General features: G+C 43.1%; 2 protein-coding genes across 8 annotated transcripts; one reads left to right on the forward strand and one right to left on the reverse strand.

The window, feature by feature from the left end:
• Window positions 1–13,142: 13,142 nt before the first annotated feature.
• On the reverse strand, window positions 13,143–34,752 carry SUPT7L (SPT7 like, STAGA complex subunit gamma). 6 transcript variants are annotated; one of them, XM_074988569.1, is made up of 6 exons: window positions 34,312–34,692; window positions 33,490–33,600; window positions 32,973–33,409; window positions 25,489–25,813; window positions 22,254–22,491; window positions 13,143–14,343 (listed from the first exon to the last, which is right to left on the reverse strand). In XM_074988569.1, the coding sequence occupies exons 3-6, from the start codon at window positions 33,383–33,385 to the stop codon at window positions 14,081–14,083; spliced, it is 1,239 nt and encodes a 412-aa protein (XP_074844670.1). In that variant the 5' UTR covers window positions 33,386–33,409; window positions 33,490–33,600; window positions 34,312–34,692; the 3' UTR covers window positions 13,143–14,080. The 6 variants fall into 6 exon arrangements, with proteins under 6 accessions (XP_074844670.1, XP_074844667.1, XP_074844666.1 ...); XM_074988566.1 differs by lacking the exon at window positions 34,312–34,692 and adding an exon at window positions 34,734–34,752 and having other exon boundaries at window positions 32,973–33,600; XM_074988565.1 differs by lacking the exon at window positions 34,312–34,692 and adding an exon at window positions 34,703–34,733 and having other exon boundaries at window positions 32,973–33,600.
• Window positions 34,753–34,893: 141 nt separating this feature from the next.
• SLC4A1AP (solute carrier family 4 member 1 adaptor protein) lies at window positions 34,894–59,107 on the forward strand. Of its 2 annotated transcripts, none has more exons than XM_074989810.1 (14): window positions 34,894–35,498; window positions 37,836–38,028; window positions 38,165–38,287; window positions 39,627–39,687; window positions 40,830–40,969; window positions 41,227–41,387; window positions 42,589–42,652; window positions 48,926–49,115; window positions 49,583–49,694; window positions 50,096–50,318; window positions 51,198–51,287; window positions 52,500–52,564; window positions 55,325–55,397; window positions 56,739–59,107. In XM_074989810.1, exons 1-14 carry the CDS (start codon window positions 34,935–34,937, stop codon window positions 56,786–56,788), a joined length of 2,109 nt encoding a protein of 702 aa, XP_074845911.1. In that variant the 5' UTR covers window positions 34,894–34,934; the 3' UTR covers window positions 56,789–59,107. The 2 variants fall into 2 exon arrangements, with proteins under 2 accessions (XP_074845911.1, XP_074845910.1); XM_074989809.1 differs by having other exon boundaries at window positions 34,895–35,498; window positions 42,589–42,658.
• Window positions 59,108–67,771: the final 8,664 nt, after the last annotated feature.

The raw sequence follows: 67,771 nt of genomic DNA on the forward strand, positions 1-67,771 counted from the left end.
AATATATAGTAGATATACAATACACACATATAATTTAAAATATTAACAAGGAAGCTAACATAGTGGAATCTAATTTTGCTGGCTGAAAGATTATTGGTGAGAACTGTGCTGTCCTTTCACTCATCCCATTTCCCTCAAAAACTTAAATCACCAGTTAGCAAACAGAATAATTGTTACACCAGACAGAGGGTAATTCTTTCATTTAACTTCTGAAAGTAGCCTAGACATTCACTGAATTTGTGTTCAAAGATCACAGGTGAAATGCTAGAGAGGGAGCCTTCCTGTGGAAAATGACAATCAGCAGTTTTTCTCTAGGGACTTTGAAGTGAGTTTGAATAAAATAAAAACTCTTCTTAAAAATGAACTTTTTACTGTCGCAACAAGTTGATAGCGTTTTCCTTTCTCTACCCCCTAAAATCACATAAAAATCAGAGAACATCTTAAATGTGAAATGTTTATTTATAAAACACTATTCTATAAAGACAATCAAACAGGCTTCCACTCAGCTCTCATTCCAGCTTTGTCTTTCTTGTTTATCAGGGAGCATAGTTTCTCTGGTATGCTATACAGTGCACATAGACATGTATGGGTTGAATAATGTCACTGCAAGCAAATATCATTGCAAATGCTTTTCACTTCATCTTTCCATGTTTGTGTGTATGGACTCTGTGTGAGTGGAAACTAGCCAGACTGATAGCCCTAATTATTGAAACCGTCTCTGTTTGCAAAGAACAGCTACAGTACGACCCACATAAGCTGACCTACTCACAGTGACTGCCTCTATAGTGTGCCTCAGTGCTGTGCTGAGAGGAAAGGGCCATTCAGTCTCCATTTGCTCCTTGGCTACTCTTCTGAGGCTGCTGATAAGGGACCCAGTTAGTGTTAATGATGGCAGTGACGCCTTCGTGATGTGGATATTTGCGTATGAAAAAAATGATAGGTGCTGTCAAATCAGTGACAGATAAAATAATTCAAGGAGCAGTGACATCCTGCCAGCTGGGCAGAAACATTCTGGTGTTCAGAGACAAGCATTGAAATGCCTGCTATTTAATCAATTGCAATAAGTATTTTTAACATGCCTATCACTGGCTATATTGCCCTGATCCCACCATGCCCTTAAGCATATGCCTAACTCATGTGCATAATTTCATTGAAATAAAAAAGACTACTCTCCTGCTTCAAGTAAGGATGCACTTAATGACTCTCATGAATCAAACCTTCTGTGTGCTCAGCATTAGCATGGTGGTATCTTTAAGTGCAACTGATATCCCATTTCCTGACATCTCCTCTCCATGCAGCAGACATACTGTCAATCACCCGAAATGTAAGAATAGGCCTGAGATCCTCTGGCTGCTGTAAATGACATTGGCATCAATATTTGGCACTGGGATATTATGACGACAGACAGAGACATTGGATTCTAATTGTAGTGCCTTCCTCAGTCACATTGAATCCCTACAAAACCTTTTATTGATGCATCAGGCTCTAGAGGGGATGTAGAAAGCTGTATTTGGTTTTTAATATTTCCTAGGAGAAACTCTCCATTATTTTCCCTTCTCATAAGCTTTCTCTTCTTAGCCCCTTCTCCACCTGAGTAATTTTTAATAGCAGCTCAAGGTGCAAACACTTTCCAGTACACAGCAGGAATTCAAGTCTCCCTCGGGTATCACCAAAAGAGGGCGCAAAGCAGTGAGGGGAAAGCCAGGAAGTTGCAGAGCTCTTCATTTTACCTTGGCGCCACATAAAACACAGGAAGAAACAATCAGGTTCTTGGCCCGAAGAGTTACATGCTTAGCTCCTGGGGCATACACATGAATAAAAGGTTACAGACTAATTTGATTTTTCTTTTCCAAACAATAACAGTCTCCGGTAACAAGTGCAATGCAGTGGACATAGCAAAATGCACAGAGCATATGGCATGATTCCATGTGAGACCTAAATACAGGAAAGCACCAGAAATATAAAGCTATGCAAATGCAGCCTTCTCTTCCCACTGGCTTGAACAGTGTTACTTGGAGGTTTGGAGAAGGAGAGCAAGCCCCTCGTGTTGATATTCCTTGTGGCGATAGATAGGGTGTTTTGTCCTTTGGCAGGCCCTTTAGATCACTTTCGTTCACTTCATCTGCTGTGTTACTGAACACAGACCCAGAGGACAAGCCAATCAGGGTACATCTACACGACAAACAAAACTACAGCGGCAAGCCTGAGAGCCATGGAGTCATGGGATCAATGCTTCTCCCCCAGCTGTGGAACAATCTCCAAGGAGGAGTGTGCCAGACCTCCAAGCATCTACTCATCCTGAACAGGGTAGGCCAGGCCTCTTCACCACCTCCTTCAGCTGAATCTCTCCGGCTGCACCGCTCCTGGTTCAGGCCATGAGGTCTCTTCAAACAGAAGAGGCTTGTGCGTTCTTCATGGATTGATGCACTCACCAAGCATTTGCAGTGACACCTAAAGAGCACTATCAAACCAGGCATGTTTCAGTCAACTGGTGCACAGCACAGGAAGTCGTCAGATTAGCGTAGACAAAGGATGTTTAAAGCATAGGCCACTCTGGTTAGCCCAGCCAAGCTGTAGCAAACCCCATTGTTCAAATTCTGCCCCCCGCCCAGTCTGACCTCATCAGTCTGGTCCCACAGGAGACGCCTGAGTCCCTGACTCCTTCCGACAGGCAGCTCTTCTCTCCCCTTTCACCTCACACCTTCCCAGTCCTTTGTTCTCCAGTTTCTGTTTTTACTCGGGGTCTTCCCTGATGATTGGCGGGGAAATCCAAGCTAGGTCTCAATGTTCTGGTAATTAGACTCGCCGTTGTCTTCTTAGAGTCTCCAGTGATGAGAGAGAATAAACATGGGTCCACTTTTAATGACTCATGCAGGCTCAGATATCTAGCTGTCATTCACACCTATCTTTCTCAGCCAGCCTTCAGAATAGGCCTTTGCATTACCTCCACCTCACCTTAGATAACCATGTGAAATATAAGGGAAACTGAGGCCAGGTCTACCTTAGACCCGAAAGTCAATCCTAGATACTCGATTCCAGCTACAGCAATTGCACAGCTGGAATTGACATGTCTAAGATCCACTTATCAGGCCATCCTCACAGAGGGAGGTCAATGGGAGAAACTCTCCCATCGACTCTCTTACGCCTCACGATAATGAGGAGTACCAGGGTCAACTGTCAAGCCCTAACAGTTTGATTTCACACGCCCCCCTGAAATTGAACCCCAAATGATAGATGCTGACTAAATCAATCTTCCGGTAAGTATAGACATACCCTGAGGGGCACTCAGGGATTAGAAATACTTCAGAAAATTCCCACTTAATCCCACTTAGTCAGTTGTTTTGGGTTTGCGGGATGGAGCTAGAAGTAGCCGTGCAGATGCTCGCGCTTGGGCTGGAGTGCCTAACAGATTTCAGGGCCTGGATTCCAGAACAAGTGGGGAACATCTACTTTGGTATTTCCAGCCCCACAGCATGAGCCCAAGTCAGGTGACTGGATTCTGCGACGTGCTGCTGCCTCCCAGTAAATATGCATGCCGAGGCATAACAGACGCATGATACAACTTGGTGGCTTTGGAGGAATGCCAAGACTGTTACAACAGTCTAACCATGATGTGTACAACAGCATCTGAAGACACACGCGTAGGGCTTGTCTACACTTATAGTGCTGCACTGGTGCAGCTGCATCACCGTCACATGACACTGCCGCCATTAAAGGGAAAGCCCCTCCTATTAAGCTAGGCACTTCTCCCTACTTAGCTATGTTGTCAGAGAAGCTCACCCAGGGGTCAGCTCTGTCTAGCTACGTCATTCAGGGGTGTGTATTTTTTCCACCCTCGAGCGAAGTCCTTATACCAACCTAAGTTCCTGGTGTAGACTAAGCCCAAATTCTCCGTTAACATTTATGAGCCCCCCAAAACACCAGGATGGAATTAGAGACGCACTGTTGGCCTTACTGGAGCTGACTCAGTTACCCCTGCAGAGGGAGTGGCACTTAGGCACTTAGCCACTGCTCTTGATGCATCTCTTTTTCTGATGAGTGCCCTGGCAAAGGATATCTCATATGCTTTTAGGGTCTCAAACAGTCACTTCCGCAGCTGCCTGCTTCCATGTCTTATTTAATGAGAACCACCTGCAGAGCTGGCGGTACCTTTCTATTGGCAAAGCATGCCAGTCTGGAATGGAAAACCAAAACCATCACCTGGGCACCTGCTTTCCCTCAGCATTAGAGACCAGTAAATGGCTCGTTAAAAGCAACCTCTGCTGCCATTATTCTCCCTGCAGCTTGTGGCTGAAACGACTCTCAGTGACAGTGAAATGGGGTAAGATGTGGTACAGGTACGGTTCTGGCAGCTGCTATATACATTTCTCAACCATACACAACGTACCCCATTCCTGACCTGTGCCATCCTGTTATTCCAGCTTTGGCTACACTCATGTACCCTTCAATGCCAACCTGCAGCAGGCACCTTTCCTCTGTCATACTTGAGGTACCCCAATATCCCAGAGCCTCTCAATCCTGATACCCAGCACCCCCATGCTACAGCCATCCTCCTGCTCTGCCAATGTCCAGAGGTCTCAAATCATAAGCTTACTGGGAGGAAAGTTGGTAATAAAGGTTTGGTCACACTAGTATTCACAATTGGCTTTCTACTAGCTCTGACTCCATCTGCTACTGTCACCCACCTCTTCGATAGTGATCAACCTTAACCACTGAGCTATCCCCATTGCTTTGGATTGCTATTATCTACAATATTTCCTGATTTAATCAGAGTAGACAATAACTTGCTTTAAGGTAATTCTTAAGAGAGAGAGTTCCCACCCTACTGCAAACATTTTATAAAGTCCATATTTTCCCTCTTACTGGAGTTTGGCTGTATTGGTAACTAAAAATAAACATAACGCATAACCTAAACTTTCTCCTCAAGTGTTGCTGTTTTAGGCATTCCCTATAGGCCCTCACTGTCTTTGCCTTTCATGCTTTCTGCCTCTAAGAGAATTCAACCCTTCTAAACTCCTAGAGTTAATGAGACGTATCTCACCTAACCTCTGCATGATTCAGGAAAAATACTTTCACATCCAGGTGAGCGGCCCTAGAACTTACCACCCTGTTAGAGACATATGCACACTTTTGTATCAGCCTGCAAACTTGCCATGGAGCGTAGACAATACCAAGATAATGAAGGATTCATGAATCCAGACAGATGGCAAATCCAGGCCTATGGGCCAAATGCCAAGATACAAAACAAATATCCTTATGACCTGAATCTGAGCATCCTCTCCTCCCATATGTTTCAGGCATCCACAGCACCTGGCATGCTCAGGCAGTTGGCCAACATCTTTCACACCAGGAGCTCTGTCTGAGTGGAACCCTGATGAGGAATTTGTCTTAGAAACACATGTGGCATCCACTCAGGAGAAATGCAGCTTGCTGGTCCTGCAACATTAAAATGAATAGCAAGGTACTGAAGGGAAAGGAAAAGGAATTACACCGGAATGAGCTGTAGTTACAGCACTGGAGGTCCTAAAGAGGTCCTGTTAATCTGTTTCACAAAACCCATTTTTAAAAGACACTTGCAGCCAGTGCAGGAAACTCACTGAGTCTAGAGGAGCAATTTTGTTCTAACCATTTAAAGCAGAGGCTCTTTATTCAGAGTTTTAATGTCTTTTCTGGTTTCTTTGAGTCTCTTCCTTTTTTGGAGACAGGTTTGTTGAGTGCATGTGATTTTATCAAGCTCGTCCATCTGAAAAGTCAGTTAATAACTAGACAGTTGCAACTGTAATGTCTTGGGTGAGTGTGTTAAATGACACTATGAACCTGAATGATCAGAACTGGAGCCTGGAATCCAGGCTTTCTGGGTTCTACGCCAGACTGCTACTGATCTGCTGTGTGAGCTTGGACAAATCTCTCAGGCCAAAATGTTCAACCTTGGCTGCTCCTAATTCCATACAAGCCAATAGTCTGCATACCTACTGTTAGTGGGAGTTGTTGATTCTCAGCCCTCTGGAAATTGGGCCACTTAGTTTCAGATGCTTAAACAAAGATGGAGATGCCACACTTTCAAAGTAACTCTCAATGGGACCAAAAAGGAACGCAGGCCCTCGTCTGCTCTTAAAGATACATAAGGAAGTCCAGATTTTTTTTGCTTTGTTTTCAGTCACTAAACTTCCATTAAAGATTAACAAAATCACTATGTGTGAGATTTTTAGATAAAGTGGTCAAAGAAAGTACATCCATTTCACTTTCACTGCAGGATTTCAAGTGTTATGGGAAAATCCTTTAAGAGAATTAGTGAAATGTCATCAAGAGACTGAAAACTGACCACCAGAGGAGAAGTTGGACCATTTTAAATTCTGCCATCTGTTTTGTTAACAGCCACAGGACTCCACTCAGTAACGATTATTTAAGAGAAAGATGTTTCTGTTGAAGATCCAGCATCACTCTCACTTCGGTGGAGAAGCAAGAGTTTGCACTGCAGATACTCTGATCACAAGATTTCTTCTAGCAAAGCCTTGTTTCCAAAGCTAAAAAAAAGTAACGCAAAAGCAGGGTTTATTAATTGTTTAAAAAAACACAAATCCTTTTGTGGCCTGCCTTATCCACTATAAAACAGAGGCAGAAAAAGGACAAACCTGCCTGCCTTTGTAAGAAGTTCTTTCTTGGTCACCTCTAATATGCAGCCAGCTGTGCAAATTTCAGCTGATGAACACACACATTCACTCTCTGTCCACACAAAGCATGACACTGCTCCCTCTGAATGGTGAAATTTTCTTTGACAGCAACAAAAGCAGGACCAGGCCCAAGTCAAGGAACACTGCTAAGGCATTTGAGGGAATACTAATATAGTTGTTTGCAAATTAAGAAACATCCTTGAGCGACATTCGGAGAGAAAATAATGTAGAAGAGGACTCTTGGCCCTTGTCATCACTGCTAAAAGGGAAGGGTTTTTTCACCTAGGTAAAAATAAGGCAGTATTGTTTTATCGTGAGGCACACTAATGGAGGCAAGCCCTGTACCTCCATATGGAGTTGAGTTCACAGTAAAACTGAAGTGCCTGGACTTCATGGTGCTTTACCTCAGGAATAGTTTATGCACATTAATTTCCAGGAAGTAACATAAAACTTTACTAGATATGAAGACAAGTTCTCACTCATTCGGCCCAAGGTGACGCAGCCAAGTTGTCCAGCAAACTTTAACCCTTTCTTCCCATACTCTCAGGACCAGACACCAGAGGGAGGACCAAAGTGCTGTAAGAGCCTGAGTCCCTGCACTCCTTCTCTGTGAGAGAAATGTGAGTGCCAGTTCTGAAGGCTGCAGAGGGAAGAATTTTCCCACACCTAGCCCTGACGAAAACAACACTGGATAGAAGAGACCCAGAAGGATTTGTTTTGCTGCCTTTCCTCCACTATGGGATTTGCCTCACAGAGACTTTCAGGCAGAAACCAAAGTTGACTGTCCCCATATCTGGCTCCCTCGAGGATTCCAAATGTCCTCCAGTTTGAATGCATTGCATGGTACCCTGTGCACCCAACAGAGAATTATTTTCATTCGCTACAGCAAACCCAAAGTCCTTAGGCCCAGCCCAAGGGCTACAGGGGTGACCACCATCTGCCCTCACCAGTCTAGCACCCCCCAGGCTCTGTGTGCTGCTCACACAGAGGCACAGAATCCTGCCTGGCATTCAAGCTCTGATGAGCAAGATCTGCACCAGGCCCCTTTTCCATTCCGGCCTCCTCAGGGTATTGCATCACAGATGATCACCCTCATCTATGAGCTCGGTTTTCATTGTCTACCTCTCCTGGGGCATGAGCCTGCCCAGCTGTATGCCTGGTGGGATGTGATCTGCAGAGTAGAGCAGATTAAGAGGGAAGTCGGCAATTACACCAGTTGAATGACAGAAGTTCAAAACTCACCTGAGATGCAATTTCCAGGAGCCACTAGGCTGAACGTAAATCATCAACGTTTGAGCTATATAACCAATAAAGGAAAGAACAGCCAGATCATCCCCTGGGTGGAAGAAAAACCCAAATGGAAACTTCATGCATTCCCCAAAACCAGCCAGTGCTCCACCAGAAACCCTCTTATAAAAGGAGTCCCACATAAAAAGGCACATGCTGCCCCAATGACATTCATCCAATTCCCCCAAATAAAGTAGGGTAGCATCATGATCATCATAAACTTTAGCCCTCCATACAGCATCTTCCATTCAAGGATTTCAAAGCACCTCAAAATGTCAGGAGGTTCCTTTGGATTTGTTTTTTTTTTCTTACAGTAGTTAAGAAAGTTCTGAAAAAAAAAATTAAAAACTTAATTTTTCTTCCACTGGAAAAGAAAATGCTCCCCAGCCCAGTCTATCCTATTTTTCTGACAGAAAAGGGCATCAGGCTTTAAGCAAGAAGCTGGATGGGGGAGACACAGAAGAGTCAAATAGGGTCCCAGTGGTGAGGAGAATGAACTTATAAACATTGATGGAAACTAGAGGAAGCAGAGGACTAAATGAAAGGATGGCTAGTTCTGGGTTGGAGATGTTGAGCTGACAAGGGTCTCAGTCTATCATTCAGGAGAAGGAGAGCTGGGGCTATTACAGAGGTCAAAAGGTGGAAAGGTAGATTGGACAATCATTGGCATGGAGGCACAAATGAGGAAAAAGCTGAAAGCGAAATGGACAGGCTGGAGGCTGGAAACTAAAGGACATCACCAAAAGGGGAAGACCATTCAGGACATCAAAAATCACCCTTCCATGCAGCCAGCAGGTTCTAGCTCCAGCTAGCAGGCATCTTGCTTATTTCATCAACACTGCAGCACTGCAAAAACACTCAATCAACTGCTGTGGCATGGAAGTGACTCAAAGCCAGGCTGTTCCCTCAGACGATTTTGCGAGCAGAGGCTGGCTGTGCTCCGGTGAATCGGTGTCTCCTCCAAAAAGGAGAGGACTGAGACAAGAGAGAACAAAGCACTTGCACCAAGAGATCCTATCACACTTCATTTTGCGCACATATCTGGGCTCAGGGACCACTGACACTCAAAGGGGTGACATTCCACCAGAGAGTCATCCCTTCCACCCCAGCCCCACCCAGTAGCAAAGGGAACACAGCACTGAGCAGACCCCAGAGGAGATTTCATCAGTGTGAATAATAATAAAGTAGCTTGCTTTCTTTCGGGTGTTTCCATAGCAACAAACAGAGGTGATTCTAATCTTCAGTTTAACCCCCCCACACTGAAAATGACGGAGTTTTGTTTTTTCACACAAACTCCTGCACTGAGATGTGCCGCTTGTCTGTGGGCTTGCCCAATACACACGTGTGCAGCCAGCCCCACCATGTGGCCAAAGGGGAAAACTTCACACCAGCTCCAAAAATTTAAACCTCAAGTGCTTCTAGTAGGTAGCCCATCGTGTCCAACGATGACATCTTGAGCTTGCACAGGCTCATCAGTTGTTGCCTAGCATGTGACTGAGAAGTCCAAGCTTTGAACAGCATGGGCGTTCACAGTGAGCACAAGGGAATTGTCCTGGCTCTGTTGGTGCAGCTGCTGCTGTTGCTTTCTTCCTCTCACGAGCATCAATGAGGCGTATGCGTCATACACATGTCATAGGAGGGCACGCCGCAGTGCCCAAGTACTTCTAACGTCAGGTTTTAGGATTCCAGTAAAAATCTGAAGAAGGCTGAGGGGAGCGTTGAATTCACAGTCCTGCATGGCAGAGCAGAGTCCCACCACAGGGTTCTCCTTAGATATTAAACGTGCTAATCTCTAGTGGGCTGAACAGTTTAGGCCACCACATATTCTAAAAGGCCACAGACTCTCACATTGCAAGGATCCTAGCTGCAAATCTGATGCCAGTGTTAAGACTGAAGTACTTGCCTCCAACATGCTGACCTAGCTTGTGGGTCAAGATCCTTATCCTCTCGCTAGTCTTTGGCTGCCTACTACTTTTTTGGCGGAATTGTCTGGCCCCAATTTTTCCTCATTAAAAGAGAAGGTAGTAAATTTAATATGAGGCTAAATTGTCATAAAAGCCCAGCATTCGCGGCTGAGTTACGGGCAGGGTCCTTACCAGAGTGGAAGAGTTACATCAGGATGAGTATTAGCTCTGGCTTTGGTGCCCCTGCCCAAACGAGGGCCTTGATCTGGTCTGGTGATTAGTTACTTCTTCCCAGGGCAGGGAGAAGAGACCATAGGCTGGCCCATGGGCTGCTGAGACAATACAGTGTAACAGTCCCAAGATTAGGCTTGCACTAAATGCAGGTTTAGCATGACTTGCTTTGTGTCTGAGCAACATTGCCCTCTTTTAGTTGGTCCACAGAGCAGCTACAGGACCTATTACTACTATTAGCTCAGGAGATCTTATTTCCAACAGGTGACTGAGCCCTGCTCTTTTATAATCTCTCTGCTTTGCTCCACGATCTATTTTTAACCGTCTGGTGAGGTCACCAAGCCTGAGCACGTGCTCTTCCATTCCTCCAAGCTCCCACCTCTCTTCTAATTCCTACTCCTGCAATGCAAGCACTCCCCAGTGGAAAAGGAACATGCTCCCTTCTCTCCCCCATCCAGCAGCACTCGCCGGCTAGCATGTGAGACAGGTGGCAGTCATGCCTGACTAATGCTCTTGGGTGCTAATATAGTAACAAATAATAATGCTTCTGCAGCTTTGAATTGCTGACGCTGCATAAGCAACAGAGCTCCAGTAGAACATCTTCGTTGCCTAGGGGTTATTTCTTCTGGCACTGATGTAAATTGGGTGGTACTCCATGGATACACAATGGCGTAACATTCCCACCCCTCACTCCCTTTTTCTGCAGTGTTTCCAATGCCCACATCCCCAGGGTAATCTATTGGGCTCTCAAACAGTCAAGCTCTACAAACCACAGGGGCTCTCGCGGAGCTGCAGTACTTTCCCCAGTTCAGAAGCTGGAGATGGTTACAGGGGAGCTTTCATTTTAACTCAACCCCCCCATTCATCTCCCTTTCCCCACACCTGATTTTGAAAATTTCCCCTTTGGGACTGGTGTTTCCAGAGCTGGAATTTTTATTCTTGGGCCACTTCCTCCCCCAGAGGGAAAGGAAAAGGATTTGCAATATTCAAAGTACCTTTGGCTTCCCTGTAAAGCAAACTGAGTTGCTCATTTCGCTATTATTCTTATTTTTTTTTAAATTAACATTTTAGCTAAAACACCCTTTGTCGTCACAGGATGCATGACATCCTTTGTCACCCCAGCCGGGCACCTCCAATCAGGCTGGCCCCCCGTACACCTCCCAGTCTTGTCACCCATTCTCTTGGCAACTTTTGAGTTCGCACGGGTGGTTAAAGCTCCGTCTCTCTCTAACGCATCTGGCACATCTAAGGCAGCAAAGCTGATATGGAAGTTAAGGTTCAAACTCCACAGGGATCCTGAGCTGCATGCAAAGGCTCCAGCGAACCTTCTTTTGCCTCAGACAAACCCCCGCTGATATTGGAATCAAGACAGGTGGACGGCAAAGAGGGGAGAGCCCGCCATATACCTGAAAGGACCTGATCTGAAATGGCCTTCCTTCACTTCTAATCATAATCTCTACAAACATAATACAGAGTCAGCTCCCCAAGTCAACAGCAAAATACGCTATTGACTTAGACAGCAGGGCAGATCCCTGCAGAGACTGGTGCTTTGTCAATATTCTGCACTTTGACTGGTCCTCCACACTCTCTCTCACAGCCAGATACCGCGGAGAGGAAAAACAAGCGGCCAGGAAAACTGCAGGGTTCAGAAGAAGTTAGATCTGCACAGCCCCTGCCCAGGAGTCAGCAAAAACAAACAGCGGGAGAGCTCCTTCTTATGATCAAGTTGTTAATGCACCAATTATAACTCCTACCGTAATCTCACTATACCTCTGGGGCTATGGACTCCTCAGATGCAACACCAGCTGCTATGAGCCCCATTATTCATGAAAAAACAGGAAAGTCTTGTTTGATTCCTCAGAAGAGTGCACTGGCCATATTAGGATTTGCCAAGTGAGGCTTGAAATGTCACTATTTTGTACATGATAAATATCTTTGTAAGTCTATGGAATGGTCTAGGGGAATTACTTGCCCAGAATTTAAAGCTTCCATCTGTAAAAGAGAAAGAACCACCATGCAGACAAATTGCAGATGTGACACTTAATATAAAAGGGTCAAGGGGAAAGAATTTTGCTCTGCCATCATTTTAAAATGTACAAGTTAGGCTGGTGCCATTTCTAATCTCTGCATAAACAACCCTCAAAAAAGAAGAGAATCAATAGCACATCTCTCTCTGACACTGCAGAATCAATACAGGGTGTATTTCCACTATACTGAAATATACATTTGAAGTAGGCAGGCCTGGCTTATTACAAAGTGTGTATAATGGGAAAAATGGGTGTGGAAGGGAAGCAAAATAATAAAGAAGATTAAAAATTAGAGAAATGCATGGCCTTGGGCAATCTAAAACAGGCTGTTAAGCCTCAGCCTTAAGAGATTCTTCTAAGGGCTTGCCTATACTATGCAGACGATCAACAGGGTTGATCTTCTGGAGTCCAGTTTTGCACACCTGGTAGAGATGTAGGAAATCAAACTATCTGAGGTCGACAGTCAATTCCGTACTCCTCAATATCGTGAGGAGAAAAGGAGGTCAACAGGAGAGTTTATCCCATCATCCTCCCTCTGTGTAGACAGCCAGGTGAGCTGATTGCTGATAACTCGATTCTAGCCAGAATTGCATACCTACAAATGCACTTACTTTTCTAGTATAGACCAAGCTTACAGATCCAGAGAGTGACAGATATGCTATTTTTTCATCCCTAGCCAGTTAAAAATCCTGAAAGCATTCAGTTCCTGTAATACTTTTCATCAGATGGTCTCAAAGTGCTCTATGGATAGTCCATAAGCCTCACACCACCAATGGAAGGCAGATATTGCTTTTCCTTTTTTACAAGTGGGGAAACAGAATCAGGGAGGTTGCATCTTACCGTGAGTTACACAAGTCCTTGACAGAGCGAGGAATAGAACAAAGATTTCCCATTTCTCACATCTTGTTTAACCAATCTTGCTTTAAATATTTGAATAGTTCTTGAACCACAAGACAGTACCTTTCAGATTGAGACAATAGCTTTTAACACTGATGTCCATGAAATCTTATGGCCACCGAGTCTTATTAGATATGCAAGACAGTTTTATTGGTTCGGCTTCTATTTCTGTACAATGAACGTGAAATACAATCAAGAAAAAGAAGTAGGACCATGACTGGTATATGAACAAACAAAAACACTGTGCCTGGAGTTTGTTCCTTCAGAAGATTAACATTCTATTGTAAGGACAAATATGAGGCTCAGTAAACCTCCCTTGAACCTCCCCAAGGGTTACATGCATACAACTGGTTTAAGCCAGTGTTCTTACTTGACTCAGGATCATTCCAGCTTCTGTTAAGAGAGACACTCAAAGAATCAGATTAAAAGCTCTGAGCTGAACATCAGCTGTAGATCCACAGAACAAAAATAATTATTGCCAGTCAGCCAGCCACACATTTTAAAAAAATAACAATAGGCACCAAAACAGAAACTATTTCAAATTAAAATGTCAAGATGGTGGTTCAACAGGGCAGATCAGTAAGACTGAAATTGCCATGTACAATGCAACAAACTATATGAAACAGTTAATTACCAGGGCCAGCTGCAGTAAGCCTAATTGCTCCTGATTCCAGTTTCAAAAGCTTGCTATCAAGGGGCAGCCATGAACCCCCTGGCTCAGTGAGCATGAACAGACACTGTCAACAAGACTACAGCCTCCTTCCCTCCCTCACGACGCTCCCACCCTACCAGAGGTCTACTGCCATATTCGCGGGATGGGGATGGGTCCCATTTTCAGTTTTCCTAAAGCCTTGCGGATGAGGCAACAGAGCGGAATCCCGCGGGAAGAGGAGTCATAGGCAGAATGAAGATGGGTGAGTTGATGTACACTGCAGATAACCCCACAGACTGCCCATAAAACCCAGGGCCAGCCCTGTTTATTGTAGTCCTTGTGGTACTTAGGGTTCTATTGTCTCATTTCAAATCATTGCCACACATTGAAAGAAAAAAGATTTCTTCCCTTTCACATCTTCTTTATCTTCTTCTTGCAACGTTGGTTGAAGACAGGTGAGGATCCCATCAGGCTGTCAGGGGAATGAGAACCGTAGCTGCTGTCAGACCCATTGGGGCTCTGGGGCATCCCAGCTTCACTCATGCCTGACATGGGCTCCTCAAAGACATCACCACTTAGGACGCCATGCCCAGAAACATTGCCCTCCTCATTTTCCTGCGGCTCCATTTTCACCTGAGCCAAGTTCCAGAGAGGAGAAGCATTCACCTCGGCACCTGGAAAGAGAGAGTACTCATCAGTCACCAAGAATGCATGGAACAGGTGTATTGGTGCAAAGGACAGCAGGATTGGTAAAGACCAGGAGCAGGCTAACCCCTAAAGGCTGGAGATAGAACAGATGTGAAACAAAAAGATGAAGCATATAAAAGCAGGATTTACTCTGATCACCTCTCTCTTAGGACAGGAGATGGCTAAGCCCTGCCTCCCACCTGTCTACACTGAAGCACTCTGTGAACTTTCCCAAGGGAATATATCAAATTTAGAAGGGCCAGGTATCCTCCAAAAGCTTAGCAGCACCAGCTAGTGCCAAGAGCAGCAGTGTCTAGCTCAGACACCCAGTCATTGCATGAAACCAGGACTTCAAAGACATACCAGCATCGCCCTGGGTGGCGCCTTTATAGCAGGCCCTACAGTACCATTAGAGCTGGACTCCAAGCTGTTCTGTGAGGAGATGGGAAATAAGGGAATTCTCTCCTCAGTGATGCCCTGAGGCTGTAAATGCAACAGCCCATGGAGGTACTGCTGTTCCCCCAAGTCCTAGCTCCATGCAGGACCTGAGGATCTTGGCTAGACTCCTGATACTTTTGGCACTAGCTGATGCTCCCTGAGTTCCTTCTTCCCAGTGAAGGTGTTCCTTTCCCAGACAGCATGTGCTCAGTCTGGGAACCTACAGACACCAGCACTCCCAGTGGGTTTTCTGGCCTCCAGCACTTGACACCTTGCCATGAGTGAATGCTGTAAAGGGTTAAACCCAAAGAGAGTGGGTTCTCTCCACAAGCACAAGAGCCAATAGGGAGAGGGGATTTTTGAACTGAAGCAGAGACACAGAGATGGGTTAAGCCTGAGCAGACTTGGAGGATTCAGTAAATACCCAGGCCTCAAAGAAAGCTGGGCATACTGACATGTAAGTAGAAAGTAAATGTTTAAACAGACGCAATCAGGTTATTTCTTATTTTGGGTTTGGAGCGGGACTTCTCAGGTTAGCTTATGTACACCCTGTACACTGTAACTTTTAAACTGAATCCCTGGGAAGTAATTCTCTGTGCTTTAATCTACCTCTTTTCTTCGTTGCTCTGTACCACCTAGCTGCCAATATGCTTTATCACACATATATTTTGTTAACAAACCACCTTTTTAAGGCAGATTTGATTCCTGTGTCCAAGAGAAGGGTCTGTGTATAAAATGACCTTTCAGTCTTAGGCGTGCACTTAGATTGTAGCCTAATTTCTTCCTTTTTGTTTTCAAAGAGGCTGGAGCTACCCCCGAGGGAGACATGTTTGTTTTCCTGGGTTTGTCTTCCCAGGCTCCCATGTTCGTCTTACTGGGTTCTAAAGAGGGTTTTTTCCACTTTACAGGAGGTAGCTATCTCCCAGGGTCAAGGAATCTGTGCCTTTTAGAAGCTTTTAAGCAAAACCTTACAGAGGCAACGTATTTTAAGATCTCTTGCATGCTCTCACTTCCTGCACTCTGAGTGCAAGAGCGGGGAAAAGCCTTGACACATCTGCAAGGACTCATCCCTGCACAGAGCAGAAAAATCCTCATGACCCCAGTGGTTTTACAAATCTCATGTAGAGTGGACACCACTGAGAGGGAGGGGGGCACCCAGGGAGCTGTGGGTATAGTTTGTATTTATTGTAAAGGAACTGATAATTCTACATAGGTGCCAACCAGGGAGAGTCTATATAGAGAAAACAAACTAGGCAGCAGGCCCTAGGTTATGTTTTTGAGGAAGAGGAAAGGCAGATGTTAAGGAGCCCAGATGTTCCTGGGGAATTGTAAGTAACTGATGAAAAAAATGTTATAAACATTCTTCATTATTATCAGTCACACATGCGGGCATGAGTGAACATTGTATGATCGTCTTCAAGTTTCTTACATGCATTTTTTGCAACTTTTCTCCAGTTACACTGAGTTCAAGTTAGGAAACCATGACCTCCTCAGTGTTTGTACAGCAACTAGCACAATGGGGCCCAAAGTCTCCTTGGGCCTTTTGGGTGCTACCATAATGCAAAAACAGGAAAATTTAAAATGGCAATAACATTTTCCCAGCACTTCAACCACAAACTGTTTTAGGAGGGGTGTGAAAACTCAGCTAATGGCCCACCAAGCCTTTGTTCATTTCTCATTTTTATGCCATCTCTCCCGTTTGATTCCAGATGGGACCAGACAAGCACCATTCACACTGCATCCCTAGCTTGAACATAACAAAACAGCATCAAATTACAAGCAAACCTCAGAAGCATGGAAGATTGGTCACTATATCTGGAACCTTTCGCTTTTTGATCAGTTGGTTCAAACCCTATTCAGCTCTACATTGATTAAATCATCATCATCTGATATCTATCCAATGACCCATATAAAAGCAACTTGTTCACTTCATAGTGGCTAAATGTCCACATCACAAAACTATTAAGAAGACAGTTATTTGATGTATATTCTAAGACTGATGTGTATCTTATTGGTGTTGTGGAAGATTGCATACAAGTTTTTGTTTTCAAAACAGTAATAGGTGGATTTTGATTTGTTCTGGTTTTGTCCCTAAGAGGAATAATTATAGATTTTGTTACTTCTGCACATTTATTTTGAAAAGAAAAAAAAATATTAAAACCCCACTAACATATCTGATACTAATTGGGCCCCTTGTTGAGTCTTAGCATAACAACCAAGGACTGAATGGAGACTGAAACCTTCTCTCGTCAAATTTGATCTCTAGGGGCCAGGGTAAATTCTCATGAAAAATAAAAGGCAGATGCAAACTAAGAAGCCAGCTTGGGAGATTTCCAAACCTAGTTTACAGACTCAAGAAACTTACCTAAAGTTTGAATAAGCATCTGAGCTTCTGAGTGCTCAAATATTTTACACTTCCCCAGTTACTGGCAAAAAGAAAATGCTTCCATTGAATCACAATGGTATTTGCATTGTAAACCTTCCACAAATGCTTAGCCCAAACCTAAGCTTAGGGAGACTCGGGCCGCGTCTACACGTGCACGCCACTTCGAAGTAGCAGCGCCAACTTCGACGTTAGGCGGCGAGACGTCGAAGTCGCTAACCCCATGAGGGGATGGGAATAGCGCCCTACTTCGACGTTCAACGTCGAAGTAGGGAACATGTAGACGATCTGTGTCCCGCAACATTGAAACAGAGGGGTCCTCCATGGCAGCCATCAGCTGAGGGGTTGAGCAACGCTCTCTCTCCAGCCCCTGCGGGGCTGTATGGTCACCGTGGGCAGCAGCCCGTAGCCCAGGGCTTCTGGCTGCTGCTGCTGCAGCTGGGGATCCATGCTGCATGCACAGGGTCTGCAACTAGTTGTCGGCTCTGTGTATCTTGTGCTGTTTAGTGCAAGTGTGTCTGGGAGGGGCCCTTTAAGGGAGCGGCTTGCTGTTGAGTCCGCCCTGTGACCCTGTCTGCAGCTGTTCCTGGCACCCTTACTTCGATGTGTGCTACTTTGGCGTGTAGACGTTCCCTCGCAGCGCCTATTTCGATGTGGTGCTGCCCAACGTCGATGTTGAACGTCGACGTTGCCAGCCCTGGAGGACGTGTAGATGCTATTCATCAAAATAGACTATTTTGACGTAGCGTGCATGTGTAGACATGGCTTCTATGTGGTAGCCGCAGGCAGAAGAGGCTGTGTTGGGCTGCTTCTACATGCTCACTCTCCCATCGGAGGTGGCATGGTAATGAGACAATTCCAAGAAGGCTGATGAGGTGCTAAAGTTCATATTCAGCGCCTCATTAGCATAATGGCAGCCATGCGAATTTCAAAGTGCAGACTTCAAACTGCAGATTGACAGTGAAGATGGGGGCAGCTTCAAAATAAGGACCCCACTTCAACAGTCCCTTACTCTGATCTAGTTTTGTGGGAGTAAGGCAATGTCAAAGTGGGGTGCTTATTTCGAAGCTGCCCCCATCTACACTGTCAATCTGCAATTCAAAGTCTGCTTTGAAATTCGCGCAGCTGCCATTATGCTAATGAGGCACGGAATATACACATTAGCACCTCGTTAGCCTACTTCGAAGTGCCTCATTACCATGGCGCCCCCAACAGGAGGGGGTGAGTGTAGAAGCAGCCTTGGTCTGCTAGACAGACAGGAAGAACTACAGGGTGGATTGGCGTCCAGGAGCCTCGCTAAAAATCCCCATTATGTTCATTACAAACGAAGCTACCCTCTTCTCAACCATGAGAATACACCATTAACATTCTATCAGTCCTAAAGGTTTAAGGCTACAGCCCTCATCTAAGCTATAATCAGAGGGCTTCCTTCTTCCATCAGTTTCTCTCCATCTGCTAGTCTAAATCTTATTCCCTTTAGCTTCCCTCGTCATGGAGTGATGTCACCAAAGCATAAAACGACAATGTCTGCACAGGATATTTCATCTTCAAAGCACTTTAACATCAGAGCCCAAAACAAATGAATGGATTAACTGTCACTACACTCTCATGCCATAAGAAAATAGTATCCCGTTTGTCTCCGCTCCCCCAGCTGCAGAGAAAGAAAGTGACCTGCACAAGACCACAACAAAGAGCCTACCCAGAGGCAGAACTAGAACTCAGGAGCTCTCAGAGCCTACTACTGGTCTCAAACCACTGGGAATTGCTGCCTCCCTAATGGATACATTCCCATGTTGAAGATGCCCATATCCTAATTACAGTAGCATCCTCTCCCTCCCTCTGATGTTACGCACTCAGCATTGCTCAGCTCTTCAGTGGGAATCCTTCAGAGAAATGTGGTTTCCAGCACACAGAGGCCCTTGTGCAGTGAACAGGGATTTTCAGAGAGGAACAGAACACTTGTATTCATAATTAGGAAACATCAATCTGCTATCAGAGGAGCACAAGGCATTTAATATACAGCTAGCATGTTAACCTCTGAGTCTCAAGTGGTAGATGCTAATGCCAAGCTTTTCAGATGAATCATTCATAATCCCTTATGGCCCAGGAGTAGTTCACCATTCCCTCCCCCACAAAAGAAAAGCACTTCACACTTCAGGGCACCACAGAAAACAATAAAAGCTCCCAGCAAAACATCAAAGGGATTTACATTTTTTAAAGCACAGCAGCGTGTTACTCTTTAAACAAGTAGACACTGATGTCTAGTCTCCCCTCCGGACACACGTAACTCGGATTAAGGTTAATAAAACAGACCCTATCACTTTTAACTGGGATTCTGAGCGAAATGTGTATTTCTGCAGGGAATGACTCAGTTCAAGTGGCTGTATACATGAGGCAAACACACATCTATTGAGTAGGGGAGTTTTGGTAACTTTCTAAAGAACTCCTAGTGGGGCATGGTGCTGGATTGATAGCCGGACACCAAACTTGTATGCAGATACAGAACAGGTACAACTGTAGGCAGTGGTGGTACAAGATTCTCCCACTCCGCCAACCCAGTGTGCCTTAATTCTGACCCGAGTTCAGTTTCCATGGCCCAATCAGTCCTTGCTGTCATTGATAACACTGCTAATTGTAGTGATAGTTTTGTCATGTGGACACTCATCCACTAAAATGGGGCAGAGCTGCTGCCCATTTCGCATAAATGATCAAATAGCAGCCAGAAGGTGATGAAAATCAAACACTTCCTGCTGGGGCCAAATTCAATCCTGAAGGTGAGTGCTAAGCTCCATTAACAATTTTTGACTCCACCAGTTCCTTGTTTCCTCTTTCCAAAGAGGCATGCAAACGAGGGACATCCAAAAGGCAAATGAGGTGCCAGATTTACATATCTGGCACCTCATTTGCATACTCTTTGAAAGAAGACAAGAGGTATAGATGTGGTTCTTTTGAAAGAAAACCCCTTCTTCGAAAGAACCCTTCTTCCTTTTCTTAATGTCAAACTGTACCTCATTCGCATTTTCAATGTCCCTTATTTGCACGCCTCTTTCAAAAGAGGAATACAAGTGTAGACACAGCCTTGGATTCTTTTTGTATCTGTTTCATCATTAAGAAAAAGAATGAACAGCAGCTTTTTTTTTCTTTATAGAGTCTGTTGGCTCTCCTCTTACAAGCTTTGCACAAGTGTTCAGAAGTATTTTCCTTTTATACCGAACTGGCAGAAGGCTACCCTTATTCAAACACATAGTACCACAGTAGTACCACAATATTGTGCTAGTTGCAGCAAACACTTGAGTAACATTCCAAGTTTTACAATGCTTGAAGCATTACGGTAAAACGCAACACCATAAGGGCTTACATGCTTTCAGTGACTGCAGCCACTGCTGTAGAATATCTTCTACTGTACACTTTTTATGATAACACAATGGCTGCTATGAATAAAACAATGTTTGTGTAAACCCTGCATCTTTCTCTACTGCTGAAGAATCCTACAATCGTTTCGTGTGGGGTAAATCGCCAACGGTTTGAACTGCATTACATTTGGCTTCATTTTGTATTTTCTGTTTGTGCAAGGTTTTAACCAAACCTTGTTGATGCTTTCAATTTAAAACAGAATCTTTCTCCCACATGACCAAAAACTGTTGGAGTTGAAAGTTTTATTCTCTTTATATTAATATTTTAGATTCAGTAATGCAGCAATGTAAGGTAACATATTAACACATTTAGCAGTATATTACTTTTATTAATTAAGTTCTTTAATTGACTATAAGCCTCTTTGTTTTAAAGCTTAGTACGTTTAGTAGGTAAAGAGACAAAGTTTAAATATTGTGTCTATGTTAATGACAAAGGAATGTTGGAGGCGGAAGTCTTAACTGCTTGATTTACAATGCCCTTTGCTTTGCCCAATATGCGATACTGTGGTACAAGGCTGTTCTTTAAAAGTCGTCAGCCATGTCTACACTTAGAAAAAACTTCGAAATGGCCATGCTAGTGGCCAAATTGAAGAATACTAATGAGGTAATGAAATGAATATTCAGCACCTCATTAGCATGCCACCAAGCACAGCACTTTGAAAGTGCCGCATTTTGCTCGCCCACAGCTCATCCACACGGGGTCCTTTTCGAAAAAAACCCTGCAAACATCGAAATCCCCTTATTCCTATCAACTGATAGGAATAAGGAATGATAGCTGATAGGAATAAGGGGATTTCAATGTTTGCAGGGTCCTTTCAAATAGGACCCCCGTGCAGACAAGCCGCGGGCGAGTGAAACGTGGCACATTTCAGCGCCTCCTTAGTATTCTTCTATTTGGCCATTAGCATGGCCATTTTGAAGTTTTTTCTAAGTGTAGACGTAGCCACTGCAACATTTTTGTTTATGTGTGAAAGTGGTATATCTGCGCTGAGATAAAGGTGAAAAGGTTATCCTCAGAGCCAGATGGCCAAGAAAGGAGGGGCAAAGCGTGGGTGAAGACCAACTTCACGGCGTCAGAAAAGAACCATCAGTACAAGAAGTGATCAGATTGGCAGATTGACAACTCTAAAGCATGGAGCAGGCACCCCTAAAGACAGTTGATTACAGGATGAGCCTTTCGGAGATGTTTTGGGAACAACCGATATCAAAAAGATAACACGCTGGTCACAGACTGACACAACAGAATCCATAGATTTCAACAGACAAAAAGGATCATAAAAGCAGGTTGCTTTGCCTTGGGACTTGGGGTTCATCTTGCCACCAACTCCTGGAGAGCATCGGATTGCGACCGACAAGGCCCTGCTCCCCTTCTGTGCTCTATCTAGCTGGTCACTAGACTGATCCAGACTCAGGACTGGTAACTATAACATTGTCTGGCAGGACTGTGTGCATGGTGTCTGTGTGTGTGAGTGACTGAAAAGCATATGCTACTGCTGTATTCTCAATAAATGCAGCATACTGCCTTTTCCCCTATAAAAGATCTTGTGTGCTTCGTTTAAGTGTAACAAAACAACCCCCATCAGCTGTCACAGTGCTAAAGTAAAATACCTGAGGCCATGGAGAAAAGCTGGGGCAGCGTTTATAAGATCAGGCTACCCCTTACCTGAAGTCTGTGGGGATGCCTCTACTTCCAGATTTGCAGAAAAACGCTCACTCTGAGCTCCAAGGACTCCCACAGGCAAGGACTGATCACCAGATGCCAGATCTCCCTCCAGCTCCTCACTTATGGGGAAGGCAATATCACTGACTGGCTCCTCCTTGATCTTCACAGGTTTTGTGTCTTCTGCTGCCTTTTCAGGGTTGACAAGCTTCTCGTACTCCTCTGAGAGCTGCTTGCTAACCTGTCAGTGACCATGGGAGACAAGAAGGCTAGAATTTTCAGGCAAAGCAGCTGTGTTCCCCCTAAGCTGAGCGCTTGGCCAATTGCCCAGGAGAGATTCAGGCACTGCTCAACTTATTAGCAGAGTGCCCACAATCTGCAAGATGTGTTTCTACTGATGGTTCACATCTGCACATGCCTGGGTGCATATAGTAAACTTTATTCTGCCCATAGTTGGAAAAATTTAAAGAGAACACTGCAAAGCAGTGAAGGCAATTGTGTTTTATTGCTCCCCCTCCCCAACAGATTACTGATTTCTAATCAAAGGAAACAGGTACTCAAGCAGATATAAATTATATACATGCATATAATGTTTTTTTCCTTTCAGAACTTCACTCTGATGAATTCAAAAGTCTTCAGATGCATTAATTCATTGAGGCTTCAATAAGGTTAGTGCACCCCTGTCTGGTGAGTAAGTTTCAACAGCCCTATTTTATGTATGCAGAAACCAAGACCCAGAAATTAACAATCACCCACCCATGATGACATAGCAAGTCTGGACCATAGCAAGAAATAGAACCTATGTATGTCCTGAGTCCCACACCTAAATTTTAATTACAAGACCATCCTCTACTTGATATCAACGTTTATTCCTGCTGTAAGAACCAGCTTCTGAGCTACTCATCACCATTGTTAATTACCACATATAAACTCTAGCGATCTTCTGTTCAATCAACAACAGAAGTGCAGTGAGTGTTTTCTCAATGAATATAGGGATGAAATTCAACAGCAATCCTTCACCTCTCAAAATTTAGATTCTTATCAGCCATATATCATGAGTGAAGTGAAGTGAATTTTGCAGTCTTAGTTTAGTTAATCCTAGTGCTAGTCTGTATCATACAGTTCTGCAATGTTCAGCCACGTTTTGCACTGGACAAATCCAGGGGATTATGATGACTGTTACAGGTCTAAACTGAGGTGCAGAGACAAAGCTGTTTTAAAACAAAACCAAACTTTCTTCCTCATCTAGCCACACCCTAAATAGCACAGATTACAGCAAGTAAGCAGTGAGATGTACTGGCACAGCAGCCTGCGAAACCCAGAATTTAAAACAGCAGGGAGTGCTGAAGGTCAAGGCTGAGATTACTAGCTAAATCCATCGGCTTTCAGAAACATTTAAACTGAACAAAAATATTTCATAATGCAAAAAGCATATTTTAACCAACACAATCTGCATGTTTTAGTGATGACGGACGCAGATGATGTAGCTTTTTTGATAAACTTCAGAACCACTCACAATTTATCTATCACAGACATTTTCAGGTGGCGTTAATTTATACAAGCTCTGTGTAAATCACAGGGTGCCAAGAAGAATGTGGAAGTGAACATGAGTTGATCCAAAAGTCTGCCATCAGGCACTCACATACCAAGGCAGGGAGCACAGAATAAATCCCTAGGAAGACCAGAAGAGACTGATTTTGCCTCGGATCATGGACTCTACCGGAGTTAAAAGTCTCTTCTCCATGAGCACCAACATAATTCTCCTTCACATCATAACATTTGCAGGAGTGTATGAAGGCCAGAATACCTTTATATCTGTGTCACTAAAACAATATGCCACCATTTAACACTGTGGAAAATCTAGTTCAAAAGAAATCAATTCCCTGCAGTGGTAACAGAAACCAATATAGCACATTTTATTCCAAAGTGCTTTATAAAAATCAGGAGTTGTTTCACCCACCATGGAAAAATGCAGCCACTTCTGGGAGCAGCAACAGTTTAACAGCTCACAGAAATGATCCATGGCAATGTACTCTCAAAAACAAACTTTCTGTAGTTTCAACAAGCTACCTCATTCCACGAGCTACACATTAAAATGAAGTCAGTGTGTGCAAGTGATTATAGGGGCTCTTATGCACACTTGGCTTTATCTAATTCTTGATTCCCCCCCTTTCTGCCCCTCTGCTCTCTGATTTGCTCACCTTGATAATATTTTTCTGATTTGTCAACCTTGATTACTATTTTTGGTTCTCTGTGCCTTAAATATTGAGTCTGTTCTGGTATGGCTATGGTCTGAAGAAGTGGGTCTGTCCCACGAAAGCTCATCACCTAATACATTATTTTGTTAGTCTTTAAAGTGCTACCGGACTGCTTTTTTATTTTACTAAAATTAAGTCAGTGTGTGCAGTCACTGATTTACATTACTAAAATACAGCTAAATATCCCAATGAACCACAGAAGTAGAGATCAAGTTGATAAATCAGTGTTGACTTTTTCTTTCTTCTGAAATTTGTTTTCCTACATGGAAACTGGTTCACTTTATACATCAAACTGAACATGGATTAACACACTTCGTCATTCTGAAAAATACCAGGGGCTTTCTAATATTTTGTATCTTTCCTCACACAGCACATGATGATCACTCGGTTTAGCTAGACTCTAGAGAAGCTGAGGAAATCAAAGAATCCTGTTTCTGTTGTTGAGTGGTTTACAAAAATCCATGGAAGATAAGATAAATTATGGAACCAGTATTTGATGTAATTTAATCACAAATTCTCTGGTTGAACAGACTCGTTCTGTAGAAGAATTTACTCGTTTGATCATCTATTTTCAAACAGCAGATCTCTTCAATATTAAACAAGTGTGGGAGCATCTGGTGAAAAAAAGATGGGGAAGAGTCCAACAATTTTCCTATCTCCTAAATTGGGCTAACCCATTCTTCTAGACAGACACAAAGGTTCCTCCAGAGCCAACCACTAACATATTTCTAGGTCAACAAGGGGCTTCCTCCCTTAGAGGCAGAGCATGCTGCTAGCACAGCTCTCCTAACCCCTTGCCAGCCCACACAGGGAGGTTATTATGTCCTGTATGTTTTTATTAAAAACCCTCCCTGACTGTCCAATATAAGAGATCTAGTTGGATATTAACACACTTACCCAAACAGTTCTCTATATAGCAACAAAGAGATTACACAAGACCGTCTTACATTAAGCAGCATTTTTGACATCTCTAACCTCACCTGCAGCATGTAGCTGTGATAATCCTTAATGCGGTGCTGCCAGAACTTCTGCAGAGAGAGCACGCTGCCAATGCCCACCTCATGAAACACCTGTTCCATCACGTCCGGGAAAGGCGTCTGTCCAAGCCGAGCTTCTCGATCCACAGTGAAGCGGAGCAGCTTGGTGAACTTCAAGCAGTACTCATGAGCAATGTCTGTCAGGGTCTCCAGGACGCTCTCATTGGCACACTCAAACCCCGCATGCGCCAGGATGGTGGCCATGGACTGGTAGAGAAGCTGCCGGCAAGAGGTCCAACTCAGCTCAGTCACTGGTTCCCCTTTTCCTCTAGAACAATAGGACAACATGAGCAGACACCTTCAACCACCTCAGGAAAATGGGGATCAGGAAAAAACAGTTGACTACTAAAGGGTCAGTGCCATTAATTTATTAGAGGTGAGCTGCATGGAAAAGCAGTTCAGTTTGGGTCCTTCATGACATCCGTGTTATGTGTGGAGGAGGCCTAGAAGATTTATGGCTTCTTAACTCTCTTCCATACTAATATCAGGAATGTCAAGTCTCAACCTTCTTTATTATGCTCAAAAAGTCTTTGGGTGACTCAAATGCAGACTGAGCTTTCTCAGTCCTTAATTAAACCCAGAACTTTTCTCCCAGAGGTCTGAATTAAACAGGTGTTAACACACAAAAAAGGAGTTTTAACAGCCTGAATGCAAATCTCTTCCCCTCCTCAGTTAATCAGGTTTTATTTCCTTATTATCTCTCCAATGTCACAGACCTATTAGCTCTCCAGGCATCCACAGAGGGGTCCAAGACAGACAAGATGTAAATTTGTCATGTGAAAAACAAGCAGAGCATACGCACTTTGCTAAAGTATACACAAAAAGGTGGAAGCCCATTTCTTCAAGTCACCTTTTGCCAATGCACTTTGTGCTATAGCCAGAGGCAGGAGGTTTGCAGAAATTTTGGGGGTGCCCAGAACACCCAGAGCCCCCACCCCTCTTCCACCCAAACTCCCTACCCCACACCTGCCTCAGGCTCTGGGAGAGAGTTTAGGTGCAGAAGGGGTGAGGGGTGGGACTCTGGAGTGGGGGGAATGCGAGTAGGGAGGCCTCTGGGCTGGTGCAGGAGGTGGAGATGCAGGAGCGGATGAGGTGTGCAGGCTCTGGGAGGGAGTGGGGTGTGTAACGGGGTGTAGGAAGAGAGGTTGGGTGTGGTGCGAAGGGGTTGGGAACTCTCCATGCACTGCTGCCAACAGGCCCTGTTCCCACAACTTTCCACTGACTGCAGGGGTGCTCAGGACAGGGGCAGCACGCAGAAACACACGCCCTCCAGTGGGGCCATAGCAATGTGCAAGCAGCAGTGCAAAGCAAATGTCAGGAAGCCACTCTAACCCCGCTGTGCTTCTGGTTGTAGTGGCGAGGGCCCCTGCATGATTTTAAATCACCTGCAGCGGCAGGCAGGGCAGTGGGACACACCTGGGAGAAGCATGCTGGGGCATCAGGCAGAGCTGGGACAGAGACCCAGCACTAAAGTTTGGAGGAAAAGGGCCCCTGGGCACTATGGGTCCATATCATTTGCAGCCTGTGGCTATAGAAGTAGCAGGAAGAGAGACTGTACAATTTTCAATTGGCAGGATCTGTCTTAGAGCAGCAATTCACAGCCTGAGTATTGTGACCATGATGCCCTTTCTCATATTGCTCCCGGCTACATCCCAACTGGATGGGAATCAGAGGGTATGGGAGGTCCCAATATGGGAGAGGCTTATAACACTTACATGATTCTCATAACAGAGTGGGTGAGAATTTTTTTACTGAGGCGGGGTTAGCATTTGAAAATTTCATGGGGAAAAGAAAAGCTCTGAGGAATTTAAAAGACAAAAGGGCACGCGCCTGGCCCAAAAAACTTTAAAATTCATAGCTCCTGTTCAGCTGGCATGTGTTTTGTTTGCTTTTTAATACTTTGCTCATCTCCAAAGGTTATACTAGACCAGTCAATTTCACCCTCAGTTTCTGATCAGTTTCTTTTTCTGATCTTACAGGCCCACTTTCCTAACTTGCCACCTCCTCTACAGTCACACCACACAGTGTTTCCAGTAACTTGCCATGGGGTGATACTTTTACAGATACCATCTGACAGCTGCCTAGTGGCTTATGTAAAAGAAGAGGCTGGCTTCACTGCAATGCCTGGCACTGAGGTGTCTATACCACAAAACATGCATCACGACCAGCATCTTCTACTCTCAGAAAAAAACTGCACAGATCATAGAGTTTCAGCTCCCCACTGATCCTTAAAGAGGGCCCCTGCAAACAAGACTGAGCTATAAGAGCAAAGGCTATGTGCATGTCAGGGAGTGAGAGGGAAACTTGCCTGGTTGCTATCAGTACCAAAACCCTTCTGGGGATACCTAGTGGGCTCCATTTGCCAGGCTCTCACCTCGACATCTTTCACTAGTATGAAATTGATTTCAATTTAAAGAGATAAAGAAAATAATTAATATTACAGCAAAAGTCTTGGGCCAGGGTATTACCCGGGGGGATAAAAATAGCTGTGTGGACCTCAGTTCATTAATTCCTCCTCCTCATTCATCTCTGAAGTGACTCATCTCAATTTTTATTTAATTATGTCCTCTGCCTCAGAATGGAGAAAGCAGGCACTCCAATCCACCAACTGAAAAGTCATCTAGCTTTTCTATAAACCCAAGCATCATCCATGCTGCTCTGAACCCTTTTTGTATTGCAGTACACTTATGTAATTCCCAGCAAGCCCTATGCCTCTTAAAACATTGGCACAGGGAGTGGGGTGAGGCTAGTTCACCACTTTTTCCACAGTGAAAGAAAACCACTGGCAAAGCCAAGGACTGGTCTTTTTTTCCTAAGGTGGGTAAAAAGGGCATGGTTTTATATATATGTGTATATAATCATTAATAGCTGTCAAATGAGGCACTTTGCAGGCTTAAACTAATACACTAGAGACAGAATTTGGTTAGCCCATCTGGGATACATCACCATCTCCAGCTACTGTTTAACAATACACAGCAACATTCAACACCAAAGAAGGACACTTTATCTATTTGAAATTTCAGGAAAGGAATCTCATTACCCTATTAGTATATGGCCAAGACACTGAGGCCAAAAGAATATAGCCAATTGAAAATCTAACCCACTTAGAGAGTGAAAAAAAAACAAAAAGGAGTGCAAAAGAGTGAGAGAAAGACAGTTTCCAGGCACTTTGCCTCTCTGGCTGCATCTACACTAGCAAGAGTTTTCAGAAAAGCCAGGCCTTTTGCAAAAAAAAACAAAACAAAACAACCCATGGAGAAGCTACACATAAAATGTGCTCTTTCAATCTGAAAGCAAAAGAACACGGCCTTTTTTCCGGCATCCCTCCTCATCTCCCAGATGAGGAAGAGCGCCTTTTTCCAAGAGATTCTTCTGAAAAAAAGCATGTGAACATACGCTGCAGGCTTTCGAAAAAGCAGGGGCTGTGTGGACGTGCTCCATCGGAAGAGCGGATCATTGTGTATGAACGCACTCTTTTGAAAAAAGATTTTTCCGAAGAGACCTTCCAGAAGAACTTTTTTCAAAGGATCGTTGTAGTGCAGACACAGCCTTTGTGAAACTATGTAAATCGGCATAGAGACACAAACACAGTTTCCTGGTTGATTTGTGCTTGGAAGTGTTTTTCTCTCACAGGAACAAACAGGAGATGATTAATGAATAGGTTATAAAGGACAAACAGTGAAACTTCCTATAACCAAAGTGCTGTCAAAAACCCAGTGTGAACAGGATGAAAGAAAGTCAGAAAATTCCCCAACTCACCTCCTTTGTGTTATATTCATATTTGCCTGTGCTTGGATCAACAGAAAACGTTTTTAGGTAGAAGGGCAAATTTTAAATTGACTGTGCAAAAAAGCAAAAAAATTATCATAACTAGTCAGAACTTTGGCTTTACACCTGGTTTGAAGTTTGGCATCTCCAGAAACACAGCACCTCGGAACCTTATCGCTTTGGATTTTAACAACAGACTGCCACTTCCGACAGCTTCTAGTGCTTTCCAAGAAACCTCCCATCCAGCTACCTGCCAAGCCTGCTTAAGACTGAATCAGTGTCACATATCTGTGAATAAACAGAAGAGTTTTACCTCTATCATTTAGTCACCATAGGCTGGCAAGTCCCAGACTTGCCCGTGTGTAATATGTAGGCTTAAAATATGATCAGCTCTGTAGAAGAGGATCTAGACTTTTTTCCATTATCGAAAATACTATGAACTGCTGGCCCATTTGACAGTAATAGATCCTTACTTGCATCACAGATTTAAATAAAAATCTCCACACACTTCTACATGTTTATGGACCACCAGTGGGAGAAAAAATATGGAGGAACCATCTTCCCAAGAATAAAACGAAATATTGTTTTTTCCCCATACCTATCAATGGGCCCGTAATGTACAGAATATCATGTTACAGCAAACAGAAAAATCTACCAACTCAGATCAGTCAAACTTAAACTTTAGAGTTAATGAGCTTGCCAGCCTCAAAAAATGACACATTTTCTGTAGCAATCTCCTAACATGCCAGCATGCCATCTACCAGCTGCCCCTTCTAAAGTAGTCACAAATGTTCTTGTGTCCAAGCCCACCCCGAGCAAAGCCATTTCCTTTAAAGGCAGGAAAATCTTATGGGCCATTTCCTGGTTAACGAGGAAGTTAAAGGGAAAGACCAATTCAATATGTGGAGCAACAACCGAGGTTCACTCAAGTAAAATAATGAAAAGCAGACATAAGGTGTTGAAGGTGAGCAATGAGCTAGCAGCAGAGCTAGGGAAAGAAAAGATTGCTTTCTCATAAGCACTTCAATTGTACGAAACATTACACTGCTGAGCTGATTTCTAGCAAATGAGCTGCAAAATTTCCCATCACTTGAAAACCATCCTCCCTGCCCCGGCCCCCCCCCCCACACACACAAAATGCAGAAAAACAAAGGATGGTGCTGGAAAAACAAGGTGAAACTGTTACCAAGTATGTTGGATCAGTTAGCATACTCCTTTCGAAAGGCAGGGGCTAGTGTAGCCAGAGCCAAAATGTCCACACAACACGGAGATTTGTTCTATAGTAAAACAGAATAAAACCAAACACGACATAGACCTGCAAGTTCCTGCCCTGTAAGGCTACATCCACACGGTATAACTCTCTTGTGAGAGGAATGCAGATGAGGGAACCCGACATTGCAAATGAAGCACTGATTTACAAATCTCACACTTCATTTGCACAATCTTGCACAACTGCACCGTCAAGAGAGATTTTGGCAAAAAAATAAAACAGCCATGTAGACAGGATTCTGTCAGCGAAAACCCCCTCACTAACAGAACCTTACATGTCATTTTTTTTCAGGGATAAGAGTCTGTTGACAAAGGGTTTTCACTGACAAAACCTTGTCTGCTTCGCTGTTTGTTTTTTTTGTAAAAATCTCTCCTGACTCTGTGATCGTGCAAGATCATGCAAATGAAGCGCGAGATTTGTAAATAAGCACTTAATTTGCAATGTTGGGGTCCCTCATTTGCATTCCTCTCACTATATAGGAATGCCATGTAGACATAACCTAAGAGTTTAAGACAGTTTAATTCAAAACATGGTTTAATTTTGTGCTTCCCATATTAACTTCCAAATTCATCACAGCCCTTTTGTAATCCACGAAACACATCTCTCCCAATTCAGATCTTAAGATTTCCCAGGTAGCCAAATGCTATATTGTATACCTAGACCATCCTCAATTACTCTAATAGACAAGGAGAGGGTTACAGTGCTGTTTTTATCAACAGCTATATTAATTACTCATTCCTTCTAAACATGACAAGAATACCTGATCAAAAACATTTTGAACCTTTACAATGAAAGCTCAACTGAAGAAAAGAAAAAGTTTCCTTTCACACGTTAACTGCACACAAACATTAAGCAAGAGCCACATAAGCCTCACTTGGCTTCTCATCTTAGATAAGCAAGGTATTTTGAACAAGGAAGTCAGTGGAGCAAATGAATTCACTCCATCTAGTGGTTAAACTACATGACTTTGTGACATAGCTGGGGGCATGAGTTTCTGAGTGACCCTGAACAAACTACTTCACCCATATGTCTCTGCTCTCCATTTGTAAAAAAGCAATGATTCCCCTTTTGCAAGAGTACTGAAGAACTGAGTCACTGATATTTATAAACCACAGTGAGGTCCCAAGGCATAAGGGACCATATAGAAGTACACATTAATATTACTTCTACTTTAACTTCAGAGTATAAACAACTAAACTATATAAATCTTTTCTTCTTTACAAGCTAATGATGTTCTTGTGAAGTAATTACTGAAACAGTGCCCTGCCCTGGTGTTAGTGGCACTGCATTAAGACAGCTGGGACGTCCAAATTTGCTGGCCTTTAAAAATTGTTTTGAATTGAACCAACACAATTTTCAGAAAATAAAAAGCCAAATAAAATGCTTGGTTTCAACAAAATCAAAATATTTTGTTTTGCTCTAGACCATTTTAAACAATTGACTTAGTTGTAATTGCTTCAGATTAAACAAAATTTTGTTCTAAAGTTATCCAAACCTGTTTGCATTTTTGTGTTTACCGTTTTTTGAAAAGCCAAATAATGTGGAGAAATGGATACAATTTGGCAAAATATGTTGATGTTGACAAATCTGCTTGGCTGAAAAAAGTCATCCAGTTCTTCTTTCAAGTGAGATAGAAAGCACTGTGGCATCCTATAAAATAAAAGGCACTTTCTCTTGTTAATTTAGTGCTGTCTAAAGACAGATTGCCATTAGAAGACCCCAGAGACTGGGCCTCTAATATGTACCAAATAACAGATAGAGCAGAGGCAGAAGTAATGCAAGTTTCTTACAAACTGTCCCTGTGGCCCTCTGTTGGAAAGGCCAGTTTTAGGGAGAAAGAGAATTCAGTGTCCATAACTGTACAATTCTTGACCTCTTTTGAAATTATTAAGAAGAATGCCAGCTGTGCTGGAGGAAGTTTATGCTGTGTAGATATTAAGGGTCTGGAAGTATATGATCAACTACTTTCATCATTACAAACCACTGAACATCCCAACTCTCACATGTAAACGTTATAGTCTTTCAGTCATTACAAACCTAAACTGGATTTGAATCAATAACTGGATTTAAATGAGGAATCAAAAGATTGAAGACCCATGAAAACTAATAACCTGAATTTCTACAGCAACTTCCATCTGATGTCATAACTATGTGCAAACAATAAGCCTCACCCACTGACCCAAAAATCAGAACCTCTAACCCCATTTTACAGATAGGAAACAAACACCCAGGAAAGATTAGAATTCAGGATTTCTGATTCTAGTCTCCCTCCCTTCTCAATGATACTGAGGCAGACACACCACAAAAAAAGGATGCATCTGACTTTGTACATATAAAGGTGCCTGACTTCATTGCAGCAGACACATATTCAAAAATGACACCAACACACCTATAAAAGTCGCTCTCTGGATCACTGTGCCTTAGCTGAAATGGCATTTTGGGAGTTTTGCTATCCAGAGGAAGCAGGTCATCAGGGAGTGGTGGGGAGGCAGGACAGGGTGGCAGAGGTTCGCTCTCCTCCGCCTTTATACCCTCTGCTTGCTGCTGGTTCTGGGCCTGAGCCATGGCTATGAGGCTGCGCAGCCGTCTGTTGTGCTGGATGAGCTGAATGGTGTGAATGGTGAGGCTACAGGGCTCTGAGGGGATGTCCAACATGGTGGGAGGCCTGGGTTTGTTTGCAGATGGCTGATGTAATGGAGGATCTTGGACTTCCACAGTGCGAAACTCACGCTGAAGCAAATCGAAGGAGCTACGATTGGCCTGACTAGTCGACACAGGAATCTCTCCCCAATATCGCAGCATTTTGACACAAATAAAATATAGTACCTAAAGTAACACAGAAAGGCTTTTGAGAAAACTGTGAGCTTTTGACAGAAGAAAAAATGGAGTAGGAAACTCAGAGCAACCTTCCAGTTATCAACAGCAAAAAATTCTCATTCAAGGACATGCTGAGAAGTATTGTCTTCAGAACACTTGCAAGATGGGGCTGTTTTTAAAAGGTTACATGGCTGCTGCTCCTAAAGAAAAAAAAAAGACAACCATGAGGATGTTTCACATCTATAATAGACTCTTTAGTTCTCCCTAATCTAAAGAAGGAATTCACAGGAGAGCAGACAACCCAATCCACCTGGTCTAGGGAAAAACACAGAAATTTACAAGTCCCAGGGGACCCAAATCCACTGTGTGTATGAAATTAGCTGCTGAAGGTGTTCAGTGATCTGTCTTTTGAGCACTCCAGGTGGATGTTTCTCCCATAAATCACAGCAGTGGGAATTCAGAATACTACAACTTACGCTCTTGGGTTTACTCCCCCGCTCAGCCACTGGAAATGGGCTATCACACCCCCAGAAGCTGGCATCCACCCTGGGTGCAGGACACAAAGCATCATTCTCAGCAGCACCTTGCACCTCAGGGGCACTGGAATAGTTTGTACAGTGAGGGAGCTGAACCTTGGAACTGAACTGGACAGCCTGCACAGCCGTGTTTCTTAATCTGTTTCACGAACCACTGGTGTTCCATGAACAACTTGCAGTTGTGCCGTCAGCATCTGGTGCATTTTTTTAGGACACCTGATTAAATTACTCCATTTTGGTTTTGCTGTATATGTTGTTGTTAGTTTGTGTTTTTGTTTTAGGGGTTTTGTTTTGGTTTTTGGAGGTTTTAGTTTTGTTTTGTTTTGGGCTGACAACAGTTTTTGAAGAAAATCCCCAAAGGGGTTCCGCGCGCACACAATATCACCGTGGGCTGTTCCGTGGTCTCAACACGTTTAGGAAGCACCGCCGCACAGTATGTAACGGGAAGCAGGACGAGCGGGGTCGGAGAGAGCAGCGTCCCAGCAGCTATGCCCTCCCCAGGCACGGCAGACCTTGGGGAAGTCTGGGTCCCTCCTACCAACAGGGGAAAGGAGGGTCCCGCACCGGCGGTGGCGAAGCCGGGAATAGATCCCAGAGCCCTGATGCCGCCTCGTCCCCCGGCCCGGGAACTGTGCGCGCTGCGCACCGGAGGGATGAGGTAGCGGAGCCGCCTCCGGTCTGAAGGAAGAGCCCGTGGCCCAAGCTGAGCCCTACGAGGGCACAGGGCGGGATCCGGCCCTCCCACTGTTGACACCCTGCAACCGACCGAATTCCGATCGCCCCCAGGAGCCGCTGACCTCTGACCCGGATGCAGTCATTGTTCCGCGGGCGGAACTGGCCCCCCCTGAGTCCCGCTCTGCCTGTAGGCTGAGAGTGTTCGCCGCGCTCTTCCGTCCCTCCTTGGTTGTCTCCCGCGCGGAGGGATGCGGCCGGAACCCGACCTCTGTGCAGCAGGTTTTCCGGAGGGTCGATTTCGGGACGGACCTGGGAGACCGGCGATGGCCGAGCTCGGAGGGATGGAGCCGGCCGCAGAGGAACCTGATGTCGGGGCCTTCAAGAGACCGGCGCTGCCGCCGCCGGCGGCTCCGCTTTGGGGTAAGGAGGTGGGCGCCGCTCCCCGGGGCCCCGAGGGGGCAGCAGCGGATGGGGAGCCGCCGGCCGAGAGCTCGGAGCAGCTCCCGGGCCCACAGCCCGCCCCCGCCCCACAGCCCCGCTACCAGGAGCCGCCGTGGGGCAGCTGCCCCCCAGCCGAGGCTGGCTACGATCTGGAGACCCTGAAGGGCGGCGTCATCGTGGGCACCTTGCGGCTGGAGGGCAGGAGCTGGTTCCTGGTGGGGCGGTTGCCGGGCTGCGCCCTGGCCCTGGAGCATCCGTCCGTGTCGCGGCACCACGCCGTGCTGCAGTACCGCGGCCAGGACCAGCCCGGCTTCTACGTCTACGATCTGGACAGCACCCACGGCACCTTCCTCAACAAGGCCCGGCTGCCGCCCCGCACCTACTGCCGGGTGCGCGTGGGGCACTCGCTGCGCTTCGGGGGCAGCTCCCGCCTCTTCGTCCTGCAGGTGAGTGCGGAGCAGGGGCGTTCGGACCGTTTGTACGGTATGTGTGGAGCGGGGACGGCTTTGAGAGGCCTTGGGCTAAAGTGTAAACCCTGTACAGAGTGGAAACTACTCCACGCCAGGGCGTCTGGTGCCTGCCCTGCCTGACGAGGGGACAGCCTGTCTCCAAACTGGCAAATGTGACTGTAAATGTGGGGACTGCTCATGGGGTAATGTGCAAAGTACAGGCTGTAAATCCTGCACCTGGTGGAAACTGCTTCAAGCCGGGGGGTGCGGCAAGAGCAGGATGGGGCAGTCTGTCTCCAAATGAGGAATTGTGATTGTAAACCCCCAAAACTGTCTAGGGTCAGCAACTGAAAGTACCTCTGAATGCAGGGCTGCATTTGTGTTTATGTGTAGAGCACAGATTCTGGTATAAACAGCTGCATAGGCCCTGCTTAGAGAAGTAGAGCCAAGTGTCCTCTGTGCCTGAACATAGTATGTGGCTTGCAAAGGTTGCTACCCACCTAAGCCATGCTTTTTGAGTCTGTGCTGCTACTGTCAGCTGTAAAGTGTCCTTCTGTCATCTTTGTAACGACGCACCACCTGACAAACATGGATGCAGGCTGCCTTTCACTGCAGCTAGTGGTTACTCCTGTAATTCCTGTGTTTACTCCTGTAGTCCCAGCTTGACAAAGTCCTGGCTGGGATGATTTAATTGGGGTTGATCTAATTGGGGTTGATCCTGCCTGAAGCAGGAGGCTGGACTCGATGACCCCCTGAGGTCCCTTCCAGCTCTATGGTTCTATGATGATATGTGCTGCCCTAAGTGTGCGGAGTCTGACTCTCGCTCTTTGCATTTACAGCTGTGTCAAACCTGTGTATTCAGAAATCATGATTTGGGCTTTTAAAATTCATGACTTTGCGAAAATATTTCAGAGTCTTTGTGTTAGTCTGGATTCTCAGCCTTTGTGGTGCACTTGTGTCACATTTTCAAGCCTTGCTTTGCAACCCTGAAGGCAAGAAACTCACTTTTTAAAAGAGCTGAGTCTCTCTCTCACATTACAGGTGCTAGAGCATTAAGACATTTACTAGACATTGTAAAAGCTATGATGAAGTTGCAAGAGTTGACAATGCTGAAGCTGACCAACTGTCAGACTGACCACATTCTTTTAAGTATCGGAGGGGTAGCCGTGTTAGTCTGGATCTGTAACAGCAACGAAGGGTCCTATGGCACCTTAGAGACTAACAGAAAAGTTTTGAGCATGAGCTTTCGTGAGCACAGACTCATCAGCATCTGATGAAGTGAGTCTGTGCTCATGAAAGCTCATGCTCAAAACTTTTCTGTTAGTCTCTAAGGTGCCACAGGACCCTTCGTTGCTGTTACACATTCTTTTAAGGAAGTGTCCTTGTTTCATGTTGCTTAATTTATTTATTCAGCAACTTGAGAAAATAAGTTAGTGATTTGTGGCAAATAGGAAGGCATTTGCTTCATATCCTGTATAATGCTCTGTAATTGGCTTAGTTAGTCATTAACTAGGAGGGGAGGGGAAAAACCTTCTGAAGTATATGCCTTTTGGTCAAAAACAGTACTTCACACTAGATGGAACTTTTTTTTTTTTGGTGCTTATTTGGTTTTAGTATTTGTTTTTTCTAAAGTGACAAGTTAGCTATATAGTCCTATAGATTAGTCCTACAGGGTAATTTGTATGAAGAATGCATTTGTTGTATGTTTACTTCTTTCAGCAAGATTTGCAGTTAAAAAAATTGGTGCATGTCTTGGAATGGTGCACTTTCATAGAAAAAACGTACATGTTCTGCTTTGGCAAATGCAGAGTTTCTGAAAGTAGTCCTAATTAAAATATCAAATTTAAGAGCGGAAATGGATTTTTATGGGGGGGTGTAAATGAAAAAGCTAAAGCACTCAGTTTAATTTTGATTTGTAGTTTAGCAGTATATTTCTAGCAGCTAAAACAATAATCCCTTTCAGTTCAGGGTTATTAAAAATAACAGGCTCTTTTGATGCTTATAGAGCACTTCCTAAACATTAGTTTCTTGTAACCACATCCTTATGAATTAAAGAATATGTAGGGGTCATCTGGCCTACCATTAAAGGCAGCCATATCTCACGTTGAGTGTGGCATCTTTAATGCTACTCTTAGGTAGGTGGGAAGTGAAAACTACTATGTCCAGTTGTAGAGGATTTAGGGACGTGAAATACAATAGGTAAACTGAGCTTTATTTTATAAGAAAACTATAAAAAAAAATTGACGGTATCATATATTATTTGCTTTTCTATTACAAAATGGTAACTGTTCCAGATGCCCTCTTTAAAGATATTTTCTGTGTTCTGTTCTGCAGGGTCCCAAAGAGGATCAGGATTCTGAGTCGGAACTAACTGTGACTCAGCTGAAGGCTCTGCACGAGCAGCAGCAGGCGAAGTTAGAGAAGACAATGTTAGGCGAGGACTCAGATGAAGATGAACAAGAAGAAAAGGAAGAGAAAAGAAATGAGAGCAATCAGAGTAATGATCTGAGTTGCTCATGGGGAATGGGTAAGAGAGGTTTTACCTCGCTATGAAGTTGCTGAAATAGGAGCTAAAGTCTTCTCAGTGAAAAGTAGATAGATGAAAATTTAGCATTGAATTCTGTTTGCAGTGATGTATTATGTATTATGTATTCCCCCTCCAGGGGAAGATGCAGAGGAAGATGAGGTTGAAGAAAATCCCATTGCCATTGAATTTCAGGAGGAGCAAGAAGCCTTTTATTTGAAGGACCCGAGGAAGGCGCTGCAGGGTTTCTTTGACAGGGAAGGTATGTGTATTGTACATGTCCTATGTCATCTGAGCATCTACCCATAGTGGTACATATGGTGATGCCATACTTGTCACTGCCTTGTATCTGTAATGTAGGAACTGAACTTCTCTGTTCTGTTCTAGTGTACTCTGTGGCACACACATACGAGTAAAGAACAATAAGACCTGCACTTTCCAATTTGGAAAAGAAATGACTAGGGGGGGTATATGATAAAAGTCTATAAAAGCATGACTGGTGTGAAGAAAGTGAGTAGGGAAGTATTATTTTTTTCTTATAATACAAGAACTAGGTGTGGGTCACCCTATGACTGTCATAGACAGCAGGTTTAAAACAAAAGGAAGTATGTCTTCACAAAATAAGTAGTCAACCTGTGAAACTCTTTGCCAAAGGATGTTGAGAAGGCCAAGACTATTAACGAGTTTTCCATAATACTTAGCTAAGTTCATGGGGGATAGATCTGTCAGTGGGTGTTAGCCAGGAGGGGCAGGGATAGTGCAACTGGCTTCTGTTTTCCAGAAGCTTGGAATGGGTGACAAGGGATGGATGGATCACTTGATGATTACCTCTTCTGATAATTTCTTCTGAAGCACCTAGCATTGGCCACTGTACAAAGACAAGCTCTACTGGGCTAGACAGACCTTTGCACTGAACCAGTGTAGCTGTTCTCATTGAAACGCTTGTCTTTGCACCCCTAGCCTTAGTTCAGAGAGTTCAAACTCTGTTCCTGGCTCCCAGACTGGAAATTGTGTCAGCATCTTGCACCACTCTAGAGTGACAGCCCTTCTATAACCAAATCTGAAGAGTAATGTTTAAAGGATCCAGAGACATCACAGTTCAAACCCATCTAGTTAGAGGGTGGTTGCTGTGATAAGGTGTTTTATGAAAAAAATATTATGCAGAAATTAAAATAGAAGGCAATGTCAAGTTAACATCGATTTAAAATTATTGCTCCTAAAGTTTTCAAGTGATTAAAATATTGGTGGAATGTTAAATGATGACACATCTGGATCTTACTGTAACCTCAGCTCACTTTAGTATAAGTAAAAGCAAGGTCACAACTGATGAACCAAGAATACAGGTCACTCTTAGATGGTGTAGAAAACCACAATTCAGAAGAGACCTTAAAGTCGCAGTCGATATTCAGCTGCCTAGGGTGATGTGATGGCTTAGGGCAAATCCAATCCATAGATGTATAAGCAGGGGAGTATGAATCAGAAAAACGATTATTTTCCTTCCTTTGCTTAACCCTTGCTGTCCTTCTCTATCACAAGTAGTGGCCACTGGGTATTACAACTTGGGTTGCTGCATCGACTTTTTTTCTTTATTTCCTGTGCAGGAGAAGAGCTAGAGTATGAATATGATGACCATGGACACAATACCTGGCTCTGCAAGGTTAAGTATGTATAGTGTGCATTGACTTTCTGAAGTTAGAGGCTTTCCTTGCAGTTTTAGAAGTCATTTGCTTGATTGCTACATCTGCACTGAGACCAAAATGAGATTAGGTTTAAGCAGTGGAATTGAAATAGGAGGGGTGGATGGATCACCACCTAGTTTATTATCTGTATTCTTTTCCCCAGTCTTTCTTGGTTTGCCATTTTCCATTCTCCAGGAATATCAGATTGTGGCAACTATTTCAGTTGCCCCTGCTTTGAGAAATACAACAGTTTGAAATAGTATGTGAGGAAGAATTTAGCTACTAGTGTCTCACAAACAGTTAGAGATAGAAATTGATGCTTTATATTCTTTGAAATCTGATTCCAAACTTTTAGATGGTATAAAATAGTGGCTTCAAAGGTTCTTCAAAAAGACCGCTAACATCATGTTGGAGTTGGGAGGGGTAAGCAAGAAAATAATCAGAATGACAGAGCATTTAAGCTCTGTTATTGTATGACCAGATAACATAGCTTAGAATGGCTTGTAACATGTTTGAGAATCTCTGCTGTAATATGGCATGTTAATGTCTAGCATTGGTATAACATTTGCAAGGGTGCAAGTGCTTAAATGTACTTTGGGATCTAAATTAGTTCCTTTGGCTTCTCAGTGCTGTTTTACTATGGTGTAAGAAGTCCTGCTTCTCAAGCTAGGTAAAAATTTGCTTTGACTAGTATTGTAAAAAATTGTAACATGAAAATATTTACCGAAAAGGAGAATAGGGTGAGATGGAAAGAATAAAGAGTAGATTAGCCGACAAGTTAAACCTCTCTAGTCCAACACACCCGTAATCCAGTATGATTTTAGTTAGCTCCACAATCACTTACCATGAGTTTGACGTAGTCTCCCATGTTCCCATAAAGTTTGAGCGCAATGATGAGTCCTGGTTCTCGGTGTTCTGTGGTGTTATCTAGTGGTGATTTATCCGTAAATGTCTTCTAAGAGAGCCGTGAGCAGGGAAAGTGTTGGTAATTTGTTAGACAATATTGATCTCCTGTGGTCGGCAAATTGGTTTGTTTGATTCTGGTCAGGTCCCAAGGGTGCTGGACTAGAGAGGTTCCACCTTTAGTAATGCCTCACAGCTGTTCTATAATTCTGAATTTGATAGATTACCTGTGGATGATGCATCAGGGAAGCAGCTGGTGGCAGAGGCTATCCACTCAGGAAAGAAAAAGGAAGCAATGATTCAGTGCGCATTGGAAGCATGCCGAATACTGGATGCTAGAGGTGTGCTGCGGCAAGAGGCAGGTTGGTAACTTGTCAGTTTCTATTGGTAGTTTGTTCACTGGTGGGGTTTTCTAGTTCCTAAGAAATTTTGAGCTTGCTGTATGTGCCATGGATTAGTTTAAAAAAATCTTGCATTCTCTGGTGTATGCGTTATGTATTGGTCAACTGTGTGGTACTAACAAGGTTTAAATCAGTGATGTAGCGACTGGCTTCAAACCATTTTTTTTCCAGAATTTGAATTCTTTTTGCTGCTTTGCTTTTCCCCCTCACCTTTTCAGTATCCAGGAAAAGGAAAGCAAAGAATTGGGAAGAGGAGGATTTTTATGACAGTGATGATGACACCTTCCTTGATCGAACTGGGGCTGTTGAAAAGAAACGACTGAACAGAATGAAAAAAGCTGGAAAAATAGAAGAAAAGCCAGAGACTTTTGATTCACTGGTAAGAACCACGTCAGGTTAACAGTCCAGATAGGACATTGACTTCAGGCTGTAATCAGTCTTGCATATGCTTTTGCTGCAAAGCAAGACTAAAGAGATCTTAAATTGCTGTGAGACCATGTTAGATCTGTAAATGAGAAATGATTGACTTAGAATGGTATCAGTAGAGCTCAGTGTCCATAGACCAGGCAACATGAAGGCTAGGAGGACTGAAGATTATTGTTGGCATATGCGTAGGAGCCTTTTGACTCCAGCACAGGGTGGAAGTGCCAGAAAGCTGCTACCAGCACTTCAGGGGGATATGTGCACTTCATTGGTGATCCCAGACAAACTCAGTGAATAGGTGTGTACATTCACTGAAACTGCCATCTCTTTTGGCACAATATAATTCCTTCTAGCTGCTTAAGTGAAAAAAGGAGGGAGATTGATTGATTGTGCATGGGGAACAAGCCCTTTCATCGCAAAGCTGTTCCTGCTTACAATTGAGGAATATGAGGAAGGCAGTACTGCAGATATTTGCTCTGCTGCTGTATCTGTTGCGCCAGCTCTGTGGATAGAGGATTCCAGTCCCCAGGCATGAGCCCTAAATTCACGCATGCAAAATACGGGAGTCAAGGGGAATTTGCAACTTTATTGATCAGAGGAGTGAAAATACTTCATGGTGATTTTCATCTAATGATTTACCAGAATGTAGTGCACACTTTGTTCTGGGGAACTGTACTATATTTTGTTGCCCTGTGCAGTTTTTCTTCTGCTTGACTGGGCAGAGCTATGGGTGAATTGAGCATCGGAGCAAAAAGGCACAAAAACAGTTTCATGCCATTGTAAAATAATTTCCAAATGTCAAAAATTCACATGGTACCTTCCAATACAAGATGATCTGATCCTGCTTCAAAGAGCATACAAATTGGATTGAACCTGACTTGACCCTAACTTGTCATAAACAGACAAGGGGTTTGAGAAGGAAGGACAAGGGTGACGATAGTATAACACAGTTATCCAGGCATGTGCACAGCTTGATGCTTCAGAAGTAAAATGATAAGAATAGCATGTGAAAGACCCGAGAAATTGTTTGGAAGCAGAGTCAGTCCCTTGAGCTAGCAACTGGCCAAAGATCAGAAGTGTGAAACCAAATTACAATACTGCTTTTAAGAATAATTTAAAATGTTTTAAATGTTTTTTAATTGTGTGGCTCTTTGTAGGTTGCAAAGTTAAATGCAGCTGAAAAAGAACTTTCTGAAATAACAGAGAAGCTGAAGGCTTCAGGTAAAGGTAATGCCCAAAGTATTTCTGATTAAAAGAACTTACTTTAGTGAGCACTGTTGGAAACAGACCAGTTTTTGTATATATGTCTTACATATTTGTGCTAAATGAAAATGGAGAAGTGAAGTCTAAAAGTAAGCAGGCTTGCAGGTCATTTTGCTGGCAATAGTTTCACACTGGTCTCAAAGAGAAAATTTAATCAGTGCCCCACATTCAGACTGAATACAATATGGGTTGTAGGTATTAATAACAAATGCAGGATAGCTTACCAGTACATAACATTCTAACGTAAGGAAGGCTGTACTAGTTAGGTGAATTTAACAAGGTAATCTAGTACTCATCAGAGTACCACATTTGTGACACTAACCCTATTTGAAGATAATTCTTCCCCACCGTCCAAATTCTTTTACAGGAAGCAAAAGACCAAAGTCTTCTGTGCAGATGATTTCTATATGGGTCATCTTTGTCACTGCAGCTGTAAAAGCTGAAATGGAAAAACCTGAAAATTACTTGATCTTTAGGACCTTCTGTCTGTCTGGTGAATTTGCAAGTTGCTGTCACGTGAGGTCAAAGTTAGGATTCCAGGCTTGTTCTTTTGAGGTGGGTGGGAAGCCCCATTTGGGTTGGGTGTGGATCATAGTTTCATAACTCAAGTCAGATCTAACCTTCCTGAAAGGCAAAACTTTTGAGATTTTTATGGGAATAGTTAGGAGGATTGATTCCCTCATCTCCTGCAAATGTGTTTTGGAAACAAAAGAGTCTTGTCTTCAGGGCTCCTTATGGAATGATCCCTGAATATAAGTGCATGCAACTATATTAAATTTGAGCGCTGGGAATGTGCTCTTGCATTTCACAGAGAAAGTTAAAAGGATGCTGTCAACTCAAAAATCCTACTTCCATGTTGCAAATTTTATATCTTCTTTTGTTACGTTAACTACTGAGGTTACCAGAACCAAAGGATCAGAGGAGAAAGTGTATTTTTGCTTCTTCAGATTTACTTTCATTTGACAGCACTTGTTGAAAAGTCAGTTATACTGATTTCTTAGGGTTGGTTGCATTACTCTCATAAACTGCAAGAAGTCCCTGTGGCACCTTATAGATTAACAGATATTTTGGAGCATAAGCTTTTGTGAGCAAAGACCCGCTTCATCAGATGCATGCAAGCCTGCCTATTTTTAGATGCATCTGATGAAGCTGGTCTTTGCCCATGAAAGCTTATGCTCCAAAATATCTGTTAGTCTATAAGGTGCCACAGGATTTCTTGTTGTTCTCAAAGATACAGACTAATACAGCTACCTCTCTGATACTTGTCTCATAAACTGTTGTAGCAGGGAGGGAGGAGATATACTCTTCCCCAGCCTCTGAAAGCAGATGTTTATCATTAACAACTGAAAGTAAAGCAATGGGGCAGGTGCATTCCCAAGGACATCTGGTGGCATTTCCCTCAAGCCCACTTAAAAGACCTGATAATGCAGCACGGAAATGCAAACTGTCCTCCTGCTCCCTTTCTTTCAAATAGGGATTTTTAAATATAAATGTGTTTAATGAATAGCCTGTAAATTATACACTGAATTTCAAAGAATTCAAATTGTTTTGTTAAAACAAAACAAATATTGGACATATAAAAGGTCCGCCTTAAAAAGTTCAGAGAAAATGTACTTGTAGGCTGTGTGTTAGGGAGCCAGGTGATGTCTGGGGGAAATTATACTTAGCCTTTTGTCTGTACAATTTCTACTAGAAATAGTTTGCATAAGCAAAGGTTGGGGCTTCTGACTCTGTGTGAGCAAAATTTCTCTGAGAATTTTAGCATCTTCCCGATGGAGATCATTTCAGTTTACAGTAGGTATGTTTTTATGTCTGCAAGATAAGATCAGCTTTTACATGTCGGTAAACCAAACCAATACCAATGCTAGTTTAGAGCAAATGTTTTGTTTCAGGTTGTGTCCAGGGCCATTGCTTAGCAAGTCTATCTGAACCTAAAAGCATTTGTGTTGGCGTCTTTTTGTGTTTTCCTTTCTTGCATGACATCAACAGTAGATAGCTGATGCTTAAGTAGATGGTAAAAATTAATGCTTTATGTTTATTGAGGGTTGGGATCTCAAGCCTTTATAGGGGGTAAAGCATTGCTCCTAGCACTGTTGCTTCTCAAGGTAGCTGCTAAATCATAATGCAGCTGAGGACAGGAGAAGAGCAAGATCTTGATCAGTGAACTTTTGTCAATTCCAGTGTGTCATGACTCACTAAGAAGTATATGAATCCTTTGTACTATGGAAAAACTGGGAATGCCAGCACTTATGGCTCGACTTGTCTGACTGAAATATCGGACCTTACTTTGAAACAGTACCAGGGCTACTTTGTACTTCAGTTCAACAATGCTTTCCTGACACAGGGCTAGTATGAACTATAACTAGTCTTAGATCAATGGGCAGTCTATTTTAGTCCTTGTTTTGGCTGCTTGTTTTTTTCTCTGTAATTTAAATTGGTAGCTCATATTAATAATAGAAGTTGGTCAATGGTTTCTGAAATGTTGTACACTAATGTTAGGTAATTTTTTTTATCATTGTATTGGTAGTCTGTCAGCACTATTACATCACAGTAGTTTGTGAAGCCTTATAAAGCTTTGGCTTTTTCTGAGTGATCGCATTCCTGCCCTCTAAGAACAGCAGTGTAGAAGAATGGATGAGTCAGTGATAGGTTAAATTACTGCACCTCTTACCTAGCACTTGCCACAATCTGACCCTGAGAGGTAGCTGCCACCACCCAAGTGAGAGAACCCCCCTTTAAAACTTAGGAGGGCACACTTAGGATGTCCCCCTGTGGGGAAACCCCAAGCTCTTAACACTCGCTTGGGAGAGACTGTGAAAACAAAGAGGAAGAAATTAAGCTGCAGTCTGATAGCTGACCTTTCAGTGTAAGGCATACATACACACAGACCCTTCTCTAGGACTCAAGGGCTACATCTACACGTGAAGCCTACATCGAAATAGAAACATCGAAATAGGCTATTTCGATGAGTAACGTCTACAAGTCCTCTGGGGCTGGCAACGTCGATGTTCAACTTCGACGTTGCGCGGCACCACATCGAAATAGGCGCTGCAAGGGAACGTCTACATGCCAAAGTAGCACACATCGAAATAAGGGTGCCAGGCACAGCTGCAGACAGGGTCACAGGGCGGACTCAACAGCAAGCCGCTCCCTTAAAGGGCCCCTCCAGACACAGTTGCACTAAACAACACAAGATACACAGAGCTGACAACTGGTTGCAGACCCTGTGCCTGCAGCATGGATCCCCAGCTGCCGCAGCAGCAGCCAGAAGCCCTGGGCTAAGGGCTGCTGCCCACGGTGACCATAGAGCCCCGCAGGGGCTAGAGGGAGAGCGTCTCTCAACCCCTCAGCTGATGGTTGCCATGGCGGACCCCGCTATTTCGAAGTTGCGGGACGCGCAATGACTACACGGTCCCTACTTCGACGTTGAACGTCGAAGTAGGGCGCTATTCCTATCCCCTCATGGGGTTAGCGACTTCGACGTCTCGCCGCCTAACGTCGAAGTTAACTTCGAAATAGCGCCCGGCGCGTGTAGCCGTGACGGGCGCTATTTCGAAGTTAGTGCCGCTACTTCGAAGTAGCGTGCACGTGTAGACATGGCTAAGGAGTCAAATTATCACCTTTAATGATTAAGTGGTTGTCAGAGAGACATCAATAAAATCTTAGGGGTTGCTTTCTAAACTCATCTTGAACTAAGCTAGTGATGGGGGAGCTTGATAACTCTCATACTTTGGTGCGGCTAAACGAAAGCCAAATGCACAGAGATGTTCAATTTTACTTTTGTTAGCAAAACTGCTCTTCTTATTGTACAAGCTGATAGTGAAGTAAATGGCCTTTAAAGTTTTTGTCCCTGTAACATAAAATACAATATCCACGATTAATCCTTCTCTGGAAATGTCTAATTATAGTCTCCCCAGCAATTTTCTGTAATACTGCAGGTATGACAAACTAAGAAGAACAAGACCTGTACTCCATAGTCTGAGCTTGGAAAATCTAGTTCCTCAGGCATCAGTGGGGTAGGGATTCCTACTGTGATGTTGAGGTAATAAATCCTGCTCCTTGATCTGCTCATCAGAAGACAGATTGGTTTGTCCAAAGTTATATTGACCTGAGACAAAGCTGCTTTCTGTAATTACCCCTCATTGCTGAAATTGCCACTGACACATTGCTCATCCTCCATGTTGAAACGGTAACAGCTGAGGCAGCTAGCCCATCTGACAATGGGGCAAGGTTGTATGTATCCATTTTCTGGGGTAGGCCATCACACTCATTTTGAGGCCTAATCCTTTGAGGTGCTGAGAACTTAATTCCCATTGACTTTTCAGCTCAGGAGATTTTTGAGTCTACAGCATGCATGTCCATTCACTGGCTTACTGTAAAGTTTAGATACTTAATCTAGTGGCATGCCGAACATCTCTCTAAAAATGAGTTAATCTATCATATAGTGCAGAATGTTTGTAAGTTTAGTAGTAGAAGTGGAGTGTGTGTACTGTATAGTATCTCTATACATGGCTTTACTTTAAAAATATTTCATAGGCATTGTGCACATAAGGGAGAATTTTGACATAGTTTATCTCTACATTTTAGAAGTTTTAACAGTGGTAGCCTTTGTCCTGGTTAATATAGCCTTGCACAGATGCAGAATTTGCATCTGCATCCGTATCTGTAAAAATGAGCCACGGATTTGCAGGCCTCCACTGACTCTAACTCAACGTAAAGGTATTCATTATATATGAGAAAAGTAGACTTAATGAGAGCTTTTGCTAGTGGACTTCCAATGCTTTTTCATTAATGTTGATATATCATTATCCTAAGGGAAGTTAGAACACAGAGCATACCAGCTAATAATAATTTACATCCTATTACCTAATTGATCTTTTGAGTAATCACAGTTGCATGCTGCTACATCTTTTGGGTGATTTGTTAAACTTGAAACTATATTTTGTTCTATATCAGAAATACCCAGTTACTGCAGTCTTTTATGTTTGCATAACTAGAGAAAAATATTTTTGTGTGCTTAATAGTACCTTATAATCACTTTCAAAAATATACTTATCACAAAAATTTAAACAAAGCCCAAGAAAAGGAAATCCACTTTAATTGCTTTTAATCAATTCTGGTTTATAATTAAGGCTAAATTAATTTGAGCTGGAAGTTAAATACTTAGGGTTGGTATAGTTAGGGCTGAGATTTCCAAATTTGCAAATTACATAATTGTTTACAGACACGTGTACATATATACGTACACTTCATCATACAGTTACAAAGATTTAAGTTTGTCCAAAATTTAGCATAGCATAAGTTAGTTAAAATAAGGCAGAAGTTCTTGCCTAACAACAAAGGGCTCAAAAAATCTGGCCACATTGAATTAGTTCTCTTCATTGTTTCTAATACAATTCTGTGTATGCAACTTGTGTACCATTGACAAAATCCAAGAAAAGAATTTTTCTGACCTTTGTTAATATAAGATTATCAAGAAAAACCTGAGGTTCTAAAGCCTAATGAAACAGAATTTGGATGCAAAATAAACAACTTTATGTCTACAAGTATGGGATGAATCAGTAGTGTCTGTAAAGAAACGGACTCAGACCTTGGGGAGGGGGAAAGAAGTGGTTTTATTTTCCGAAATATAATTCAGCTTCCTCGATTAGAAAACAGTGTTTACTATCAACACTTGTAAAACAAATCAGCAGTCATGAAGCACTTTAAAGACTAACAAAATAATTTATTAGGTGATGAGCTTGTTTGGGGCAGACCCACATCTAAAGATCTGAGTCTTTAAAGTGCTGCATGACTGCTCGTTTGTTTCGTGAAGATACAGACTCGCATGACTACCTCTGTGCCTAAACACTATGTAAGTTTGTATAAATAGGAGTCACAGATGAAGTAGCTTTTATGAAGGATAGGACATACAGACTTCAAAAGAATGATTACTTGAGTTAATGATCAGAAATGGATTTACATAGACTAATGTGTATTGAATCAAATTAATCCTTGAGGAAACTCAATTTAATTGTTCCCCAGTGACAAATTAGGCCCATTGTTTAACTGAATAGTAAGGTTTTGCACAGAAAGTAGTATATTATTACTAGTCTTGGATACTAAGGTGCCGCCATCACACACTTTTCAGTCTTTAAAGGTTAAATTTGGTGAATGAGACTCATCTTCTCTTTTTTTCTTCTTCTTCTTCTACCCATTCTACTATGTGCATTTTGCAACTGTCTTGTCCAGCCCAGTCCCAGCCAGCTTCTCAGGATTCTTTGGATGAGTTCATGACCGAAATAAAATCGGGAGGCTCCTTAGACAGCGTAATGAGGAAGAAACTTCATTTGCGCTCCTTTGAACTGAAGAAGGAACAGCAAAGACTGAAAGGGTTAATAAAAATTGTTACACCTGCAGAACTGCCTGAGCTGAAACCCCAGTGAGTCTACATCAATAACTTTTGTATATTGTGCCAATAAAAATGTGTTGTCGTGGCAAATGGAATGATGCCAAAATGTACAACTAGCAAAAGATACAAATGGTATCATCTCCTGTTCTACATCTGATATGTCATTTTGGCATATCACTGGGTCAGATGAACCGTTGCCATGTAAGAGGAATGCTGCAGAGATGCACAGCAACAATGGAATTAAAGCAATGAGATCATTATCTTCTCTGTGCGTGTGCGCGTGCGCACACGCACGCACGCACACACACACACAGTGTTGCTTCTCAATAACTTTTCCCACCCAGAAGGATCACACAGTACAGATGTGAGTCCTTATTTCATAGGATCACCTTAGTGCTGAAAGTGTTTCTTCTCTTAAATAGAAGAGATTGATACTTGGAAAATTACTGTAGGCGTTGCATGTGCTAATGGCTCTTCTTTGTGTCTAACTTTGTTAGGACTGGGAATCATGGTCTGGAAATAGAGAGCAAGCCTAAAAAGCTAACATTGCCTCTCTTTGGTGCAATGAAAGGGGGACGAAAATTCAAACTGAAAACTGGAAGCCTCGGGGTAAGTTTTAAGATATCTTTTACTTTTTCGTATCCTTATATCGTTGGATTTCCTTCACTTCCTTTTCTGTTCTTTTTGCCCATTTAGCTAAGTATGGATGCATTATTGGTTTCATTCCCAATATGACTATATCAAAAATGTCATCTGCTCTTCTGGGGACAATCACAATATCTCTTGTCCCTCTTCATTTTCACCTGCAATGAATACTTTTCTGTGATTCTTAGGACGAAACCTTCATCCATTTGGTATTTCTTTCCTAATTTTTCATATGACTGAAACACGCATGATTTTTCCTGTTTTGTCTGTCTGTGACCTTTCCATATAAGCCTGTCTGTGTCTCTTCAGCTATTCATAGCACTAGTCACCTAAGCACTGCTACACCAGTTTGTTTTTATCCACAGAAGTTGCCTCTCAGGCGCCCAGCTGTCCCTGAAAGCTTGTTAAAAATGAAAGATGATGGGCCTGAAGTGGAGGAGGAGGAGGAAGAGGAGGAGGATGATCAGGATATCAAAGCAGCAACCGTGGGAACACACAACACAGAAATGAAAATGGCAAGAGAAGAAGTAGAACAGGAGACTATTTCTCCTGCCAATTCTCTTAGCAAAAATCTGGAACCTGACCATGGTAAACAGTGGCTGCATTTTTGCCCTTTGCCCTGAATTAGATTTTGTGGCTATAAACTACTGAGTTTTTCCAGAGTTGCATAGAGCTTGAAGTTTGCTTCACAGATGTTCATGTGATGCTTTGCAGAGTTCTTTTTTGCAGTTTTGTGCCCATGAGTTCAGCATTCAGGACATAAACTCAGTTATTGGATCTGTTTCACCTGGTTTTGTCTTAAAGCCCTAAACAACAGAAAATTTCCCATAATTTTGACTTAAAAAAAGGAGAGAGAGAGACAAGAAATCCTTTCTGAGGCTCATGACCAGCCACTTTGGTAAACCAGTGTGCAGCACTTGAGTGTTTTACAGTAACAGGCTAATACATGGCATTGTTGGAAGGGAATGTACCTACACTGAAATCAGTTTTCTTTATAACAATACATGTAAAGGTTTATAAACTGAGGAGGAAAAACATTTTAAAAGCTGTAAGGACAGGTTCTTGATTCCCTGTAGGTAGCTCACATCCAAATTCAAATTATTTTGCAATTACCAACTCTGCATGTGAAAAGTCATCCTTGACATTGGAGTAAGTTGTTTTATTCCCTCACATCTGCAGCTCTCCCTCCTTGCCGTAATGTATAGTATCATGTGGCCAAATTGTTAAAATTATACATTTTTAAACAGTCTTTATGGGTTAATTAAGCTCTCTTTCCAGTGTTGTAGTGAAATAGTCTATGTTTAATCTCTTCAGGTGTTTAGAGAGAGTTGTCCCTTTATTTGAATATCATTGCTGAAATGACTCCAGCTAAATTTACTCTAGTATATTGTAATTTTGGACATATTAACACTTGGCCTCTTAGGATGCCTGAGAAGAGTATTCTGTTGACTTGGCTGTGTTTCACAGGTATTGGTTTTCAGTCTCAGTCCATCAGCAAGGAGTTAAAAACAACAGAGAATGAATGTCAGGTGGACCTATCACAAGAGAAGTCTCCAGGTGAGCAATACAGAAGTTGTGAAGAAGATTATGGACTTAAAAATGTATCCAAAGTAGCTGTTGTCCATGCACATTTGCAAAAGGGAAAGCGTTGTCTTCTATCTGACGCCGGGAACTAGGAATCCAGTAGGATCCAAGGGCTACTCACTACTCTGCCGCAGCCTAAATGTGAAATTTCTGGACAAGTCACTTCACCTCTCCCTGGCCCTCTATACTCTATATCCAAAATTGTCTTAATGCAGTAGTGTGACAGCAGGATCTTGTGAGAACCAAGTGTGAAAAAGAATCCCCCTTTTTCCCTCCTGAGTTTGTCTTAGGACTAATTCATATTATTGAGGGGAAACATATGTGTGAAGATTTGTGCCAATACAAATCTTAGGTATCCAGTGGCATTATCATGTGCCCTATGAGCTGCTCAAATGTTGTCATGCATTTTACAAAAATCCATCTGATCCTCATGATCAGGGTCTGACGTGGCATGCAAAACATTTAGAAGAGAGCTGTATGATTTCTTTTACTCTCCCTTCCCACATGATAATCTATGGCATCCTAAGATTCCTCAGGGAGACCATCCTCTTCTTGGCTTGTAGGGGTCTGAATATCAATGTCACATTAGTTTGAGACCTAGAATCACTTAGATTAAAAAACAGGAGAGTCAAGGCTATTCCTCTCAGATGCTTTTTCACTGTTCTTTTTTACTGCCCGATATTTCTATAGCCGGTAAAGTGCCATTTTTGTAAGTTGGTTCCACACATTTCCTAAAGTTGCTTTCTGTCTACATAGCCCAATGTACAAACACCTGACATCCAAAGTCCAAGACGCTTTCATGCTCCATATTCGATATTGTATTCTCTTGTAATCTGCAGGGGGAAGATTTCTTAACTGGTAGAATTTATCGTTACAGTAACTGCAGATAGAAGAGAGCTGTTAGCTCATTAAATTCCAATCACTTTCAAATGTGACTATATGGAGTCCAAAATAGAGATTCAAGTACATTAAACTGCAGTTGTTCCCCAGATTTATTTAATCTCAGTAAACTAATGACAGTAGCATGTTGTTCAAAATAAAAACTGAATTTTGGTACAAGTTTAATGCATCCGTCCTTTGATTCTTATTTTAGACGGGCCTTTTTGTAAACTCATTTTGGCTAGAGCTGCTGACTCATGGTATAGGAACAATACAGTGTGCTATAAAACAGATTTTTTTTCCCAGTGCCTGAGAGAGTGTACAAGACATTTGAAGAGAGTCCCAAGAAAAAAGTTAATGGCCCAAGCAAGGTAAGTAATGATACCTGATGTGTGCTTATTCATAGGAAGACAGTCCCTGCCCCAAAGAGTCTACAGTCTAATTAGAAAGATTCACTATGAGTGGTGTTGGCTGGTGACTTGGTTAGAGTACAGCTTTCTGACAGTGATCTCTCTCTCTCTAGTACACTCCTGGTGCAGGAAACATAAGAGAGATGTTGCAAGTCACTATGGAGTCAGTGGATGCTAAGAAGCTACATGTTGAACTTCTCTAGTCCGGCACTCTTGGGACCTAATCAGTGTTGAACAAGAGAATTTGCCAGACCACAGGAAGTCAGTATTGTCTAGCAGCATTACCAACTCTTCCACTGTTTATTGGGTCCTTAGAAGGCATTTAGGGGTCAATTACAGCTAAATAACAGCACAGAACACTGAGAGCCAAGACTGGTGGATGGAAACAAACATTATGGGACCACAGGAACCTTAGTCACATCCATAAGTGGTCTCCCAGCTAACTAAAATCATGCTGGATTACAGGTATTGCCGGACGAGAGAGTGCTGAACTAGAGAGGTTTAGCCTGTTTGAGTGAGCATTTCAGGGATGGTAAAGATTTGTAGAAGCTATAATAAAACCAGACATCTCTTCAGTCCAGTCATCAAAGATTCTATTCCAATTGTATTGAAAACATTTTGTACTGGGTTGCAGTGATGTGATCTTTCATTGGCTTATATGTGCTCTAGCCTGCCATAGACTTCGGCATGCTCCAAATCCCAGTTCTGTTACTACAGAGCTTCCTTGTGGGTTAGCCTTAGCATTGTGCATGCTGGCTCACTCAGCAGAGTTCTTAAGTCTGGAAAGCTAGTACAGTTGGACAAAAACCTGGGAACTACATCTGCAGTCCACATGTGTTGCCTTTACTATAATTTCTTCCTTTTGGGAGTTGTGGAAAGGGGCCATTGTTAATATTGTGGAATTTATTGTAACTGAAGCTAAGGCATAAGTAGCCTTCTGTGCATTCATAAGAAGGGTAGAGTTGTAAGGGACAGAAACCCTCCATGTTTTGAGGCATAAACCCAGCCATTTGGCACTTAGGGTTGGAAAGAACCTTTTCCTGTAGGCATATGTGATGTATTTTACCATCATGGTGATTTGTACCTTACTGTAAACCATCTGGTACTGGCCATGGTTGGAGGCAAGGTACTGGATTAGATGAGCTAAAAGTTTATCCAGTTTGGCAATTTTGACATATCACATTCTGATTGTAGGTTTTGTAATTGGTGGCATGCCTTGCTAATACACTGCATCATAGAGCAAAGAGACGTAATGTCCATTAGCCCCCAGTAGGATCGGCTAATCCAAAAAAATGCTTCCATTGGCATTAATTAATTTCCAAAGTTAGCAATCCCTGCAAAGAAGCCAAGGACTGCATAGCAACATTCTTTGGAGCTTGTTCCTCTGTAGCTAGGTTGAAGCATATTAGTGAGGGAAGTGTAATAAATTTGTACTGCTACAAGCTTTGCTATTCCCCTTCTATGGATAACTGGAAGACTTCAGTCTGCAGGGGTGTCAAACCAACACCAATTCACTTCAAGCATTCTAATATTATAACATTCTCGTAATACTAAATACTTCTGTTAGGTTATCTGGCACTTTCCAGGAAACTAGATCTCCCAGAAGTCTGTGATCCAGATTAATTTTAGAGAATTCAGCTGATCCCAGGGACTGGAAAACTCCTTTTACCCTGCTGGTAGGGCCATGTTTAAGCATAATGTGATAACCAGTGTACAAAATCAGTGTTTAGCAAATATAGACTTCAAGGCCAGAAGGAACCAAGCCATAGAACTTCAACCACCTGTTTTCTCCAATAGACCCATAACTTCTGGTGAAGTTACTGAAGTCATCAAATGGTGATTTAAAACTTAAATATAAGTGTTTTATTTTAAGCTGTTCTTTGTGTTGGATTTTTGACTACGTAATTGTGGAAGTAAAAGATTAAAACAGTTGAGAGATTAGTGCTTTGGCCCCAAAAATTTAAAACTGTGTGCCTAAGCTTAGTTGCTATCTTCATAGTTAGGCCTTGATGAAAATAGCCTGATTTTTGAGGAGCACTTAACAATCACAAACTCTACTGATGTTAATGGGAGCAGGATGTGTGCAGCACCTTTGAAAACCAGCTCACACTTACTTAACAGCTGAACTTCAGGCATTCACGTTTGAAAGTGTTGGTCTTAATATATTTTTTTCAATGTGAATTGTGCTCCTAAATCCCTTAAGCACTCTTGAAAGTCTCAGCTTAATCTTTTTTTCCTCTTTAAGCAGGGAAAATCATTGCAAAATTGACACCAATGTAACATTAAGCTCACAAACCTAAACCCTCAGCAGTCAGCAAATACAAAATTAACATTTTCATTGTAACCTTAATTTGATCACAGTATGGACACAATCCTGTGTTTGTATTATTCATGCTGCTAAATGAAATGTACACTACTTCCCTCATGAGTTCACTCAGCTCCTACTGACTTCACTGAGGATTTCATTGCTGGTATCGGAGGGTGGGATTGTATCCTTCAATCTCTGCTTTGAGACTCAGTTCTGTTAATCTCTCACTGTGCTCCTGTTGCACCTCCTCATTGACTTTTCATAGTAAGGAAACTGCATCCACCTCTCCATAGCATTTTTCCCCTCACACACCATTTCTTTGTGCTTAAAACTGACTCTTTGAAACACTTTGGACCTTTACACTAGGAATGCTGCAGCTTTAAAAATATCTGTTCAATTTTTATTTTCTGCAGCTCCAGCAAGCACTTTCCTCTTCACAGTACCCGGAAGATGACCCAGACTACTGTGTGTGGGTCCCTCCTGCAGGTACCAAGCAATTTCCTCTTACTTCTTACCCCTATAAATCAGAAATCAGTTTGTAAAGTCATCCTGAGATCCCTGAAGTGTGGCCAAAACAAATTAAAAATTGGTATGGCTATTTTACACATACCAGGTATTTAGAATGGACTGTAAGACATACATGTACTTTTTACACTGTTGTATGTACTATTTCTGCAGTCCTACCTTACTTTCATTACACCAATTTAACAAAAACATAGTTTATCCTGTTGGTATATTTTTAAAATTTGTAGTCTTTGAGAGGGTTGGTATGGCGAGAATCTCCTTGCAAGAGACAATGAGCTTCAATGCAAATGTTCTTTTTGGGGTCTCTTTTCACATTGTGATGGTGGTGGTTTTGAAAGGGAGATCAAAGCTGTGAGGTTTTGAGCACTCTTTAACTTTTATTCAAGTTACTGGGACATTCAGCAACCTTTGGGATTGGTCCTCTAAAACTTCTTGTAGAATTTTTGCACAAAACTTTGAATCACAAACCTTCTTAAAACTTGTATCGTGTTTTGGAGAGACAAGCCTGGTTAACTTATTGTGGCAGAGGTTACGGAATGACTTTAATAGGGGCACAAATCCAATTTGTGTGGAGAGTGAAAGGTAAATATTATTTTTTCTAATCAACCTTCAAGTCACTTTTATTTAACATTCTGTGGTTATTTTTAATGATGCAGCGAATTTTCAATTATACTTTTTTAATGAGAGTTTGAATTATGCATATTACTTTCATATTAAGTGCATAGATCAGATTTTGTATGGTTTTGTGGTAGTCTTATTCAAAATTTCAGATAATTAGGGGCTTAAAATGATGACCCTCACTGGGAGGGGAGAGACAGGAAAGGAACTTCACTGAGGAGTGCTCTAACCTAGAGTTAAGTGAACAAAAGGGCTGCGCTCCACTATCACTGGTAAAAGCAAACCAACCAGCGCAAAAATCCTGGCTCAACTGACCAGAAGACAGCCTTAACTGGGTGTGTTCAGCCAGCTTTTTTTTTGTGTGAGAGAGCTCTCTCACTTGCCCTCACCACCCCCGTCTCCATCTGCTAATGGGAGGATTTGTCTCTTCTCTGAGCTACCATAATGGAGACTCTGGAGGAACCAAATAAGCAGGAAAGATAGTAGTAGTCATGTAAAGGCCCACAACTGCCGTCTGTCAGGAAGTATGTATAGAAAGGAGCCTAGTATTGTTGTATCCATTGCGTGGGTTGCTATACTTTTCCTGCTTGTCAAACATAAGCTGTATATAAACAGTTGCGTTCTTATCTCAGAGTTAATCTTGGAAGAGCAAATATATATATTTTTGTCTCTCTTGTCTGTCAGGTCAAAGCGGGGATGGCAAAACTCATCTGAATGAAAAATATGGCTATTGAGCTTCACAGGCTTCAAGGAGTAACTCTGAGGTCTAAGGGATCGTGCTACTTTGAACAGCTTCCTGCACAGAGTGGAGCGAGGCATGAAAGATGTCTTCTGAGAGGCTGTTCCCAACTGGCTGGCATCAGCACCAATTTGACAAGTTATCTTGAGCACTGCATTTGTTCTTTGTTCTTAAAACACTTATAAGGATTCTTGAGCCTTGCCCCCAAAGTTTTCCACCTCTTCTTTCTGCAGTTGGCCCGGTAGTGGTATTCAGTGTGAGAATGCTAGGCTATGAAGGCTTTATGTTTGCAAGCTTCATGAATTGAGACCAAGATGGTTTTATTCAATAAAAATGAGAACACTAGTGCTTTTGCCTTACAATTATAATTGCCATTGTCAGGGCAAATATGCCCCAACATTCAGGTTTTATAAAACATTTTATTTCTAAGTAAATATATTTTAACAAAAAAAAAAAACCTTTGCAACGTTTGGATCTCAAACACTTCAGCACTGAGTAATGCAAGAAAATCAGAGAATGACGTTGACTGAAAACATAAAGAAAAATGCAATAATTAAATAATTAAAGGTGTGGAAAAACTCTTGTATGAAGACCAGTTGTAAACATTTGGATTGCTTACTTTGAGGGGACACGATAGTAAATGCCCTAGAAAAGGGAGATAAGGAATGTCTGTTCTTTATGTCATACCAGAAGAACATTGGGACATTCTGATGAATTTGAAAAATGATATTCAAAATTGATAAGATAATTCTCTCAGTGTGTAATTAAACAATGGAGCTTATTGCCACAGGCTATTGTTGGAGTCAAGAATTTAGTGAGAACCAAAGAGGGATTGGACCTTTTTGGGTGGAACAAGACTACCCAGAATTATAAAAATTAATTCTGAAAAAGAATATTGGAAGAGGTGTATAATACCTAACTTATGGGTGATATGAAACCTGCTTCTTAAAATATTCCACATTCTAAGAGATTAGGAGGAGACCTTAAGGTAAACAGATTACCCCACATTTCCCTATTATACAGTTCTTGTATCTTCTTCTAAAGTCTTAGTGCCGGGCACTGCGAAGAGACAGGGTGATTGACCACAAATCTGAGCCGGCCCAACAATTCCTATGTAAAGTATTTCTATAAAATGCTGTAGTGATGTTTGTGTTACAGATAAGGGTTTTACCTTAACGATGTCTCTTCACTTTCCTTTTATCAGTTGTGTTTCTAGGATGGTCATAATAGTTTAGGCTTTTCTGTGTTTTCAGTATTCTGCATTTGGGCAGGAGCCTTTCATACTCTCCTATTCAAACCATTTAGTTGAGAGGATTTCTCCCTGGTAACCAAAGCCTACTCACATCAGTGGCCCCTTACCAGTTCTTTCAAAATCTTAATAAAGGAGAAAATACCTGCAGATGGAGCTAGCGATGCACAGACTATGCTGAGTTGTAGGACTCTTCCATCTATGAGCTGTATTCTGTTGAATCCCTTTCCTTTGGACCTCTGAAATGTCTGCCTCCTAATCCTCTCTCTTTCTCCCCCTACACTGTGCGAATGCTGAAAATTTACCCACATTTGTGCCAGTGGCTTTAAAATCAAACCCTGGCATGGAAAAGAATTTTCATACCCACCTATTCAGCAACGCAGCTGTTGAGACGTGTCTTTGCGTCTGCAGTAAGCTATAGACTCCATACACTTGTTCTCATTTGTTATGCCATCATGTGGCCAGGATACAGTACTTTCTCCAGCATTCAAGAATCAGTTGTCTAAAGCTATCATTTCCTGTGCAGTGCACATGATTAAGTCCTTGTATTCTCTGCCACATGTTTACCCCATGAGTGTAATTACTTTCCCTTGCTACAAAGCTTCCGGTTATATATTCCCTAATAAATTAATTTCAATTTATAGGGCATAGGCCAAGCCCTCCAAGCACCTAATACCTGGCCAGTTGGCTTCAAGATATTTTGGTTTGGAGCTCTATTCCTGAAGATAATTTGCATTGATAATTTGATAATTTGCATTTGCAGGTGAAACAGTTGTACATATGCATTGAATATAGCATATAAATGCCATGGGTTTTGAGACCTTTCACATTCTTATTTAAAAGTGTGGCATTTAGTATTAGATGCTCTCAGCATAATGAGAGAATTTAAATGCAATCAAGTGTCAAAAGCGCTCTTTTTTTCTGGTACTCTGTGTGCGTGTGCCTCTGTGTATTCGTGTGTAGGTATACTTTCAAACATGAGTATGTTGCGGTGTTTCTGGGTTCTGATGACCTAGATTCAGTGTCATGTTTTCACCAGAGAGAATAAAATGCAACTTAATTGTAGTTCAGTGGACTAGTCTTTCATGTGGAGTCTGGCTTCAAATCTAGTCTTTGATCACAAGTTAAAATGTTTATTCTCCAAAACTAGCAAACAATTTGACCCATTCTGGCAAGTAACTGCTTCATAATTTCCTAGTATACACTAGTGGAACTGCAGATCACAACTGATGGATGCTGGCAAAAGTGTATGTAGGGAACCCAGGACTTCTGCACTTAAGAAATTCCAGATCAGGAGAAGCTAGCAAAGTGCTTATCTTCGCTAATCTGACTAGCCCCTCACTTTCATAGGTACCAAGTTCACACTCAGAGACACATATAATTGATGCATCTCAACCCTTAACTGTACAGGGTGTGATCAATATTAGTAGAAGTAGCATCCTTCAGTCTACGTAGACTATGGAACGCGCCCTTCGTAGTTCCGTTTGACATCCTCATTTGCAGCGTCGGCTGTGACTGTGAAGACCCACACAAGAGTGACAGTCCTTGCTGCATCTGTTGCATATATAATGCGTGTCTGGCAGGTCCTTGCTGTGCTTTCTGTGGGATCGCTTCTCCTTTGCTAGCTGTCTGATCCTCAACTCACCCTTCTGAAGGCCCGTGTGTAGTTCCTGCCTCTATCTGCTGCGATCGTCTGCCAGCTCCTCCCAGCTGTCTGGCTTGATGTCTGCTTCCCTGAGGTCTCTCTTGCAAACATCTTTGTAGCGCAGCTGGGGGCGTCCGGGAGGTCTTTTGCCAGAGGCTAGCTCTCCATACAGGATGTCTTTTGGGATCCTTCCATCACTCATCCTGTGGAAGTGGCCAAGCCAGCGGAGCCGCCGCTGCCTGAGGAGGGTGTGCATAGTTGGGATTCCAGCTTGCTCGAGGACGGCGGTGTTGAACACTCTGTCCTTCTATGATATTCCAAGGATGTGCCTGAGGCAGCGCAAGTGGAAGACGTTCAGCCTCTTTTCCTGGCGGGCGTACAGGGTCCAAGTCTCGCTGCCATAAAGGAGGGTGCTGAGGACGCAGGCTCTGTAGACTTGCATTTTGGTGTGATATCAATATTATTGTGTGAATATAGTACAAAAGGGTTCTGAAGAGAGAATGTTGCCCGTGTAAACTGTCCACCTTCTCTCTACATAAAGGTGCAATAAAATCTTGCCTTTACCATGCCCTGTGGAAGTGGGTATCCTCTAGTAATTATTTCTGAAAATAGCTTCTCATTTCCCTTGATTTTTGTATCCCATGCTACCTGCCAATTCCACTCTACTTAGAGCTTTGCTACTAGCTTCCTCTCACTGATCTGCCCTGTTACCCCTCCACTCTGGTCTCTGTGTCTAGTTCAAGCTTGTCATCCTCTTTAAGGCACAGCATGATTTTATCTTAACAATATCTTGGTGTTTACGTCTTCCTGCAGACTGCCACTCCCTTTGTATCTCTCTCCTGTCCTGTTACATATATTTTTTTTATCACCCTTTCTTTCTCAGTAGAGACTTCTCCCTTTCGCTCAAATTATCCCCAGAACACACTTTCCCCAAGCCTTTCATCAGTGATCCTTCAACCATGCCTTCCCAGCCGTGTGACAATGATCTATCAGCTGATCGATAGGGTCTGTCAAGTTTAGGGCCCAGTCCTGGAACTAATTCTGGGTGGGCAGAGCCTTGCAGCTGCCTGGAGTCAGTTGCAGGACTGGTGTCTCAGTGCAAGCTCCTTGTGTTAGGGGCTATGTCTCCCTTAGTACGGAGCTGTGCACACGGCTCTATAAATAAAATTATAGTTGTGTGAAGAGAAACAATACAAGAAACTGTGGTGATCTACTAGCGAAATATTTCCCTTTAGAATAGCTGTGTATCTGTTCTGATTTGAAAGCAGTAGCATATCCTCCTTGGGAATTTCCTCAGAAAGTAGATGGCAGTGCTGTAAGTCAATGATAGGAAGTGAGTGATGCCTCTCTGGTGTCAGAACAAAAAGGTACTCTAATTCTCTGTCTCCTGACTTGCTGATCAACCTCTTTATTCCCTTGCCATAGTTAACCCTCCCAACAGTCTTCAAGAAACATCAACCAAGGCATGTTCCCAATAGCAAGCCAATGTCACCTTGGCAGCTCTTTCAGGCTATTGTGTGCAATCATGCTGGGGTCTGTGTTGAAATGCTGATTTATTTTCCAGGGTTGAAAGCACCGCTGTTAAGTACCACAGACCATTTTGTTCTCCCTTCTAAAGCAGCTCCCTTAGCTTCAGGTGTTTCTCACCACAAAGCGGATACGACCGTTTTCTTTCTGAAAATTAGTGGCTTTGCCGGCAAACTGTTCTGGCTTCTGGTTTTGAGAAGTGGTGGTAGAAGGAAGTGTTCTGTGACGTGTTGATAAGCTTCAATATCTCTTCTGTCTCTCAAATCAGTCAGATAAGTGGTAAGCGAGAGCCAGTGTCTTAAGAGCCACCGGGGTATTAGTAACTCCTGTATCCTGAACTTGACTCCCATTCTGTCTCTGACTTGAGGCACAGGAGGCAAGAGCAGAAAGCAGTGATGATGAATGCCCAGTTAATGGGATTTTTGCCTTTGATGTCAAAGGGTGAGAGGCAAAGTTTTCACCTAAGTCTCTCACTCTCTTGCAAGAAGTTACTTGTCTCCATTCCAGTCACTGTATTCCTTGCTGCCTCTTTTCCCATCTGTTTTAAAATGGAAATAACTAACTCCTCCCAGAAGACGAGGGCTTGTCTGCACTGGCGAAGGGGTGGGGGGAGTCGGAATTCGCCCTTTAAAGGTCGAAAAGAAATGTGTGTGAACAAAGCACAGCTATAATCAGCTCATGCGAAGGCTCCTTTTGCAGTGCTGTGCCTGTGTGAATGTGACTTTTCGCCTTTATTTATTTTGACCTGAGGTGTCAAAAAAAGTATCATCAAAGGGAACACGCAGTGTAGACATAGCCACAAAGACTAGGCTATGCGTGCACTAAAGCTTATGTCAAAATAACTTGTCACTTGAAGGAGCCTGGGGATGTAAATCACTGTTCACCCCGACTAACGATTCCCATTGACACACTTACATTGAGCTATGTCAGTGAGAGCGGCTCTCCTGCCGGTATAGCTACTCCGGCCACTGCTGGCGGAAGCTAATAGTTCCCTCCCATTGGCGTAGAGTGGCCACATTAGAGAGCTTGCAATGGCAGAGCAGCATTGGTGTTGCTGTGCTACTCTAAACTCTCTAGTGGAACTGTGTCCTTAACAGGTGAAATCTTGGCCCCTCTGAAATCCATCTCAAAATCCCCGTTAACTAGAGTACAACAAGAAGTCCTGTGGCACCTTGTAGACTAACAGATATTTTGGAGCATAAGCTTTCGTGGGCCAAGACCCACTTCGTCAGATGCATGAGTCGAAGCGGGTCTTTGCCTACAAAAGCTTATGCTCCAAAATATCTGTTAGTCTACAAGGTGTCACAGGACTTCTTGTTGTTCTCAAAGATACAGACTAACGTGGCTGCCTCTCTGATATCATTAACTAGAGTGGGGCCAGGATTTCAGCTGCTGTTTGGGAAGTGCTTTGGCATCCTCTACAGAAAGGTGCTAAGCAAAATGTATTACTTTGCTAGCAAAGGAGAGTGAGTATGGCTGAAGAACAAGTGGATCTCTGTTGTTTCAGAAGGAGGAGGAATGTGAACCACAGCTGGGGCTACTGTGAGAAACCAGGACTTGTGACTTTGGTGAGAGACATAAAAGGAGGCAGCACAAAGCACACTGTGGAGTCTGGAGATGCTGGAAAGAGCAGCATACAAAGGAAGACAAACCTGAAGGCATTTATTATTATTTAGGGATCTAATAAAAACATACTCGGTGAGCTTACCTTCCCCTGAAGGCAAAGGATGAGGTGAGGCCTAGCAACATGCAGTCACACCCAGGATCTGCATACATTGTCAGAACTGGTGTGAATGCCTATGCAAAGAGGGAATTAATCAGATGAGTGCATTCTCTGATCTTCCATAGAAGTAGAATGTGCTGGTTCTCTTTGTCGTCTTGGTGAGAAATCTTGGCAGGTTTCTCACCACCATTCAGGTCCCAGACATTTCAGCTCTCCCTAGTTGAAGAAGGACCCATCTTTTTCAGTTTGCAAGAGCTGTGGTCCCTTGTTTCTGTCCAGTGATGGATGCTAAGATGACTACTACTCTCTTTATATCTTCCCAAATTCAGTGTTTTGGCCCCAGACTCAGGCTGACCTCATGCTATTCTTCCCTTCCTGGGCACTGCCCATCCCCCTGTTGAGTTGTATGTAAATAGGGTTTGCACACTTTTTGGCCACATCTTGCTTAATTTCATTAGAAGTCTGCAGATAGCTTCCTTCCATCCTGTCTGAGCAATCTTGTGTATCCCTTTGGTCATAGGAACAATATCAGTGAGCGTTCATACTTCCTCATCTAGTGTTTAGCTGTACATTTTATAATGCTGTTAGTCACCAGTCTCATTAGCTTTCATGTAATATCTTGATACATTTTTATAATGTGTACTATGGTAAACAATCAGCTGATTCCATCAGTTATTTGGCTTACTCTCTCGCTAGTGCAGTGAACCACTGAAATGCATTCTCAGATAAAGTTCCTTTTCTCCTTCTGGGTCAAGATGCCATGCAGTCTGGCGAAGACTTCTTTCCCCCTGGTGGTAGCTGAGTCGTTGCCTCCTCCCCTTGTTAGCTTGATGGCTTTGCTTACCTTTTATATAAGAGCACCTTTATTGTCTATGCCTGAAGGCCAGCTGCTCAGCCATGCACATATACATTCTGTTGTCTAAGGCAGACTGGGTTTATGCAGTGCTTGCCAAATGCATTTTAAGAACATAATTCTAGCATGCATCCATAGCTCTTTGAACACACCTCATACAACACACAAAGCATGAGTTACTGATTTTTCCAGTGATCTTTTGGGTATGTAACCTGACACTAGTTTGTTAGGTGGTAACTCTAGGCTTTAACCAGGAGTAGCTAACACATTTTAATTATGACTTGTTCAATGCTAAAATCTGCTTGACATTTTTAGTTAATGTGTTTTCCAAGACAGTCCCAATATAGACAAGGCTTGAGTTGATTCGAGCCACTGTTAACGTGAGTGTTTGATCAGTTTGTTTTTATCTATAGAGTCTAAACAGGGGAGGGCGGGGAAGGGAAGAGTTTGTGTGCTCAGAGCCATGAAGGGTCATGTTTTAGATAAATCTAAGTAAGACAAAGGAAGTGAGGAGCTGTGCAAGACTGGAAAGAGGCAGGCACTGAAGTTATTCAGCCGCAGTGAGGCAAACTCAATAGACCAGGGTTTCAGGACCCAAAATTGGATTGTCACCAGTGTTTCTTGTAAGCTGGGCACTTTTGCATCTCTGCTCAAGAGAGACTCAAATGCCACCCAACTGATTAGCAGAGCACTTACAGCCGGATTTTGTTCCTACTAGGGGTGCACATACCTGTGCCTTGGTGCACATAAAAGAATTATTCCATACATGGATGGAAAAAATTTGCACATGGATGGAAAAGTTTAGAGGGAATGTGAGTTTTCAGAACATTTCAAAGGGTTGTGTGACGGCTCCTGTCTTATGGCATGGCTAGGCTCACCTGCCTGATGCAGGCTCTGCACCCTCTGGGGTCCCAGCTCTGCTCAGGTTTGCCCCAGCCATCATAATGACAGCAGTCTGTATAGAGTCTGATCTGAAGGAGTGGGACTGCCACCCTGTGAGGCAGGTCGTCATAATACCACTCTCACACATTTGATCCACTTAAGGGCGAGGGTCAAACTTGGGCAGCACTGCAACCTCAGAAGTTGCAATGGCTAGAGTGGAGAACCAAGGCCAGCCAGCCCCACCATATAGGAATTGCCACGGTGGTTTGAGTAGCAAGAAGGACCCCCTGAAACCACCTCACAGACTTTTATACTGGGTTGCAACAGGCCACAGAAATGTATGAATGGGTCCCGAGCCCAAAGAGGTTCAGAACCTCTGCTCTAGAAAGTTTGATTGTCTCCTCAGGGAAATGGAGGAAGCCTTGTTGGTCCTGATCCTGTTACATGCCCATTAGTAGTATTACTCATTCAGATAGCCCCACTGAATGCAATGGGGTCACTCCTGTGAGTAATGTTACTGATTTGTGTGGTTGAAGGATGGACTTACAGAGAGTCAGGTAACAGCAGACTGGAGAAAGTAGTGTTGAATGTCCCATAGGAAACTATCCTGTCCTGGCAGATGGACAAATTAACTTCCCGTTGCGATTCTGCCACTCGCTTCACTCTTCTGGCCTCACATGGCAAAGTGGGGATCTTCTTAATGGTTTGTCTGAATGCTGTGTATATGCCTCGGTGTCCTGTATGTGGGACCAAGGATGCCTGGTCATTACAGAGCCCCCAAGAATGCATGTGTGACTTCTGTCTGGCTGCCTGTGTATGGACAAGGGCCAACACTGTAACCTGGCAGCTGATGTCTGGGACCTACTCGCTGCAAGAATCAGCCAAAGGTGTTAGAGGTACAAATCAGTGACCTTTTTGCTTGGAAAAGAGACAAAAGACAGAGGTGGAGCATAGGGTCATGACTGAGGCTGGGAGGCTGAGACGTTGGTCAGTCTCCTGGTTTGGAACTCAGGGGCAGAAATCTGGCCTCTAGATCCCCGCTCCCTCGCACGTGCACACACGCACGATGGACTTTGCTATAACTTCCTGCTTTCTATGCTACCAACCTTGGTTCTACACCGTGTTCTGGGTGACTGATAAATCTTTCTTTTTAACAATGCTGGCTGAGAGTCAGTGTTGCCTGCAAAGGTGAGGTGCATGGCCCTTTGGGGGACACACAAGGCTTCCCTAGGTGTCCCATTCAGGTGGGCTCCCTGTGGGAAAGTCACAATGTTACCCATGTGTTGAATGCTCTGAGGGTCAGACCCAGTGAATACTGAAATTGTGGAGACTTCTTTCCCGGGTGAGAGTGTGCCCTGAGAGGAGACATACTACACTAGAGTCCTCTCTGACTTCATTTGAAGCCATGCCAGGGCACCCACACAGACTGTGACTCTGTGGCACCAGTAAATGGTTCTATGGTTTAATTAATTGATTCTCATCTGTCAATAAAAGAGGGCTAGAAATTAGCAGTGGCTGAAGTAGACAGCACCATTGCAGGTTAAACTCTCTTTTCATGAGATCTTGGATTTGGCTTTATCTTTCCTTTAGATCCTGTCATCTTTTGCACAGAAATTTTGTGCGTTTCTGAATTCCCCTCAGCCTGAAATAATGTCTCTTCATTTATAGGTCTAGTTCTCCCCGCCTGAGTGGGTGGGAAGCTCTTATTTCAGAATCCTTTAAATAACCAAAGTAAATGTGAACTCCAACACACACACCCTTTCTAAATAAGCAAGTATTTTCCTGAAGAATAATTCGTAGGTTAACCTTTTGTCGGTAAAACATGAAGGTTTTAGCATGATTGAAAACACGTCTCACATTGACAAAAAGGAAAAGGCCGTGCTGGAAAATGGTTTTGGAAATGTCAAGTGGGCAACTGCACAGCATGAATTCTAAATGCCAGTGAAAGGCAAAGAAACAATGTGTGAATAATTATTATACTGAAATAGCTGGTAATTCATTGTGTACATAACAAATCCTTCTGTCTAGCTGTGCAATGATTGTTAGCTTAATTTAATTGCGCAGTCAGTTGTTTTTCTAGGCAATGGGTCGAAATCTGATGGGGCAGCCTCATTTGGTCAGCAGTTATTCCCGCTGGGAATGTGACTTACATGTAAAGCTCCTCGGATTTTGAACTTATCAGTGCTTTGCACTAGCTATATCTTGAGTAGGTGCCGTGTTCTGGGGAATCTTAGTATTCTCTTATTCAAAGAATTGGATTGCTGTAAGAATCCGTATTTGTGGCTTCATGGACTGGGGAATGGTTCCCAAGATGAGGATGCCTTTAACAGCAAAATCCAGTGCCAGTCTAAGGTTGGTCGCAGGATGGTAGCATGTTTGAAACTCCCCACCCTGTTAGCAAAGATTAATCCTGCTGGGGAAGAGTTAGGTGGGATCTGCTGACTGAGTGAGATAGGTGGCGTGGGTTTGAACAATCCAGTAGTAGGAAACCTAGGAACAGTCAAGTGTGAGCAAAAAGCATGAGTTGATCCTTATCCTACTGGTGTGGTCAAACTCCAGGCAGGTGGTGAGTTTGCACTTTACACTGTGAGGGAGGTTTGGGCCGTGATACTGTGGGCTTAGACACCTCCAAGCCAACCGCTACCCAAACAGTTAGTACTGGTAAACCCAGGAAAAGAACTTTCTACAGGCCAAAAAACAGCTTTCCTTGGAGACTCAAGATTCAGTAGTAAATTGAGACAGTCTTTAGGTAAACGGGTAGTACATTCAGTGAACCAGGTTGTTGGAGATTTCACACTGCATGGGGAACACCAACTACCTTCAGCATGTGGTCCTGTTCTTGCTCCCACTGGCATCCATTGGAGCAGGTTTGGGCTGTGTGTGAGCCTTAGCTGAGGAACCTTCTAGTCCGAATTTGTTCCAATTTCATCCTTTCATTGTTACTGAGCTATGACCACATGCAGACTTCCAAAGGGCAGGGTGATAAGCTCTCTGTTTCATAGGGGATGGGGACCCAGGAAGGAAATCAGCTATCACGCCAGAAGGAAAGAAGCCCTTTTTTTGAGAACTGGAGCCATTTGTTTGCCAGCAATGCGATTC

The sequence above is a fragment of the Carettochelys insculpta genome, chromosome 3 (genome assembly GCF_033958435.1).
Source record: "Carettochelys insculpta isolate YL-2023 chromosome 3, ASM3395843v1, whole genome shotgun sequence".
NCBI lineage: Eukaryota > Metazoa > Chordata > Testudines > Carettochelyidae > Carettochelys > Carettochelys insculpta.

Bases quoted from the DNA above. Each gene is read 5' to 3' on its own strand.
- SUPT7L (XM_074988566.1), bottom strand. From the start codon at position 33,385: ATGCTGCGATATTGGGGAGAGATTCCTGTGTCGACTAGTCAGGCCAAT. The intron at 25,814-32,972 runs GTGTGTTGGTGT...CTATTGTTCTAG, and splicing joins CCAGAGAGCGACTTTTATAG to AGGAAAAGGGGAACCAGTGA. The intron at 22,492-25,488 runs GTGAGGTTAGAG...GGTCACTGACAG, and splicing joins ATCACAGCTACATGCTGCAG to GTTAGCAAGCAGCTCTCAGA.
- SLC4A1AP (XM_074989809.1), top strand. From the start codon at position 34,935: ATGGCCGAGCTCGGAGGGATGGAGCCGGCCGCAGAGGAACCTGATGTC. The intron at 39,688-40,829 runs GTATGTATAGTG...TGAATTTGATAG, and splicing joins ACCTGGCTCTGCAAGGTTAA to ATTACCTGTGGATGATGCAT. The intron at 49,116-49,582 runs GTGAGTCTACAT...TAACTTTGTTAG, and splicing joins CTGCCTGAGCTGAAACCCCA to GACTGGGAATCATGGTCTGG.